Raw genomic sequence first — 57,753 nt, 5'->3', positions numbered from 1 at the left:
CAGCCAAGCACCCCTCTTTCTTCACGCAGTCAGTGCACCTTCCTCTAAATGACTTTTACTTTTACCTACAACTTAAGATGTCCCTCTGTGCAATCAACTTCTGTCTTCAATTCAGACTTTTTTGCCATGTTCTGGTCACCCTTTCCAAGTTCCTGTTGGACATTGACACCAAATGTCCCTACTGCCATTGTTCCGGGATTTTTATTTGCCACTGTTTTAAATTTTTTACCGAAATGATTTACAATTTTATTTCCTACATCTTGTTAATTTGTAACATTCTTCCTTAACCATGTTATTATAATTCACATTAAAACTGATTGGGGCACCTGGGTGGCTCAGTCAGTTAAGCGTCCAACTTTGCTCAAGTCATGATGTTGTGGTCCATGAGTTCAGGCCCCACGTCAGGCTTTGTGCTGACAGCTCAGAACCTGAAGCCTGCTTTGGATTCTGTGTGTCTCTCTCTGCCTCTCTCTTTCTCTCTCTCTCGAAAATAAGTAAACATTTTTTGAAAATTAAAAAAAAAAGCTGACATCTTCACTTCTTCCTCCAATGCCATCCATTTATGTTTAAATGTAACATACTGTCTTCATTGCTTATCTCTTTTCCTTTCTACTCTGGTAAAATACACATAAAATATACCATTTTAACCATTCTTTAAAATGCATTTGCTTTTTTTTTTTTTAATGTTTATTTATTTTTGAGAGACAGAGCACAAGTGGGAGAAGGGCAGAGAAAGAGGGAGATAGAATCTGAAGCAGACTCCAGGCTTCTAGCTGACAGCACAGAGCCCAGTGCGGGGCTTGAGCTCACAAAACTGAGATCACAACCTGAGCCCAAGTCAGATACTTAACCGACTGAGCCACCCAGGTGCCCCAAATGCCTTTGCTTTTTTGAAATTTTAAATGTTTATTTTTGAGAGAGAGTATGCACAAGCAGGGGAAGGACAGAGAGAGGGAGACACAGAATCTAAAGCAGGCTCCAGGCTCCAAGCTGTCAGCACAGAGCCCGATGTGCAGCTCAAACCCACAAGCTGTGAGATCATGACCTGAGCCGAAGTCAGACGCTTAGGCAACTGAGCCACCCAGGCGCCCTTGACCATTTTTAAGTGTATACTTCAGTTGCATTGAGTACAATCACCTCATTATACAGCCATGACTACTATCCATCTCCAGAACTTCTGTATCCCATAGTGAAACTCTATACCCATTAAACTAATACCCCACCTCCCTTCTCCCCCAACCCCTGGTAACCACTTTTCTTTCTGTGTGTATGAATTTGACTATTCTAGGTACCCCAGATAAGTGGAATCATACAGTATCTTTCCTTTTTTCTGGCTTAGCATATTTTCAAGGTACATCCATGTTGTAGCATGTAACAGAATTTTATTCCTTTTTGAGGCTAAAGAATATCCCATTGTGTGTATATACCACATTTTGTGTATCCATTTATCCATCAAAGGACATTTGAGATGTTTCCTCTTTTGGCTATTGTGAATAATGTTGCAATGAACATGAGTGTACAGATAGTGTTTAAGGCATTGCTTTCAATTCTGGATGTATACCCAGAAGTGGAACTGCTGGGTCATGTGGTAATTGTATTTTTAACTCTTTGAGAACCTGCCATACCCATTTCCACAGCCACTGCATCATTTTACATTCCCATCAGCAACACACAAGAGTTCCAATTTCCCCGCATCCTTGCCCACATGTGTAGTTTTGTTTGTTTGATAATCGCACCCTAGCAGGTGTGGTACCACTCTTTCCAGTGCACACTGCCATCCCCTGTTTTGTGGCTGCCACTTTAAACTCAATAGCCATCCAAACTTTTCTTCCCTCCCCACTCTCCTTACCTACCCACCCCTTCTGATGCTACTAGTTGGGGTGATATATCTTTTCTTGCTGATCCATGTGTCAAACCTGATATTTGTCCCGGGCATGTTTAATCAGCTGCCAAGCCCTATTGATTCTTCACAGAAATCAGTCACATCTCTTTCCTCCTGCATGCAGGTTCTGATTTTATTTCTCACCTGGATTATTGTAATCTCCTGGCCTGTCCAGACCACTTGGCACTGCCATAAACCTGACCTCTGACAAAAAAAAAAAAAAAAAAAGGGAGTGGGGGGGGCACCTCGCTGGCTCAGTCAGTAGAGCATGTGACTCTTGATCTCAGGGTCATGAGTTCAAGCCCCATGTTGGGCATGGAGCCTACTTAAAAAAAACAAACAAACTGAACTGTGCCCTCTGGGCCCCTATTCCACATCCTATGTCAGCTTTCCATTGCCCACCAGGAAAAGAGAGGAAAAAAATGTTATCATTTAGTGAGCACCTTTTATGTGCCAGGCACTCAATGCTAAATGTACCAAATGTACTAAATGCTCTACATCTGAGTCTCATTTCACAGAGGTAGCAGGCACAGAGAAGTTACGTAATTTAAGGTCATGCGGCTAGTCAGTGGTAAACTAGAATTCAAACCAGTTCAAAAACAGTCTTACTCCAAAGCCCACTCAACCACTCTGCTCTCCTACCTCATTAGCAGTCTTATGAACTGGATATCTCAAGCCCCTTTTGAGGAAGAAAAGCACTAAGTTAAATAACTTGCTTAAAGTGAGGTAGTTATTAACTTGGAAGCTGGAATTTGAACCTGGGTCTCTGACATCAAAGTCTGTCCCATGCTGATTCTTCATCTCTCCCAAATCCTTGGCCAGGCAACAAGGTCCTCTACCTTTGGGACCCAATATGTTACCAGCTTTATACTCCCCCCTACTGTCTCATCCCTTGCCCCAGATTAGACACTTTGCCACTAAAGAGAAGCTGGGTTTTAATTTTACCTCTCTGCCTCCGGTCTTCAAGGCCAAAACCAGTGACTACTTACTGAAACTTTTCCAGCTGTCTATGCTGGAAGAAATCCTCAGCTGCAGCTCTGAGTTCATAACTCAGCTGTACCACTTGTGAGTGCAGGGAATGTGCCAAATCAGCACTGCGTCCCTGCCACAGCGGAGCACGTGGTGGACCACTGAAAATACAGAACCACTGAAATAGGCAATCACTTGTAGTTAGAAAAGTGTGTGAGTCTGACAAGCAGAGGCTTCTGACCCCAAAAGTCTGGCAGAAGCGTTTGCATTGCATTGATTTTCCCTTGTTTGTCCTCCTCCCTGACTTCCAGGTCTCTGAGTGGGTGGCCAGTCTCCCCTCACCCCCACCCCCACACTGCCTTGAACAAAGCTTTTTCCATCCTGAATTTTTGTCTCAGTCATTCCACAACCAAGTAAACAGCCACCTGCTTGCCATCTAGGGAGGTAGGACTGGGCTTGACTAGGCTGCATAGTGGCCTCTTTGGGGGTTCATTCAAACCCAATGTTTACAGGTGTGGGAGGTGGGAAAGAAGCTGGGGACCCAGAGTAGAGGATGGCTTAGTGACGACCTGCCCCAGGGGAAGGGGCTGTGTGGGCATGAAGAGGGAGGGCCACTAACGATACCAAAAGAGGATGGTAAACCAACCCTTCCTGCAGTTCCTGCAGTTCAGCAGTGATCTGGCCTATATCTTGGCATCCAGAAAAGACAGAAGGTTCCTTACTAAAAGCAGGTAAGTGTTTGTCTTGTCTGTATCAAGCTTAGAGTTGCTAGGGAAAGACCCGCTTGTAGCAAATAAACATCTGAGAAAGGTCAGAGCAGCCTGTGGGAAAGGGTCTCCATCCATTTGCTGCACAGAGTTGGAAGGAGGTGGGTAAGAGGAAGTGGCCAGTCCCTGACAATAGTCCCAGATGACGTCTAAGTCAGGAAGCAAGTTATTTCCTTGGCACTGCTCATGTAAGGGGCTCGTCTCTGAAGAACTCTGGCTTGCCCTGCTAATTAGAGTAGGTACAGAGAGGATGCCTCTCTTCCCTGAGTGCCTTCTCACAAGGTGTAGGAGAGGAGAGACAACTGAAGAGCAGAACTGTCTGTCTCATGATGAGACTGACTGCAAGGTTAAAGGCGGTAGCTACCTCATGGTTCACTGATTCCAGCATCTTACTTGAATGCCTCTGCACCAGGCTCCGGGGACACAACCCTAAGACTTTCGTCTCCCAGTAACATCATTTTGATTGGGGGTGGACAAACTGCTGTAATATGATGTGGTACACGCTATAACTGGATATTAAATGGGATCACAGAACAGGACTCCTAGCCAAGATTTGAGGGACTTATGGGAGGGGGCCTGGGTAGCTCAGTGGGTTAAGCATCTGACTCTTAATTTCGGCTCAGGTCGTGATCTCATGTTTGGCTGTGAGACAAGCCCCGTGTCAGACTCTGCATTGAGTGTGGAGCCTGGTTGGGCTTCTCTCTCAAAATAAATAAAACTTAAAAAAAAAAAACAAAGAGGGGCTCATGGGAGGAAGCCCAAAAAACTTTTTTTTTCTTTTTTGTTTTCCAAAAAACAAATTGTAATTCGTCAGGTACAGATGGGGCAAGAGTGTCCTACTCAACAGGACAGTATGTGCAAGGCTCAAACGCAAGAGACCGTGATATGTTCCCAAAAGTGAGAGTTCTCGACGGCTGGCAGGGAGAGTAGACTTGGTGATTTGGGAAGGTACAGTCAAGTAGGAAAGTAGGTTCCGGGTCTGGGCAAAGAGCTGGGAAACTGTCCTAAGAGTGGAGGGAAGTTAGCACTGCACTTTAGGCAGGGAAGTGCTTAAATGGCAGGCTGGCAGTTGGGTCCAGACTTGCACTTCTGCTCACTTGGCCATGTTGTGGAGCTCAGATTTGAGGGGAGCAAGGGGGGGACAGAGCGGGGAGACTGCCAGGTGCTCCAGACAGTGGACGACGCCCGTGTGATCAAGCAGTGGCTGGTGGGCCCACGAGAGACTTAGGACAGCTTTTTTCTACCCATGATGAAAGACCTGTTTATCCTAGTTTATTATGGAGCAATAGTTTTGTAAAATACAATAAAAATCAATTGATAGAAAAATACAAATTTTATTTAAAAAATTTTTTTAAGTTTTATTTACTTAGTTTGAGAGAGAAGGCATGAGCAGGGGAGGGGCAGAGAGAGGGAGAGAGAGAACCCTAGCAGGCTCCATGCTGCCAGTGCAGAGCCCAGTGTGGGGCTTGAACTCACAAATTGTGAAATTGTGATCTGAGCTGAAATCAAGAGCCAGACACAAACGACTGAGCCACCCGGCACCCCAAAAAATAAAATTTTTTTAAATGATAGAATATAAGCTCACATTTTTCTCAGTAAATTGTAAAACATGAAATTCCTCAAGATGCCATAAAAATTCCTAAGCATTTATTCTCAATTTCTGTAGTTGTCACAGATCAGCACTGAACCACATGCCCTGAGTAGCACAGAATTTAGGAGGAAGAATTGCCAGAACATGATGACTGATTAGTTGTGGAAACATAAGGGGGAAAGGATGAATCAAAGATGGCTCACGGACTTGGCCTGGATAATTGAATGGCTGGTGGTGCAGCTTCCAGAGCTAGGAAACCAGGAAGAGAAACAGCAGGTCTACAAGGGTGGATACAAGTAAAAAGAGGTATTACTATACTGTGTGAAGCCAGACTGCTAAGATGGGGGTGGCCAGGAGCTGGTTAAGATAATGGTGAGGGGCTCAGGGCAGAAATCCTCAGCTGCAGGTACATCATGAGCAAGTAGACAATGACTGAAGCCCAGGAGAAGATGGGTTTTCAGGATGATTGTTTGGAGTGGAGTGGAGTGGAAGGAGTCAAGAATCTTGGCAGGACTTTATGGGTACCAGTGACTAAAGACACTGGTCATGGGGGCTGGGAAGCCACTGGGGAGAGCCAAGGAGTCACAGAAGTCAAGATAATAGAATGTTTTAATGTGGGAGGAATGAAAAGTGGTGGAATCAGGAGCTCAGAGAACCCTGGCCTGCTCTGGTCCCTGCAACTCACCACCTAGAATCATCCTTCTAAATAGATGTGTCTCTGGACAGTCTCGTTCAAAATATGATCCTGGGAAACCATGTAATAATTACTTTAGGGGTGCCTGGTTGACTCAGTCCATAGAGCATGCAATTCTTGATCTACAGGTCTTGAGTTCAAGCCCCACATTGGGTGTAGAGCTTACTTTAAAAAAAAAAAAAAGAAAATTACTATACAGTTTTCTGTGCTTTCCAAATTTTCTAATTTTTTTCTAGTACTTTAAATACTTTAAGAAATAGAACAATTGTTCATATTAACAAAAGGGAACTGATCACCTCCTAAGCATCTGTTAACTAGCTATCTCCTAAAGAAATACACAGGATGGGTCACAGTTTCTTTTTAATTTATTTAAGTTTATTTGTTTTGAGAGAGAGAGAGAGAGAGAGAGCAGGGGAGGGGTAGAGACAGAGGGAGAAAGAATCCGAAGCCGGCACCCCACTATCAGCACAGGGCCCAACACGGGGCTCAATCCCATGAACCGTGAGACCATGACCTGAGCCGAAATCAAGAGCCAGTAACTCATCCAACTGAGCCACCCAGGCACCCCAAAATGGGTTACAGTTTTGATGTTAGGGGCAGAACCCCTGGACAAGACAGGGTAGGTAAGCCGACTGGGCCCTGCCATGCAGACTCCCTCCCAGGCCCTCCAAGGACCTGTCTGCTTCTGGCTCTTCGACCAGTACATCCCTTAGCCAGCTTCTTGCTCGCAAAACAGTCAGCAGGAGAGTGGAGAAGGGGCAGATGACCCCTCTGAGTGCACACACACACGCCGAGCAGAGATACTTCTGGAAATGGACACATAAGGGATCAAAAAATGCCTGGCTCCGCGTGCCAGCTGAGTGGTGTCCTGCCTGCCATACAAGGGGCACCTTGTCACTGACTTCCCACAGAGCTGGAGGAAACTGTTCCCAGAGCCTCAACTTCTCTCCCAGTGCCAGACCCTCCCTGTGGGCAGCCTCCTCTCCTGCCTTGCCTTTCACTCCTCAGCCCCTCAGGTTTCAGGCCTCCACCAGCTCCATGGTTCTTCAGCCCTGGACAGTCGCCAAGCCCAGACCCTTTCTTTAAAAAGTTCTCTCCCAAGGCGCCTGGGTGGCTCAGTCGGTTAAGTGGCCGACTTCGGTTCAGGTCATGATTTCGCGGTCCGTGAGTTCGAGCCCCGCGTCGGGCTCTGTGCTGACAGCTCAGAGCCTGGAGCCTGTTTCAGATTCTGTGTCTCCCTCTCTCTGACCCTCCCCCGTTCACGCTCTGTCTCTCTCTGTCTCAAAAGTAAATAAACGTTAAAAAAAAAAAAAAAAAAAAAGTTCTCTCCCAACTAACCCTTGTCCTCTGCACTCTCCACCACCCCCCTTTTCTCTCTACCTCATTGCTTTGCCATCATGCCACCTATCTGGCTTCTCGCATGAAATTTCCTTTTCTCAACCTGTTCTTTCTGAATTGTCCTCATACCACATTCAACAGTGTGCTTTCCCCCTTAAAAGTATTCAGTATTTTTTTACTGCCTGCAGGATCAAATTGGTGAAAAGTTAATTTAGGGGGCACAAACTATATTGGGCAAGCCCCAGGTTCTCCATGCCTGATCTAACCTACTTTTGTAGCCCTTTTCCACCGTTCTGGTGAGCCAGCCAGGGGGGTGAGCTGTGCCCTCAGCCCTTTGCTTGGCCCCCTTAGGTGCTCACACAGTGCTGTGTCCAGGCCACCTCCCCCTCCTCTTCTCCTTAGAAACTTTCCCTTATTTTTTTAGTACATGTGCTGCTGAAGCAAGCACCTCCCTATGTTTTTTTTTTTTAAGTTTATTTATTTAGAGACAAAGAATGAAAATGGAGAAGGGGCAGAGAGAGAGAGAGAGAGAGAGAATCCCAAGCAGGCTCCATGCTATCAGCGCAGAGCCCAGTGTGGTACTCGGTCCCATGAACTGTGAGATCATGTCCTGAGCCAAGATCAGAGTCAGACGCTTAACTGACTGAGACACCCTGGCGCCCTTCCCTTATTTTTTAAGACCACTTCTAGATCCTCCAAGCCAGGCTGGAATGGCCTTGGACATCTCTGAACACTTACAGTATTCACTATCTAAGCATCTCAATTGCAATAAAATGGAATTTGAGAGTTCTTTAAAAAGTTTGCTTATTAGTTAAGAACTCTTTGGCTACGTGGGCTCCTGGGTGGCTCAGTTGGTTAAGCACCTGACTTCAGCTCAGGTCATGATCTCATGGTTCATGAGTTTGAGTCCCACTTCAGGTGAGCTTGAGCCCCATTTCAGGCTCGGCCCTGACAGTGCAGAGCCTGCATGGGATTCTCTCTCTCCTTCTCTCTCTATCCCTTGCTCACTCATGCCCGGTCTCTCTCTCTCTCTCAAAAAAAAAAAAAAAAAAAACCAACTCTTTGGCTACCCAATTACAAAAACTAATTTTAATTTGCTTAAGACAATAAGTTATAACACCCCAAAACAACAGCAACAAGACAATAAGTCAATTCACGAAATATCCCTTTGGTACCTAAGGTCGAGAATGAAGTGGGTCACTGTATAGTCAGGGCTTCAAACACCACCAGAACTCTCTGCTCTCTCTCTTGTTCTGCTTTATCCATCTCTCTTGCTACAAATGATCTCTCTGTTTCCCAAACCACATACCACATGACAGTAAACATGACTGCAGATCAGCCCCAAGTGTTATGTTACAGACAAAATCTGTAAAGAAGCTACACAATCTCTTCTTTAAGATGACTGTAGAGGTCAGGGCTCCTGGGTGGCTCAATTGGCTAAGTGTCCCAACTCCCTTTTTTTTTTTTTTTTTTTTAATGTTTATTTATTTTTGATAGAGATAGAGTGAGCTGGGGAGGGGCAGAGAGAGAGGGAGACAGAATCTGAACAGGCTCCAGGTCAGCACAGAGCCCGATGCAGGGCTCCAACTCACAAACTATGAGATCATGACCTGAGCTGAAGGCAGATGCTTAACCGACTGAGCCACACAGGTGCCCCAGGGTCCCAACTCTTGATTTCAGCTCAGGTCATGATCTCAAGGTTGTGGGATCGAGCCCCAAGCCCCACGTCAACCTCTGCATCAAGCCTACCTCTTGTCAAGCCCTGCAGGCATAGAGCCTGCTTAAGATTCTCTCTCTTTCCCCCTCTGCCCCACCCCCACTCATTTGTGCACACCTGAGTGCTCTCTCTGTAAAAATTAATTAAGGGGCACCTGGGTGGCTCAGTCCGTTAAGCATCCAACTTCAGCTCAGGTCATGATCTCGTGGTTAGTGAGTTCAAGCCCCATGTCAGGCTCTGTGCTGACAGCTCAGAGCCTGGAGCCTGCTTCAGATTCTGTGTCTCCCTCTCTCTCTCTCTGCCCCCCTGCCCACTCATGCTCTCTCTCTGTCTCTGTCTGTCTCTCTCTCTCAAAAATAAACATTTAAAAAATTTTTTTAAAAATACCTATAGGGGAAATTAAATGACCTATTAAGTCAGGGGCCCATCCTCAGGTAATCAACACTACCCAGGAGAATAGCGTCACATTTTAGGAACATGGTAGTCCCCACCAGGTGAATGGTAAGAGAGAATGGGGGTTCCTGGAAATGCAGTAATGAAGAGCTACAACAGTTGTATCACTGCATCCCACCCTTTGATGCCTGGGGACGTGCAGAGGCATACCATTTCCCATTCATTCACATTTTTTCCTTTTTTTAAAAAAATATTTTATTTTTTCATGTGATCTCTGCCCCCCAGTGTGGGGCTCAAACTTACAACCTCAAAATCAAGAGTCACATGTTCTATCGACTGAGCCAGCCAGGTGTCCCTAAATTTCCCCCTTCTAAATATGGATCAATAATCACGTGTCAAACTATAAATGCACTTATCTTCCCAATGTGAGATAACTCAATGTCATGACCAGATACTGCAGCCAGAGGTAATGACAGGGAGCCTCTGTTATCCAGATAAAGATTACTTTTTTTATATGTATATATCCTGTCTTTCTCCCCTTTGGTCCCAAAGAGTTCCAGATGTAGATACTCATAATTCTGTATCCCAGTGCTTAAATAATTAGTATTACTACCCCAGTACTCCCCAAACACTATTTTTCTAAATTCCATTTCGAAGAGAGAACAGGTGAAATATTATCTATTGGCCAATAGTCTAACACATAGAGCACACCTGGCTCAGTCAGAGGAGTCTACTACACTTGATCTTGGAGTTGTGAATTCGAGCCCCACGTTGGGTGTAGAGATTACTAAAAAAAAGGAAATTAAACAGGGTGCCTGGGTGGCTCAGTAGGTTAGGCATCTGCCTTTGGCTCAGGTCATGATCTAATGATTCATGGGTTTGAACCCAGCATCAGGCTCTGTGCTGTCCCAGCAGAGCCTACTTTGGATCCTCTGTCCCCTTCTTTCTCTGCCTCTCCCCCACTTGCGTGCGTGCACGTGCTCTCTCTGTCTCTCTTAAAAATGAATAAATAAAAACTTTTTTTTTTAATCCTAAAAAAAAAAAAAAAATGTTTAAAAGGCTAAATATTTTAGTCAGTATCCATTTGTTTACTAAATTCTTTGGCAGTGTAGAGAGCAACTTGGTCAGGCAAATAAATGGCTGCCCCAAGGCTGGGCTTGCCGGAAGAATTTCCCTTGCCTGGGATCCTTCAGTTCCCATATATGGAGAGAACGGTGCCCAGGAGCGCCCCCGGTGGGAGGGTGTGCTGTATCGCTCTGCTCTGGAAGTCTATTCCTGTCAGGGCTGGAACCAGCGGGGACCTTGTTTTTGTTCTCAGCTGCATCCCGGCTGCCTGAAACTGTGGCCACTGGCACAGTCAGCACTCCCCACGCGTTTCTAGGGTGACTAACACTTGGGCCAATGGATTACCTGAGGTATTGAGCAAGTACGAACTCTATTGCCAAGTTTGGGATTTGGGGAGTGATGACTCCTTTAAAACCTTCACTGGCTCACTGTCAGTTTCCTCTTTGTTGACTCCGTTTGCTAATGTGTTTACTGGCGCCAGCAATCTTGTGTGGACCAGTCCTTGAATACTAAGTCTGTCCAAGAGAACTGCCTGGCCTGGGACTTACAGTGGCATGGCCCAGTCCCATGGGGTGGGGGTGCTCTGCAGTGCATGCCCACACTACACACCAACAGGCAAATGCACTTAGAGGTTGGAGACATTATCACATCTGCCTCGTGAAAGCACTATGGCCCTGGGATTCAGGTGTCCCTAATTTCTCTGGCTTCTCTTAAATACCCCTATTCCAAAAGCCAGTGAACCACAATTTATAAACTAATAGTTTTGTTCTAGAAAAAGCAGGGAATATGGCTGCAAGATTCTCAATTATTTGAATCGCTGCTTTCAGACTGACAGGGTTTTTTAAATGTCCCATTGTTTCTTATCTACTTTTAAGGTGCCGATCCGGGATTACAACACATCTTTCTCTCATAACAACTTTGTGAGTGTCTCAAAGAACAGCTGACACACTTTAATTTCCTGACATTTTGTGCCTGAGTGGCTCAGTTGCTTAAGCGTCTGACTTCGGCTCAGGTCATGATCTCGTGGTTCGTGAGTTCGAGCCCCTCATAGGGCTCTGTGCTGACAGCTCAGAGCCTGGAGCCTACTTTGGATTCTGTGTCTCCTTCTCTCCCTGCCCCTCCCCCACCCACACTCTGTTTTTCTCTCTCAAAAATAAACATCAAAAAATTTTTTTCCTGGCATTTTCCCACAAGTTCCCTAAAGCTCCGGCTTTTGGAGGCACGTGGTTAGAGCCTCAAGAGTGACTGGGGGCACCACACAAGAACTGCCAGCCTCTCAGCCTGGAAAAGGGTTTCTTCACAGCCTGTTCCCTGCTTTCTCTGAGTCCATGCTTCAGGTTTATAATTTGCAAATCCTCACTCCCTCTCCTAGTTTAGGGGATAGAAGTCTCTTTTGGTTGGGAGTATCAGAAACACATTCTAGCAAGTTAAGCAATAATGACCTGATTGACAGGACTGTTGAGTGTCTCACAAAATCCAAGGACAGGAATGCAACTGGCATCCAGGAGTGAACTGGAAACTGGGATTTTAAACAACATTAGGACTATCTCCGTCTTTTGTTTCTCCTCCAGATATCTTTGCTTCACTTTTCTGTTTCTTTCTCTGCAGACCAGCTTCCTATTTCTCCAACAGATCCAAGTTTTACACGTTCTGGGTCCAAACACCATGTTCGAAATTTCCAGTTTCTCAGACAAAAACTTTGGTGTCTCCTTAACTAGTCCCTTTGTCTCTCACATCTGTTCTGTCAGGAAATCCTGTTGGCCTTGCGTTCAACATACACCTATAATTAAACCACTTCTCATTCCCTCTCTACCCATATACCCTGAGCAAGCAGGCTTTTTACCTCTTGCCTAGATTCCTGCAATAATTTAATTGATCTTTCTGCTTTTATCTTGAGCCCTCTGTTGCCTATTCTCAACACAGCAGCCAAATAGTCCTGTCAAGAGCATGTCATTTCTCTGCTCAAAACTCTCCAGTTGTTTCTCTTTTCATTCAGAATAACAGCCAAAGAGCTTCCAAGGCCTTAAAAGGTCATGCTTCTGCCCGTTATCGCTCTTTGTCTTTATTGCACATCCCTGTTCACGCTTCCTGGCCACCTCACTGTTCCTTCAACTCACCAGTCTCTGCTTACAGGGTCTTTGCACTTGCTCTGCCTTGAGTGTGCTTTCCCACAAACCCGCATGGCTTGCCCTCTCACCTCCTCTGAATCCTCAAGTCACCTCAATGAATCCTTTCTTGGTTAAGCCACCAAACACCCACCCCACTGACATTTTCCTATCTTCCTTCCCTTCTACATTTTTTTCTCCAGAGAATTTATCAGTATCTGGTTTAGTATTTACTTATTTCATTTTTTTAAGTTTATTTATTTATTTTGAGAGAGCACACACATGGGGGGAGGGGCAGAGAGAGAGAGAGAGAGAGAGAATCTCCAAGCAGACTCCATGCTGTCGGCTCGAACTCATGAACCATGAGATAATGGCCTGAGCCAAAGTTGGATGCTTAACTGACCAAGCCACCCAGGTGCCTGTTTTACTTATTTCATTTATTGCTTGTCTCCTCCTTTAAAATTTAAGCCCCTGACAACTAGGATTGTACTCTTTGGTTCAGTCTTATATCCCCAGACCTGGAACAGTCAGTGCCTGGCACTCAATAAATTTTTTCTGCATGGGTCAATATACACCAAGAGGACTGATCTCTCTGGTCTTCCCCAAAACAAAACACTTGGAGACAACAGAAAATTGCCAGCAGCCTCAGGGACCAATGAGGAGCATGGAAGAGGAGGGGGACCCTAACACAGCTTGAAGTGAGCCTGGAGAAAGACTCCTCAGAGCTCAAGCCAGCCTCCATGGGAGCACCCAGAGAACTCTTCCTGGCACTGCCCCGCTGGGGTCAAACAGGACCTCCCCCGCCCAAAAAAAAGCTGCAATAATTACTATTATTGTAGCTTTGACTTTTTGACACCGTCCCTGACTTTTTGACACCTGCTTTCCATATGTATCCATTACACATAAGCCCCGAGACTTAAAGCAGCTTAGTCTTTCAACAGGATCCTAGGAAGTTCAGAAAACACATTTTAAGAGCCAAAAAATAACTTCAGAACATTTCTGTGTTTTATTGTGGTTCATGGGCCCGACAAGAGGCGTTCCTAGTCCATAGCAACTCTTAAAATCCCGGTTTTGTACCATCAGCTTCCCTCACCACCGCTTCCAGGCTCTTCTTCCAAATGTCCCAGAACTCCTCTCCTTGAGCCTAGTTTGGGCCCGTTGTCCTTCTCTCTCATTGCCTTTCTTCTGATCTCAATCCCCAAAGTCCGAAAAGTTTCATGAAGGAAAAGTAACGGAGCAGTTGGCAGTATTGATCCATTAATAATGTTCTGTCCCAGTACATGTGAGGTTTCTCATACCATGAGATGAGTGCTGTTCTGATCATGTTATAGAGGAGGAAACGGGCCTGCGGAGGCTCATCAGGAGGGTGGCTCAGGCCAGTCTCCACTGACACCCGTGTTCTCTCCACTCTGCTGCGGTGGGCCACAGTCCAGGACACAGGCACCGCATCTGCCTCGGCCAGCCATCTCCCTGAGGAGCCAGCAGCCTGTGTCCCAGGGACCCACCAGCAGAATGTCCAGCCAGGATTTGAGGTAAACTGGCTGAGACGGCCAACTCTCTGGGCTGGGTTTCTGTGGTAACATGTGGTAACAACACATCATTCAGCTTCTTTACCAGATTCCTGAGTCCTGGGGAGGAGCAAGCGAGACTCATTTCCCCCCAGTATACTATGTGTATATATACATACATACATATATATACATACATATATATATATATATATATATGTATGTGTGTGTGTGTGTGTGTGTATAGTGTCATTGTTTGAACTACATCTTCTCAGACTACAGAATTTCAGTCACAATTCTATTTGTTTTCACAAAGTTGCTTGTTTGTGAAATCAGGGTTCAGATGTGAGAAAATCTATTATCTATTCCTACTACTTCCAGGTAATCTACCTCCAAATATTTTGCTCACAGTCGCCCTTGGCCTGAAAGATAATGAGATATTACTAGGTTCCAAGGAGACTGAGGAAGCTTTATTTTCTGTTTTCAGTCTTTCAGTTTCTATTTTCAGTCTTCCAAAATTTCTGGATAAGGGGGCTCACATTATGTAAAGTGTGACTTTTTTTTTTTTTTTTACTTTTGGCTAGAATCAGATAATCTCAATACTTTAACCCTGGTTATCTTACACTGACTAGAAGCAGGTTCTCTTATTATAAATAATAGCTATCATTTACCAAGTGCATTAACTTATTTAATCCTTACAAAATCCCTTGAGGCCAGTTTTACAGTGGGGGGGGGGGGGGACAAAGGATCAGAGAAGTGAGGTAACTTGTTTAAGTAAACAGCATAGCCAGGATTCAAATTCCATTCTGAGTGACCTTAAGCCAAAATAAAATTGCAATCTGTTTGAAAACTTCCTTATGTGGCTCTAAAGGTGGGGATCAGCTGAAGAACAGGCCCTGGGTGGAAGCTGTAAGGGACTGCTCTGAGGTGAGCTGAGGACTTCCTGCCCTGGCAGGGCCCCAGGGGGCAGAGTTGGCACTCTGGACCTCCTTCCCAAAAGCCTTTGCAGCATCCTAGCTTGAGGAACATTTTCTTGGAGGGGTTAAGATGCCTGAGTCCTGGTGAGTGCAGAGCCCCTGGAGGGGGCCCTGGCCCCCAGCCCCTCACCTGTCTCTGAGGAAGGGAGCCCCAGGTTAGGTTGGCCAAGGAGGTGCTGCAGTCAGGGAAGCAGGCTGAGGAGAGGGGTCTCTGGTGTGGAGCTGAGGTGGGGCTGCTGTTCCCACCCTCTCTGCCCCCACCCCCACCCCCACCCCCCATCTAGTCCTGGCTTTGTGCAGCTTTCTGCAGCCAGCCTCTCTCAGAACTCCTGTGTCTCTCTGCCTCCCTCACTTATTCTTTGCCTCCCTCCTCCTCACGGACTAGTATTACAGCAAAACTCATCAATGGAGGTGTGGCAGGGCTTGTTGGAGTAACTTGTGTGTTCCCCATCGACTTGGCCAAGACTCGGCTGCAGAATCAACATGGAAAAGATATCTACAAAGGAATGTAAGTATTGGTGAGGGGAATGGGGTGAGCAGGGAGAGGGGGACTCCCAAGGGAGGAATATGGGGACTCATTCTTTCCCATCTCTTTATTTAGAGAGTCATGGGGGGTGGAGTGGGGTCAGGGGAGGTGGTCAACTGGGGTGTGACCAGCAGGATTAGGACACAGGAGTAGGGGAAGCGGGGCTGATGGAGCAGCGTCTTGCTCACCACTGACTTCATTTTCTGGCCTCTGCTCCTAGGATAGACTGCCTGGTGAAAACTGCCAGGGCGGAAGGCTTCTTGGGCATGTACCGAGGTGGGTTTATCATGCATCCCTGGGGGAAGGCTGGCTTGGGTAAAGTGAGAACAGAGGGTGCAGTACAGGGCACCAGACTTTGTGGGTTTATAGAACATTGGGACTTGGTGTTTCTTCTGCCCAGGGAGCTCCTGGGGCAGGGCCTGGGCTACCACGTGATCCTAAGCCACATTTGTTTTTCACAAACCCCCCACCCCTCGTTCCTTGGTGGAGACAGAGGCAGTTATGGTGAGGTTTTAGGGAGCACCAGTGAGCACACTGGAGCAACCCAGGAGCCCTAGTTTTCATCATGGCACCACTACTGTCTCACTGGGTGATGCTGGCCCCCACATTTCTCTTCCCCCACTTCTCATTTAGGGCTGAAGGGGGAGAGGCTGACAGGGAAGAGAATGGAAAGGGTTTTGAGCTCCTGAAATGGAGTTACTGGATGGCTCTTCCCTGACACAAGCCAGTGCTGTCCCTGTCCCTTGCAGTGTCCCCGCACAGCCATGATTACAGATTAGAAAGTGGATACAAAACTGGCGTTGAGAAGGAGCTGATGTAGAACCCCTGAGAAATAAAGTAAAAACCTCTGTGACTCAAAGAGCTGCCAGTGGGACTGGGCTAGTAAAGCACAGAGTAATGGAAACCAATCCCTGTCCCCCAGGACCTTCTTATTGGGGCTTGATTTGGGGAACTGTTCACTTATCATCAGAGATGGGCAGCACTAGCAAAGACAAACATACCTTCCTTATAACTGCACCAATAAGCCCATAAAGAAAACACATACGTGAAAAAGGGAAATGTGGAGGGAGGGGAGTCAAAGTAGGGAGATGAAAAAAAAAAATCATATTTCTATAAAATAGGCAGAGGAGCCCTCCTCAACACTCCTTCCTCCCAAGACCCCAGTTACTCCCAGAAACCTACCTGGCTAGGTCTGAGAGGAGGTTGTTTATATGAGTGGAAGACTCAGAGAATTGTTCCTTTTTAAAATAGTTTTTATTTAAATGTTTACGTAAACTCTACACCCAACGTGGGGCTTGAATTTGAACAATCCTGAGATCAAGAGTCACATGCTCTACCAACTGAGCCAGCCAGGTGCTCCAAGAATTGTTACTTTCCAGACGGCCTTAGCTCATCCTGGTTTTTTACTTGCAGGGGCTGCAGTGAACCTAACCTTGGTCACCCCAGAGAAGGCCATCAAGCTGGCAGCCAATGACTTCTTCCGGCAGCTGCTAATGGAGGATGGGTATGGCCAGGCCAGGGGGCTGTGGGATGGAAGTCCTTCACCCTATGTCTGTAGTTTGGGGGAAGGTGACAGGGAGAGGAATGTGCTGGTTTACCTGCCTTCATGTATCTAAACATGTGCACACAAATGGCTGAAGGTTGGCTGCAGATGTTCGGGCAAGTGCAAACTCAAGGAGAAAATGAACTGTTGTAATTTGAAAGTTCTAGATGATAGGTGATAGATGATAGACCATTATAGAATACATATACACATATATTCATCAACTAGCTGATGAACATCTTTTTGGTTTTATTGAGCCATAATTGCAGTACCACACTGTATAAGTTTATACAGTGTGTAATGTTTGTGCCGTATAATGACCTGAGGTAGATATACTGTGAAATGCTTACAATGAGTTTAGTTAACATCCATGACTTCATATAGTTACCAAAAAAAGTTTTTTTCCTCCCAGTGAGAACATTTAGGATCTGTTCTCTTAGCAACTTTCAAATGTACCATAGAGCAGTGTTGACCATAGTCATCATGCTGTCATTACTTATTATAACGGGAAGTTTGTGCCTACAGACCACCTTCACCTAATTCCTGTCCCCCACCTCCCACCCCCAGCCTCTGATAACCATAAACCTGATCCCTTTTTCAATGAGTTTGGATTTTTTTAGATTCCTCATGTAAACAAGACCATTGAGTTATTCGTTTTACTCTTGTCTGCCTTATTTCACTTAGCATAGTGCCCTCAAAGTCCATGTTTAGATGGCAGGATTTCCTTGTTTTATGGCTGAGTAGCATTGTATTGTGTTATATATATATATATATATATATATATATACATACACACACACACATTTTCTGTATCTACTTATCCGTCCATGAACACGTGGGTTGTTTCCATATCTTGGCTGTTGTGAACATGGGGGTGCAGATATCTTGTTGACATAGTGTTTTGTCTCCTTCGGATATATACACAGAAATGGAATTACTGGATCATGTGGTAGTTCTGTTTTTAACTTTTGAGGAACCTCCATACTGTTTCCCATACTGACTGCACCAATTTACATTCCCACCAGTAGTGCACAGGGTTCCCTTTTCACCACATCCATGCCAGCATTTACCATCTGTCTCTTTGATGATAAACATTCTAACAGGTGTGCAGTGATAGATATCTCATTGTGGTTTTGATGTGCATTTCCCTGATGGCTAATGATGTTGAGCACCTTTTCATGTACCTGTTGTTCATTTATCTTCTTTGGAGGCGAGCCTGGGTGGCTCAGTCAGTTAAGCGTCCAACTTCAGCTCAGGTCATGATCTCACAGTTCATGAGTTCGAGCCCCATGTCAGGCTCTGTGCTGACAGCTCAGAGCCTGAAGCCTGCTTCAGATTCTGTTTCCCCCTCTCTCTCTCTTTCTGTCTCCCTCTCTTCCTTTCTCTCTCTCAAAAATAAAAAGTTAAAAAAATAATATATTCTTTGGAAAATATCTTTTCAGGTCCTTTGCCTATTTTTAATTGGATTATTTGTTGTTCTTTGCTATTCAGTTGTATGATTGCTTTGTATATTTGTATATTAAGCCCTTGTCGGATATATGATTTATATTATTTACAAATATTTATTTCCATTCCATAAGTTGCCTTTCCGTGTTGTTGACGTTCCCTTTGCTGTTTGAAGTAGCCACACTTTTTTTTTCTCCTGTTGCTTCTGCTTTAGGTGACCCATATCAAGGGGCTTTGCCTCTGTGTTTTCTTCTAGGAGTTTTATGATTTCAGGTCTTACATTTAAGTCTTTAATACATTTTGAATTAATTTTCATAAGTGGTGTAAGATAGGGATTTAAGTGTCATTCTTTTACATGTGAATATCTGATTTTTCCCAGCACAATTTATCGAGGAGACTGTCATTTCGCCACTGAGAATTCTTGTCTCCCTTGTCAGATATTGGTTAACTGTATATTCGGGGGTATATTTCTGGGCTTTCAATTCTGTTCCATTGACCTCTGTGTCTGTTTTTATGCTGATAAATTTTTGAAAATCAACCCCAAACACTTTCTAATACTCTCTGTGCCTCCCATTGCCCTAGTGATATTGCTGAAGGGATCAGGGACAATCAAATCCCTGCAATGGGTAGTTTCATTTTACTAGTTTCAACTTCTATGCAGGTGCTACCTCCCTGGCAGCCTGATTTAAAGGTAGTTTCATGTTTTAAAGAGGCTTAGTTTGAGGGCCAGGTGATTATTCACCCAGCTGATCTGAACACAGCTAAATACCATGCATGGAAAGCCCCAACTACCAAGGGAAGGCAGATGGGGCCAGGGTGGGTGGCAGGGCTAGCCTGACGCTGAAAGAGCCTGACTCATGGTCCCACAGGATGCAGCGGAACCTGAAGATGGAGATGCTAGCTGGATGTGGAGCTGGAATGTGCCAAGTGGTGGTCACTTGTCCCATGGAAATGCTCAAGATTCAGCTGCAGGATGCTGGCCGCTTGGGTGAGGTCTCTCCCAACTCCACATGAGATTAATAAAGGGCTGTGATCAGAATAGATTCCCCCACATTCTACACTCATTTGCTAGACTGTGTTATTGAATCAGCTTTCTGGGTCAGAAGTCTTTTTTTTATTTATTTTGAGAGAGAAGGGGAGAGTGAGCACGAGTGGGTGAGGGTCAGAGAGAGAGGGAGAGAGAGAGAATCCAAATCAGGGTCCACACTCTCAGCACAGAGCCCAGCCTAGGACTCAGACTCACAAACCATGAGATCATGACCTGAGCTGATAATCAGAGTCGGATGCTTGACCGACTGAGCGACCCTGGAGCCTCTTTTTTTTTTTTTTTTTAAGATTTATTTATTTATTTAAGCTTATTTATTTATTTGGGGGGAGAGGGCCAGAGAGAGAGAGAAAAAGAGAATCCCAAGCAAGCTCTGCACTGTCAGCTCAGAGCCCAACATGCGGCTCGAACTCACAAACTGTGAGATCATGACCTGAGCCAGTATCAGGAGTCATTTAACAGACTGAGCCACCCAAGCGCCTCAAGATTTTTTGTGTTTTTAAGTCATCTTTATACCCATTGCAGGGCTCAAACTTACAACCCCAAGATCAAGAGTCACATGTTCTACTGATGAGCCAGCCAGGCACCCTTAGAAGTCTTATGTTAACCATCTTAACAGTTTGGTCAGATGGTCTTAATAGTAACCATCTATTCTAGATTTCAACACTTCCAGTTCAGAAAAAATAGCAGAAACGAGAAACTTGACTCAGAGGGACAGAAAATTCCCTCATACCTCTATCATATCACCATGACATTTAGGCTTGATTTTCTAAAGATTTTAAGAAGTGTCAACATCCTGATCACAAATATTTCTCTCAATAGACATTCTATTATGCTACAGAAGCTGGCTGTTAGTGGGAAGGCATAACAAGGGACAAGAGAACCATTCCTATTGTTTTTGTTTTCTCTGGAAGAGAATTTTCCTAAATCTTGATCCTTTCAAAAATTTAGAGTGGTGTAGGTACCAAGGCATACATTAAGAACAAGCATTAGCTATCTGGTAGAAGGGAGGCCAGCCCCAGGGGTGGGGCAGAGGGCTTCTCCTCAGAGGGAAACCACAATGCCTGAATTAAATGAGTCAATGTGTGACGTGCCTAACATGGCACCTGGGAAGGTCGTCAATGAACGTGGGTGTCCTTCCCCTCCTCAAACCAAGTATGCATGTGTGTGCTAGAATCAACTGGCTTTCTGGGTTGGTTCACACTAGCCTGAAGCACATAACACTGCAGAAAAAATAAAGTTTGGGCACTGGAAAGAGTGTTTTGATCTACAAAGAGTAAAAGCTCTGGAAGATTTTGTTTTTTAACTCAGATGAGAGTTTTCAGTATTCCTAAAACGCATAAAAAGTGAAAGGCTATGAATGAATGGATGAATTATGTACCTATCTAAAGCAGACAGCGGGGAAAATAATGTCCATTGATTAATTACCTTTTCTTTTAATAAATTTATTTTTGAGAGAGAGAGAGAGAAAGAGAGAATCCCAAGCAGGCTCCATACTGTCAGCACGGAGCCCAAGGTGGGGCCTGAACCTACAAACTGTGAGATCATGACCTGGGTGGAAACCAAGAATCAGATGCCTGATGGAGCCACCCAGGTGCCTCTGATTAACTACCCTCTTAAAGCTAATTGTTTGAGGCCTGCACCTAGATTGCTACCACAAGAAAATGTGTGGTAACTAGCTTTCTTAATATGAAATGTTGCCCTGCTAGGTATCAAAAATTGGGATATGAAATAACTTCTTTTTAGCAAGGACCTAAAATCTAGACAAAGCTTCTCAGTGAGAAGAAAACAAATACACAATTTCAGTGTGTTGAACCCTGTGGTCATTAAGGAGGCTCACCCACATATGAAATGCTTGTACTTGAAATGCTCGGGAGAAAAAAAATTCCATTCTATTTATTAGATGTTTAACTCATCAAATTGCAGGCTCCGAATTATTCAACTAAAATGAAGAATCAAATTCTGTCAAATGGTGAAGGGTTTAAAGACCACGTTCACTTAATCTTGGAATACTGGATCAAGGAGGCACCTCTGGAAGTCTGAAGGAGAAAGCGTTTGGACAAAAAGAATTTGCTGCTTTACACATTAGGCAGAAGGCATATGGGACTCCAATGTCCCAAAGTGCCAATAGGATCTCTGTAAATAGCTCAGAGATAGTTTAGAAATGGCAGCCAGACCAAAAGCAAGTTTTAACAGGAGGATAAGGACCTGGCAGGTAGGGGCAGGTGCTGCTATAGCTTCCTATGAAGGGAGCCGGGCAGGCTGTGGCTGTGCTCTTACGAAGCACCTTGTACAGTAGGGACAACAAATTAGATAATAACCATCTTAGGAAGATTTCCTTGGAGCCAAAAACTAATGTTCTAAAATTAGGACAGGGGCGCCTGGGTGGCTCAGTTGGTTGAGCATTGGACTCTTGGTGTCAACTCAGGTCATGATCTCGAGGTTTGGGGGATGGAGCCCCACATCAGGTTCTGTACTGACAGTGTGGAGCCTGCTTGAGATTCACTCTTCCTTTCTCTTTCCCTCTGCCCTTCCCCGCTCGCATGCTCTCTCTCTCTCACAAAATAAATAAACTTTTTTTTTTTTTTTTTTTTTTAATTAGGACAATCCAGGGCTCCTGGCTGGCAAAGTCGGTGGAGTGTGTAACTCTTGATCTCGGGGTTGTGATTTCAAGCCCCACGTTAGGTATAGAAATACTTAAAAATCTTTGGGGTGCCTGGGTGGCTCAGGCAGTTGAGTGGCAGACTCTTGATTTCAGCTCAGGCCATCATCCCAGGGTGGTGGGATCGAGCCCTGCATCGGACTCCACACTGAGTGTGGAGCCTGCTTGAGATTCTTTGTCTCTGCCCTTCTCACTCTCTTTCAAATTAAAAAACAACAACAACAAAACTTAAATAAAAATTAGGACAAGCCTGAGAATTCTATCAGGATGTCAGCCTTGCCCCCAAGGTGTCCCAGGGGTAGGAAGTGGGGGGTACACTCCTGTGAGTGTTTTGCAATACCTGCTGGGGCCTGGCTTGTGACAGTGTCTGTCCTCTCCCTTTCAGCAGTTCATCGTCAGGGCTCGGCCTCAGCGCCTTCCTCCTCCAGGTCCTACACTACCCGCTCGGCTCCCACCCACAAGCGCCCGTCTGCCACCCTTATTGCCTGGGAACTACTTCGCACCCGGGGCCTGTCTGGTCTCTATAAGGGTCTGGGCGCCACTCTCCTCAGGTGAGACTTTCTTCCTGAGCTTGGGACACAGAAGGGTCCCAGTGAACAGGAAGAGGGGCCAGAGGGCCAGAGGCACTGCTGCTCCAATCTGTCTCTGCATTCTTCCTAGAACATTTAAACCCCAGAAAGCAAACTATCCTGATGCTTCCTATTTTGTCCAGAGTTGGGCAGAATTGCAGAGGATGGGTATAACCTGGAAGACTAGTTTGAGGCCCCTGCTCCAGTAACCAGGCCCACATGAGTATTGGGTCTTCTGTGGTCCAAAGGCACCTAAGAATGCCCTGTGTACAAAGGACTTTGGGTCATTTATAAGCAAATGAGTGCACAGATCCCTCATTTTACTTTGCTACTTGGCCAAAATCCTTAAAGTTGGTCTGAAGTGCCCCAGGCCAGGGGATAGTTTCCTTGCATCAGATCTCATTAGGAGATCTATTGCCTAATAGATAAATGAACTTCACCCTCCTGCCTACCCCATCCCCTCAACACTTAGCTTGGATAGCCCTTCACCAGACACTTGCTCAACTCATTATCTCTAACATAGCCTGTCACCCTTTCTCATTGAACGCACTGCCAGTCTCTGCACCCGCTGCTGGCTCCTCACAGAATGGCTGCGGGTGCTGGTAGGGCAGAGTAATGAGCTGGGGGCGGGGAGACAAACCCATCGTCTCCCTTCCATCGTCTCCCTTACACCCTGCATTATCACAGGGTGCCAGAGAGGGAACAGGTAACTGTGGGCTTGTCTTTGACCATCTGCTGGGCTCTACAGCTCATGGAAAGGTGTACTGCATGACCTTGGGTGGGAGCCCCGGAAGCAGCAGGTAGCTCAGTGTTTCCTCTTGCTCTCCTGCAGAGACATTCCCTTCTCCATCATCTACTTCCCACTGTTTGCCAACCTTAACAACCTTGGGTTCAACGAGCATACCGGGAAGGCCTCCTTTGCTCATTCCTTTATGTCAGGCTGTGTTGCGGGTTCCATAGCTGCTGTCACAGTAACACCTCTGGACGGTAAGTGCATCAGAGATGAGGGTCTTCAAGGGTTGCTTTACAAGTTAGATAGCGTATAGTTGTCTATAGGATAAATAGGAATCTTCCACTTTCAGGACAGAAATGAAACAGTTCCAACCTGAAACCCCTCTTGGGTCACAACCTGTGGTCACTGGCAGAAACTCACCAAGAGTCTTCCCAGATAAAGTGGCAACAGTGAGACCTTTGCTCTATTTCTTATCACCGACAAATCCCTTCACCTCCTAGGTGCTGATTTCATTAGTTTTTTGTTCCTCGAGGTGGGGGCAGTTAAAATCTAAAAGGCTAAAGGCAGGAGTTAAGCAGTATGGGAAGAACGGGCTTCTCCTATCCTCAGGGCTAAACTCGGCTGCTCCAACAGGCAGGTGGACCCTCACACTTTTCCTACAGAAACTATGTCATTTCTAATTCCTCCAGGAAGATCTTCTAGTCCAGATCACACAATGGCAGAGCTGGCCTCAGGATTCCGTTTTCTCTACACTGGCTCTGCTAGGAAACCACTTCGTGTGGAGGATAGGATGCCAAAAGCAAGACGTTCATTACTTATTTTAACTTTTGCTTGATTTAGTTTTGAAAACTCGAATCCAAACCCTCAAAAAAGGCCTGGGTGAGGACAGCTACAGTGGGATCACCGACTGCGCCAGGTGAGAGCCCTGTCGCCCCTCACAGGCCCTCACAGGCTGCGTCCATGTCTACCTACACCCCACCTAGGGCAACAGTTTATCACCGCACTACGCTGAGCTCTGGATTTCTTTGAGATCTGCTCCTTCCCCTCACCTCTCAACAGAAACAGGATGTAGAGGGAGCTTTTTTCTCCTTGCATCCCTGCAGCATCTTTCTCCCAGAAAGACAGATTGAACCACTTTCCCAGGGCTCAGCCCGGCTGCTTAGTAACCAGACTGCACACACATGATGGGTGGGGCAAGGCTCCCACAGGCCCGGGAGGTGCTATTGCTGTGAAAAATGACATCTACCTTCCGTGGAGAGATGTGCACATGTTGGAGGAGAGCGGATCACTTCACACCGTCTGCAGTGCGCTCCTGTCAATCAGCTCACAGGGCTCTTCTCTCTCCGCAGGAAAATCTGGATTCAGGAGGGACCATCCGCCGTCATGAAGGGAGCAGGCTGCCGGGCCCTGGTCATAGCCCCTCTCTTTGGGATTGCCCAAGGGGTCTACTTCATTGGTATTGGAGAGCGGATCTTAAAGTGTTTCGAGTAGAGAGTTGGAGCTCAAGTCCCTTTACTTGCTGCCAGCTCTCTAGCATATTCTACTTAGATTAGAGAGGGATGAGCGAGACACCCCCCATGTCATACTCTGTCCTCTAACCTGTAGTGCTACCTCACTCTCAGAAGACACACTCTTATCCCAATAAGCAAGCTGGGTATGGTCCCGTTCTCCCTTCGTGATATCCGCATCTGTTTTTTGGCGGGGTTATAGCTACCAGGGAGCTTCAGAAGCCCTTAACCACCTACTTTTCAACAGCAAACATAGTATGTGCTTGGGGTGTATTAACTGCGGGACCCTAACACATAGTAAGATAGAGGGGTTGTTTCTCCATTTTACATTTCTACTTCACAAACTCCATACACTTGAGTCAGTTTGAAGATTTAGTGTTATTTCTGAGTTAAATAACTTATGGTTAGTTCTAGCACTGATTTGGGGGAAAAGGAGGATCAGAAGTTCAAGGAGACCATGAAAGCCCTCAAAGTCAGCACCTCGTTCAAAACCAAGCAGCTGAGAGATTAGGCCGATGAGCGGCCTGGGCTGTCAGGGTGGCTGTCCTGCACCACACAGACTCTCACAGAACAATGTCCATGGAACCTGGTTTTAAATAAAACTGATTAAACTCTCGTCTTGTAATTAGTGGGAGCAGTAGACCCGCTGCAATGGATTGTTTTCCCTCCACCTTTCCTCATCCATCCCAGAACCAAAATGCATGAAAATGAGCTCTGAGGCAGGTCTTTAGCACGTACCCTTCAAATCACCACTCATGAGGTCAGAGGACAGCCATGGGATACTTTATCTTTCAGTTACACTGGGTTTGAAGTCTTGACCCCATCATTTCCTAACCGCATCACCTTGAGGAATGGGATCCACTGTGACAGTTCCCACGCACCAGTGCCTTCGCCGGAGGGCTGTCAGAGAAATGCTATCAGCATGCAGGCTCAAGTCTTAGGTAAAAAATGCCTGTCCCGAAAATTGGTATTTACATTAGTCCCCATCTAATCTCACTTATGTTAATGAAAAAACGGCCAGCCTCAGTAGCCTCATTCTCTCTAGAGAAGCCCACATTGGAGTCTGGCTGCAGAGACAGACCTGAGTTAGATAGCAATTCTGCCTACCGGTAAGATCTTGGGCAGTTATTAGTCGTCATCTGAGAAAAAAATAAAGAACGAGGAGAGGAAGAAAAGGCCCTTTGTGAAAGGGTTTAGGCCTAACACACAGTAACCCTTCTCCTCCAATAAGCCCCTAGATGCTTTTCTTTTCTGACTCTGCCAAAGCTAATAAAACTATTTCCTCAATAAAGCTGTCGAACCCTCTGGAGGACAGGTAATATTGAACACCTGTGCGTGTGGTGTGTGTGAAAGATCCTAAGGGGCTACAAGGAACACCTCTGGATAAAGGCCTGGTAAAAGTGAGCAGGAAGTGCCAGAGGACACAGAGGGTTAATGGTTTCAAGTAGTGACAGCTGTCGACCAGCAAATGCTATGGGGATTAGGAAAATGCTGCTTATCTAGATACCTCAGGAAGAACTGGACCCTCTCAAACCACAAACTCGTAGAACCTTGCATAATAAAACACAGTGAAATCCATGTAAACCTTTTGTTTTAATAAATAAAACATATTCATGGCTTAGATTTTAAATCACATTTACAGATGAGGAACACTTCTAGGCCCAAACAGGTTAACAGTGAAGCTACTACTGCTGGAAGGAATGCGTGCCCCCACCCCCCACCATGCATTTTAAGCCTAAAAGCAGAGATTTGATATCAGAGAACACTATACACGTCACCCTCTAGACTGGAGAACTGAAATCAGAGGAAGAGCAAAGACTTGGTGAAGCTCCCATAACCACCATCTGATACCCTCACCTTCATGCTACAGAAGCAAATGAAAGCTGTGCTACTTTTAGAGTAGCTAGAAGGAGGTTTCCTGATTACATTAAGTGGAACTTGCTCTCATTGTTAACAATTAGGCCACAGGCATTAGCTACAGAAGAGTATCCACTGATAAATACAGAATATTAGAACAGTGAAGAGGAAGCCACACAGATATCTTGTTTCTTCAAATATTAGAAACTTCCACATCACAGCCAGAGAGCAGTGGATCAACTCCACCTCTCCCAAAGGCTTAGTCCAGAAACTTCCTGTTGGCATTTGCACCAAATAAGGCTCCCCGAACTTCTGGCATCATCTGTGAAGAAATAAGTTCTTTAATAGGGAAGTGTTGTCAATTGGAAAATATGGAAAGAACTGCACATCTTAACTGCAAGTGGAGAGTCACTGACCCTTACGTGGCTGAGAAAGAAATCACAAAGCTATGTGCTTTGTGTAAGGACCAATCTGTCCTTACTTATCCAAAAAACTATTAACAGAATCCTTGGCGAGAAACTTAACCAATCGCAAATTTGTGGTTATGACTGACTGCTTAAGGGGATGAAGAAAAAAAACTATAACTAAAGCCATTATCATTTAAGGCATCTTTTTTTTTTTTTTAAAGTAATCTCTACATCCAATGTGGGGCTCGAACACACAACCCCGAGACCAAGAGTCCCACACTACCGATTGAGCCAGGCGCGTGCCCTTATGGCTTAAGGCTTCTGTTACTCTGTGATGTAGGGAGAAGAGATGATCCCTTAACAATACTCTGGATCAGCTATGTTTCTTTCAACAGTTACTGAGTGCCTACTATGTGCCAAGCAGAACACCCATAATGCCAGTTTGTAATGAGGCACTCATTCGTACGGCAACTGAAAAATCCTTAGGATGTAAGCTCAAACTTCTAAGGCTATGCTGTCCGACAGAGGCCACTAGCCACATTTGGCTGTTACTGTGCATTTGAAATATGGTCAGTGCAACCATGGGACTCATTTTTTAATTCTACTTAATTTTAATTTATTCATATGTGGGTAGTGGCTACTCTAATGGGAAACACAGCTTTACGGTGTAAGTTACCAGCAGATGATAGTCTAGGTCAAAGTGCTTTCACTGTAAGACAAGTTAGCAGCCACAGCAGCAGACTACCACCGCTGAAAGAGGCCCCACATTTTGAGATAACTGGATTTTCCTGGCTTGTTTCCTAGAGCTCATTTGTGCAAACCTGGAAACATCTGGAGAGCCAGCAGCCCTATGGGAATTCCTTTAAACAATATTTACTTTAGATCCCACCATTATTACTGGAGAAAAGGACTCTGCTCAGCACCTCTACATGTAGTAAAATGTTTACATTAGAATCCTAAATAAACCTTCATTCAACCCTAAATCCACTCTCACGTAAATGGTATCACCTCAGTAAATGCCACTAAGTGCCCACTGCCCATTCAAGAAAATGCCACAAAATGTGGAAAGAGTGACAAACCCCAAATACCAGGGAATGGACATATGTTCTCTGTACCACTTCAAAGTAACAACAGACCAACTAATAAGAAGTATTCCCACACTCACCTGCTGGGCTATGAGATCCAGCCGGCTTTCTAGGGTATTGGAAACTTTTATTTTACGATCTCCATTATAGATCTCAACTCCACCAGCTCTACAAAGAACACAGGAAATAACAATTTTTATAGATTTGAGGAAGACAGACACATGGTACATTTACTTTCTTCCCTTGGAAGAAAGCTATTTGGTGTATGGAGCGTCTAAATACTATAAGGGACCAATAAACATAAGCAATAAGCTTAAAAGTAATTCAAAAAGCCTCTGAGGATTTAAGGTATGGATGGTGATAATAACTGTCACTTACCAAGTGACTGCTATGTGCCAATCTGATTTTATGCTTAGCACCTAACTTAATTCTAACAACCAGCCCTCCTCAACAAAATGGAAAGGGGGAGGATTTGGTCCCATTTTGCATATCAATGGAGTCCTCATCTGAATATTTCTTAAATGCCCAATCCTGCTAATTACCAGCAAGTACTGATAAAGCAATATTCATAACTGCACTGTATATCAGATTAAAGGTACAACAGCAATATTGTGCCAAACTTGCCCTTAGAAAATTCTGCCTCTAGGGGCGCCTGAGTGGCTCAGTCAATTGAGCACCCAAATTCAGCTTAGGGCATCTCACGGTTTGTGGGTTCAAGTCCTGTGTCGGGCTCTGTGCTAACAGCTCAGAGCCTGGAGCCTGCTTCAGATTCTGTGTCTCCCTCTCTCTCTGCCTCTCCCCCACCCACACTCTGTCTCTCAAAAATAAACAAACATTAAAAAAAATTTAAAAATTAAAAAAACAAAGAAAGAAAGTCCTGCCTCTAGAGGCACCTGAGTGGCTCAGTCCATTAAACATCCAACTCTTGATTTTGGATCAGGTCTCACGTAATCTCATGGTTGTGAGACTGAGCTCCGAGTTGGGTTCTGTGCGGAGTGTGGAGTCTGCCTAAGATTTTCTCTCTCTCTCTCTCCCCCCGCCCCTCCACCCTTTCCCCACCTACGCAAGTGCACTCTTTCTCAAAGAAAAAAAAAAGGTCTGCCTCTAGACACAACTCATTTCTTCTTCTTGCTTTGTGTTTATTTTTGTTTAGTAATCTTTTTTTTAAAGTTTATTTATTTACTGAGAGAGAGAATGAGGGAGTATGAGCAGGGGAGGGGCAGAGAGAGAGAATCTCAAGCAGGCTCCACACTGGGTATAAGGGGCTCCATCTCATGACTGTGAGATCATGATCTGAGCCAAAATCAAGAGTCTGACGCTTAACTGACTGAGCCACCCAGGTGCCCCAATTTTTGTTTACTCTTGTTTAGTAATCTCTCCAACATGGGGCTCGAACCCACAAACCCAAGATCAAGAGTCACATGCTCCTTTGACTAAGCCAGCCAGGTGCCCCAAGCCATACCTCACTTCTGTCATTTCTAAAGTTTCTAGCACTTAGAGGCTTAAGGCATATAATAGGCCAACTCTTAAAAGGAGCTCCCCGGGAATGACATTCTTTTACTACATTAGAGTTTTATGAAATAATTTTATTAAATGAGCAAGCTATATGACAAAGCCTGGGAAAAGGTTTTGCAAATTTTCTTACTCTGTCCTCCCTCCCCCTGGCATTTCTTTGTTTAATCTACCTTTGGTTTCTCTAAACAGACTATATCCTTCATAAGGACATGGTTGGTTCTTTGCCGAAATCCTGACCCCAATGTCTGTGAGAGAATACTTTGTCCTCACAGAGGGAGTAAGGAGGAAGACCACCACTGTCTGAGAATATCGACTGTGTGCCAGGCACTCATAGAATGGAAAGCCGAGGGCTGCCCACAACTTCTGTCTTCACAGCAACCCCACCAGTGTCTTGGTATCCTCACCATTTTACAAACAGGAAAACAGGTTTAAAGAGATTCAATAGAATGAACTGATTGAATAAAACAACAATATTTAAAATTCTACTTTTAATTAGCACTAGAGTAAGTCTGCAGTTCCTTATCTACATTTCTGAAATTCAAAAAGCTGTCAGAACAGAAGTCTAATTTGTGTGTCTCCACAAGCTGAACTGATCTGTAGTTCTTGGCAGCTAATGACTTAGTGAATCTTTATGTATTTATCCCTTGTAGTGTGAATATTCCTAGTTTCCCATTCAGAAATATTAATGTATTTGATCACAGGTGTGATGCCTCAGACCCTGTTGGAGATATTATGTAATGTGTAGCATATGCACTTTATTGCTCTTCTAAACGCATATTCAAAACATCTGGCCCCCAAAGGTTTCAGGACTGAAACCCATTATTTATCAGGCTCTGAACCAAGTGTCTTATGTCCTGTCTGCTTAATCTCCATAACAATGATCATCTGCCAGTTGAATAACTATGTATATTGCATGTACCAGGCATTGCAATAAGTGCTGTATGGACATTATCTCATTTAAGCTTCCAAGAATTCTGTGAGGCAAGAATTCTGTGAGGCAAGAGTTCATCCCAATTTAGAGGTGAGGAAATAAGTCTCCGTGAGATTAAGTAACTAGTCCAAGAGTACCTAGCTAGTATGTGGCAGAGTGGAGAATCAAGCCTAAATCTGACAATACTGAAGCTTTTGTCACCAGCTTATACACCTCGGTATATGAAGCATTTTCACATGTACTATCTCATCTCTTTTCCTCAGTTCATGAAACAAAAAAGCTAAAAGCATTGACCCTATTTTACAAATGATGGCAATCAGTCTCCAGGTCCCATAGCTAACAAAAGGCTGACTTGGGACTCAAACCTACATCTGGTGCTCTTTCGACTAGGTTCACATGTCTCAAGGACTTTCTGCAATGTTAGTCAATGTGTGCCTATGCAGCATCAGACACACAGGCGCAATCAAGGAAATGACCTTGGCTGACCTTGTCAGGAGTTCCTGTTGCCTATCCCAATTGCACCAAGCTTATTAGGGATGCTGAAGAAATGTCCTGTCATTTCCTCACAGCAGAAGTACCACTGGTATTTGCAATTCTATATCTAAGGAACCTAACTATTAGAAAGTTCTATTAGTCTATACAGTAGTCACTATTATATGGGATTACTTTCCTTATTTCCAAGAAACTTAGAGGTAACAATTCTCTTCCTTAGCATCTGATACAGAGATGTGGACCCAGCTTTGAGTTCTGGGTAAAGAATTAGTGCTACCTCTCTGCAGAATAAACTAAGTGCCCATAGGAAGCAGGATGTTTAGAGTATGTCCAGCTGTTTAACAAGAGGGAACAACACAGTAGTGACAGGAAAAAAAAAAAACCAGCAATAATTACAAGTGGAACACCACCACACCTCCATTCTTGTAGTAAAGAGTGCCTTGGAGAAAACTTTAAAAAAGACTCAGCACAGAAGCCATTCTCATAGTGAAAGAAGCTTAGATGTTAAAAGCAGAATACTCCTTACATTTCCTCAGGCAGATAAGCCTCCTGATCAATTTGGACATCAACATCTTTTTTGGTGGCAATTTTGTACATAGGAATCGCTTTTTGCACTGCAGCCTGAAAAACAGAAAACAAGAGGTTTTAGTAGAGACTCAGCAACAGGTATCAAAAAAAATCAGCCAACTATACAAGCAAGGGTATTCCTATTTATCCAGTAAAAGAATAGATGCACTGCTGGTGGGAACATAAATGGTGCAGCTGCTGTGGAAAATGGTATGGCAGTTCCTCAAAAAAAAATTAAACTCTGAATTACCACATGATCCAGCAATTCTATCTCTGAGTATATATCCAAAAGTGAAAGGAGACACTTGAACAGGTATTAATACAACCACGTTCACAGCAGCATTATTCAATTGCCAAAAGGTAGGTAGAAACAACCCAAGTGTCTAACAGATGCATGGATAAACAAAATGTGATATATGCATATAATTCAGCCTTAAAAAGGAAGGAAATTTGGGATGCCTTGGTGGCTCAGTTGGTTGAATGTCCAACTCTTGATTTCAACTCAGATCATGATCTCATGGTTCCTGAGTTCCAGCCCTGAGTTGGGTTCTGCGCTGACAGCATGGAGCCTGCTTGGGATTCTTTGTCTCCCCCTCTCTCTGCCACTCTCCTGCTCATGCTCTCCCTCCCCTCCTCTCTCAAAGCAAATAAACATTAGAAAAAAAAGGGAGGTGGGGGGGGGAGGAAATTCTGACACATACTACCACATGACGAACCTCAAAAACCTCACAAAAGGACAAATACTGTATGATTCTACCAGTAAGAGGTACACAGTGTAGTCAAATTCAGAGAGACAGAAAGTAGAATGGTGGCTACCAGGGATTGCAGTTAGGGGAATGGGGAGTCAGTGCTTAATGGGGACAGAATTTGTTTGGGAAAATGAAAATGTTCCAGAGAGGGATGCGGTGATGGGGTGATGACTGCACAACAGTGTACACGTACTTAAGGCCACTGTACAGCTAGAATGCTAATTTTATACCAAGTACATTTTATAATTTTAAAAACAAATGAGCACATCAGGAGGAAAAAAATGCTATACTGCAATTAGGGTGATAAAATGTAATTAGTGGAAAGTCCTATCTAAATAACATTCTGCGGGAGTAGACATGTAAATAACATTTTCTAAAAGGAACTTTAGTTGGAAGCTCAGACCTGCCTCCATAGAATGCTTATCACCCTGGCAAACTCTCCAGTATGTCTAGCTTTCTGTTTTACAAGTTCATACATGAGGCTGTCAGCACAAACATGAGTTCAGGTTACTGGGATGATTTATAAACTAGAATCACAATTTATTTTTTTTATTTTAGAGAAAGAGCATGTGAGCGTGCGAGCAGGGGGGTAGGGAAGCGTAGAGAGAGAGAGAGACAGAGAGAGAGACAGAGACAGAGACAGAGAGAGAGAGAGAGAGGGACTATATTAACCACACGCTGAGCGTGGACCTGACTCAGAGCTCAATCCCACAACCCTTGGATCTTTACCTGAGCCAAAATCAAGAGTCAGACGCTTACTGACTGAGCCACCCAGGTGCCCCTAGAATCACACTTAATTAATTTATAGTGGAGAGTGAGAGGAATCAACACCTGTGTTCTCCAGCTGGCACTTTTTATTTCCTAGAAGACAAGTTGCTTGAGAAACAAATTATAGTAAGAATGCAAATATATTATGTACTATTAAGTGTACTAATTTACAATAAGAAATATAATTGCTAAGGAAATGTTAGCTAGGGGAGGCTGGGTGGCTCAGTCGGTTAAGCTTTGGACTCTGGCTCAGGTCATGATCTTGTGGTTTGTGATTTTAAGCCCCACATCTGGTGAACTCAAGCCCTGTTTTGGGTGAGCCCCACTTCTCTCTCTCCCTCTCTCTCAAAAACAAAACAAAACAAAACAAAACAAAAAAACAAACAAAATAAATATAATTGCTAAGGGATCAAGCACTCAATCCTTTCCTGAAAGCAAACTGCATGGAAATATTTTATTTTTTAAAGTTTTATTTAAGTAACCTCTACACCCAACATGGGGTTCGAACTCACAATCCCAAGATCAAGAGTCACATGCTCTTCTGACTGAGCCAGCACCCCACATGAAAGAATTTTAATCTGAAGAGCAACACAATGACACAGAATCAGAGCTAGGAGAGCTCATTCTGATTCAAGGTCCTTTGGTCTAGAGCATCCTTCTAATGCTACAGCCTGTATGTACCTGCCATGGTGCCAGCAGTCACCCCTCACACTGGGGCATATTCTCCGTTGGACAGGACATGGAGGAACAACTTAGTATTTGCCTCTGGGCCTGCAGCTATGTTTTCACTGCTGACCAACCTTTTTTTCTGGTACCCACATTATTACTTCAAGTATAGGAATACACTGGGTTACAGCCAAACTTTGCTAGTCTGGGAGTAGTGTGCCTCTTTTAGATGGTACTGTCTGCCCATCTTTGTTCCAATCCAGTATGGACTGTTTTTATTGCTGAACTTTCAGAAGATTATGGTACTACAATGTTCCCAGAAAGGGAAGAGGGTACTAACTCAGATGGGGCAACTTGACCTCTTTATGAAAAGAAATCAGAGGCTTAGGTACACTTAATGTCCATAATGTGTTAAGATACCCCTAATTTACATGGTTGAGCTATCATCTATTTAAAGCATGCAATATAATCTCTAACATTTCAATGTATTAAAAAAAAAAAATAGATGTCTTCTTTAAGCTCTTTACCTTTACCAGAGGGAAATCCTGTTTCCTGCAACGAACAATCATTCGCGGCTCCAACAATTGGTACAAACCCTTTAAAACACAAACAGATTCAATTAGTAGGAAATGCAATTCATAAAACCCAATACCAAACAATATTTTTATAATTCTTTCATGTAATTTGGAAAAAGACAGAACACACAGTATGAGAACGTGGTAAAAAGCTTTTGATATCACAAACCAGACAAATACACCCAACACTCCAGTGGTAGAAACAAAATTTATATGGGAATCTTCTCTTACATCAACTAGGCAGAGGCCAAATGTTATTGTAATTAACGTAAGTAAAATAAGAATTCACAAACAAGCAGCAAACATTTAAGATGCATACTGTCTCTGGTCTGAGCCTCATAATTTAAAACAAGTATTTTAGTGGTGCAATCAAATTAAGGAAGTTTAAGGCCAGAGGTTGCAAGCATATTTGACCCTTGAGTCTAAAGGACTAGTAAGACTATATAAAAGAGTGGTAAAGTCTGGAAGTCTTAACCACCAGACTTTACTGTCCTCCCATGCATTTGTCTATTAGACAAGGAAAAGAGCGAAAGGAAGAAAGCTGAGATGACAAAACAGGAAAAAACAGAGCTGGTCTCTTAACACATCTTATTGATAACCTATAAAGTTACCTGGAGCACCAGACCATCCAGCAGCACCTGGTACCTGGTTGTATCTTTTACCACTTTGCTGAGTCTTTGTTTTGCTTCATTTAGTAGGTCCTACAAAGAGCAGAGAAGAATAAGTTTCTGGGTCATCAGCTCAGAACCCACCGTGAGGATGGTCCTGGCTCACACCCAATTGCTTCACATTATATTACTGTTTTCATTCAAAACACATTCCAAGACAGATGATAAACCAGATGTTGTACCAAGTCCTATACGTCAATACAAGGAAGCATGAAGAATCATCCATAACTCCTGGGGAGTTCACAATCAAGCAGAATAGCCCAGATTATCAATCAATTCAGAAATCTACAAAACTGACATAGAAAGAGCTACATGGTAAATATTTTAAAAGCAAGCTATTAGGACAATTGTGCAATAGGATTATATTTTTTATTAGGAAAAACACAAATAATATCTGGATAGATAGCAAAGCGTCAACAATGTTTACCTCTGGGAGGCTAGGTTAGCAATGATTTCAAGTGTTTATTTAAATTCCAGTTAGTTAACATACAGTATAATAAGTTTCAGGTGTACAATATAGTGATTCAACATGTCCGTATAACACCTGGTGCTCATCAGAAGTGCCCTCCTTAATTCCTATCACCTACTTAACCCATCCCCTCACCCACCAATGATTTCAATGTTCTTTATGCTAGTTTGTATTTTCTAAGTTTTTATTTATTTATTTTTGAGAGACAGAGAGAGAAAGAGCAGAGGAGGGGCAGAGAGAGAGGGACAGAGAGAGAATCCTAAGCAGACTCCACACTGTCAATACAGAGCCCATTGAGGGGCTTGAATTCACAAACCATGAGATCATGACCTGAGCTGAAACCAAGAGTCGGATGCTTAACTAACTGAGCCACCCAGGTGCCCCTGTATTTTCTATAATAAACATTGACTTCTATAATAAAAGTAACTAAAATAAAAATTAAAAGGGATTATTAGGAAACATAACAAAGAGAACACATTGGAAATCATTCATTAAGTAACAAGCATTTATTGGCTTACTGGCAAAAAAACGGAGTCTCGTCTTTTAAAAGGCAGAGATAATGCCTCTTAAATTCTCCAACACAGTCTATTTTAGTTAGTATAATCCTTGGAAAGTTATGTTTTTTGGTGTTTTAAGGAGGAAGGAGAGACACATGCTCACCTAGAGACCAGAGTTTGGGGAGAGAGGGTGGAGGGGAGGAAGTGACCCTCTATGTTGAAAAGCCCTTTGTTCTGAGAGTCACCCTTCATCCCTACCCCTCTGAGAACCACGGCCATGCAGGACACCTGCAGTGAGCTCTTGCTCCACAATGGGCGCCTAGGTGAGGGCATTCGGTCTAACATTCAAATCACACATCTAATTTCAAGCAAACATTTCTTTCATTTGACATTCACTAAGTGCAAATACACCAAGATTTATTAAAAAAAAAAAATCAGAAGTATTCACTTTAGTGCCAATTAAAAAAAAGCTTTTAATAGAAAGTAAAATAAATTCAAAGACTTCAATAGCACCACTTCAATCTTATCATGGTATGAGCCTGGGTGGCTCAGTTGGTTAGGTGTCTTCTCAGAAGACTGGCGCGGCTCATGAGCTCACGGTTCATGGGCTCGAGCCTCCCGCGTCGGGCTCTGTGCTGACAGCTCAGAGCCTGGAGCCTGCTTCAGATCCTGTGTCTCCCTCTCTTTCTGTTCCTTCCCTGCTGGTGCTCTGTCTCTCAAAAATGAATAAATGTTTAAAAAAAAATTTTTTTTTAAGAAGAAGAATGGTGGCCCTTCACCTGTACAGACTAACTTTGCAAGCAATTTTCTGTCAATTTTGACAGACAACTAATCAAAGTTCAAACACATACATGCTTTCATATGAAGACTGTTTCTAACATACTAACAAATGAAAAACTAAACAATATGAGCATGCACTACTGTGGAAGATTTTTTTTCATTTTAGTCAATATACAGTACAAAATTGGTTTCTGAAGATTTCTTCTTTTTGTTTTTTTAATGTTTATTTTTGAGAGAGACAGCGTGAGCAGAGGAGGGGCATAGCGAGAAGGAGACACAGAATCGGAAGCAGGCTCCAGGTTCTGAGCTGTCAGCACAGAGCCTGACGTGGGGCTCGAACTCACGAGCCATGAGATCATGACCTGAACCAAAGTCGAATGGTCAAGCCATTCAGGTGCCTCGCTGTAGAAGATTTCTAATCTGTGGCTGGACACCCCCAAAAATTTCATGAAGGTGTTCTGAGAATCCATGTCATTAGAGTTTATAATGCGAACTACTTAAAATTTCTTTTTCAAAAGCAAATAAAATAGTTGAAAAAAATTCTAATTCACATATTATTATACACCTTAAGATTATCTTCACTGAATTCAACATCTGTACAAAAAACCTTATACTGATTACAATGTCTCTAGAACATCCAGAACTAAGGGAAAACAAAAATACAGTGGTAGTATATCCAAGCTGACTTTGTTTATCTGAAAACAAAGACTAACCACACGTACAGTGAGTTATTTGCAAAGAAATCCTTGTTAAAAAGCTGCCCAAATGCTCTTACGTTGTTACTAGAGCGCTTTCCTCCCCAAATTATGAAAATAAATGGGTTGATCCAAAATGCAAGGATTCTAAACATCAAGTGATGACTGCAGTTTGTCTCCTTTAGAAACTTTTAACATGAACATAGTTTACCTATTCTTGTATTTCAGTCTATGTTACAAAATATACTCTGTCCCCAAACCAAACATGACCAAATGCCATTCACTGGTCAATGATTCATACTTTTCACTTATAACTGTGTATGTGTGTATATGTGTGTGTGTATATATATATATATATATATGTATATATATATATATATATATGTGTATACGTGTATACACACACATATATACACATGTCTATATGTGTGTACGTGTATATATGTGTATACATATGTGTGTATGTATGGATATACACATATATACATATGTGTACATACATGTATACACATACATATAGACATGTGTGTATGTATATATACACATACACACACACATGCACACATATATACGTGTGTGTGTGTGTGTGTGTGTATATATATATATATATACACATACACATATTTTAATGTTTATTTTTGAGAGAGACAGAGTGTGAGCAGGAAAGGGGCAGAGAGGAAGACACAGAATTTGAAGCAGGCTCCAGGCTCTGAGCTGTCAGCACAGAGCCCAACACAGGGCTTGAACTCGTGAATTGCGAGATCATGACCTGAGCCAAAGTTGGATGCTTAACCAACTGAACCACCTAGGTGCCCGACTTATATTTTTAAAAATTATTAATTTTGAGAGAGAGAGAAAGAGAGAGAGAACGCAAGTGGGAAGGGCAGAGAGAAAGAATCCCAAGCAGGCTCTACACTGTTAGCCTGGTGCCCAATACAGGGCTTGAACTCACAAACCATGAGATCATGACCTGAGCCGAAGTCAGACAGTTAACTGACTGAGCCACCCAGGCGCCCCCACTTTTAATTATCATATATATATATATATTTTTTAAGTTTATTTATTTTGAGAGAGAGAGAGAGAGAGAGAGAGAGAGAATGTGCTCGCACACATGGGGGAGGAGTAGAGAGAGGGAGAGAAAGAATCCCAAGCAGTCTTCTGTCAGCACAGAGCCAGAGGCGGGGCTCGACCCCCTAAAATGTGAGATCATGACCTGAGCTAAAACCAAGAATCAGATGCTCAACCGCCTGAGCCACTCAGGAACCCCAGCATAATTATATTTTAACTAGATTATACCACTTGTTAAATGGAAGATAGGAGTATTATAATTGTTTTAAACTTTAAAATGCAGTTTTAATATACTAATTAAGTTTTTTTCCCTAAAAGAAAAAAAATCACTCTTTTATTACATTCTCCACAAAACTGAAAAAGTAGTTAAAATTCTCAGAGGAGTTTGCAAGATTCTAGTTTGTTAATAAATCAGAAAAGGATAGAAAGTTATTTTACTATTTCCCTGCTTATGACCCAAAGTAGGAGTCCTTTCCCAACAAGGCCCTATTGAGAGATGGGCCCAAGTAACAGCAAAATAGTATAGTTTGAAGCCTGAAACAAGTTAACAGGCATGCTTTGCTAAATTTACCTAAGCAAAATCAAGTACTTTTTTTTGTTACTGAAGTACGGTTGACATACAATGTTATATTCCTTTCAGGTGTGCTACCTAGTAACTGGACAATTCTACCCACTACTCAGTGTTCACCACCGTAAGTCACCATCTGTTACCTTATGACATTACATTATTGACTATATTTCCTATGCTGTACTTTTCATCTCCATGACTTGACTTTTATCTGTACCTCTTAATCCCCTTCACCTCACCCAACACCCTCCCTTCTAGCAACCACCAGTTTGTTCTCTGTATCTGAGTCTGTTTGTTCACTTGTTTTTCAAATTCCACATATAAGCAGAATCATATGGTGCCTGTCTTTCTCAGACTCATTTCACTTGGCACAACAGTCTTTTATCCATCTACGTTGTCACAAATAGTTAAGATTTCTCTCTTTATGGTTGAGTAATATTCCATTGTGTATATATACCCCCTTCTTTATCTATTCATCTATCAATGGACATTTGGGACATTTGTCTTGGCTATTGTAAATAATGCTATAGTAGGGCTGCATATATCTTTTTGATTAGTGTTTCCATTTTCTTTGGGTAAATACCCTGTAGGAGAATTACTGGATCATATGGTATTTCTCCTTTCAAAAAGATATTTTTATTATTTTTTAAGGTCATCTCTACACCCGATAAGGGGCTTGAACTCATGACACTGAGATCAGAAGTCACATGCTCTACCAACTGAGCCAGCCAGGCATCCCTGGATCATATGGTATTTCTATTTTTAATTTTTTGAGGAACCTCCATACTGTTTTCCAGAATGGCTGCACCAGTTTACACTCCTACCAACAGTGCATGAAGGTTCCCTTTTCTCCACACCCTTGCCAACACTTATTTCTTCTTTTTTTTTTTTTTTTTAACATTTATTCATTTTTGAGACAGAGAGAGACAGAGCATGAACGGGGGAGGGTCAGAGAGAGAGGGAGACACAGAATCTGAAACAGGCTCCAGGCTCTGAGCTGCCAGCACAGAGCCCGATGAGGGGCTCAAACTCACGAACTGGGAGATCATGACCTGAGCCGAAGTCGGACGCCCAACCGACTGAGCCAGCCAGGCGCCCCTTATCTTTTTGACAGTAGCTATTCTGAAAGGTATGAGCTGATACTGTGGTTTTGATTTACATTTCCCTGATGATTACTGATATTGAACACCATTTTAAAAATGTCTATTTAGGTCCTCCACCCACTTTTTAGCCAGATTGTTTCAGGGAGGTGGTGTGGTGTTTAGGTGTAGAAGTTGTTTATATATTTTTATATTTACCCTTTATTGAATGTATTACTTGCAAATATCTTCTCCCATTCAGTAAGCTCCCATTTTGGCTGTTTTGTTGTTGTTGTTGTTTAAGTTTATTTTTTAAAATTTATTTTGAGAGAGAGAGAGTACATGGGAGGAGCAGAGAAAGGGGGAGAGAGAGAATCCCAAGCAGGTTTTGCACTATCAGCGCAGAGCCCAGTGTGGGGCTTGAACTCACAAACCATGAGCTCATGACCCGAGCTGAAGTCAAGAGTCAGACGCTTAACTGACTGAGCCACCCAGGTGCCCCCCTATTTTGTTTTAATGATGAAAAACAAATAACATTTAAATTAACAAGGGCACCCAGCTGACTCAATCAGTGAAACATGCAACTCTTGATCTAAGGTTGTGACTTTGAACCCCACATTGGGTATACAGATTAAAAATAAAATCTTAAAAAAAAAAAAGTTAACAACAAAATGTCAAAAAGGACAATCCTTTTCCTTCTTCTTCTAAGTATGTAATTATTAGACGATAGTCACTTTCTTTTTCACATTTTCCCCATGGTGGTATTAGCTCAGTGGTTGTATCAGGTTGGCTTTATTTCCATTTGTTACAGAACATCAGCTAGCTTTTGCTTTAAAGCATTTATCTGACAGAGGTATTTCTATGGATAACCACTAATAAAGGAATCTACTAAAGAACTGTAAGACTATTACCCTTTTCAATACACTGAGTGTGATTAGCTTTTAAGATTTTTCTAGTCCCTCCATAAGAGACTCTTAGTTTAGTGAACAAACTGAGGGCTGATGGAGGGAAGTGGGCAGGAGGATGGGTTAAATGGGTGATGGGTATTAAGGAGGGCACTTGTGATGAGCACTGGGTGTTATATGTAAGTGATGAATCACTAAATTCTCCTGAAACCAAAAATCAAATAAAAACAAAAACAAAAAACAAAGCCAAATAAAATAACCAACAAAAATGACTTTTCTAGTCCCTGAGGGCTCAAGAGAAAGTAAACCCTCAAAATCTCCCCCACAGCAACAGTCAATTTCAAATATATTCTACACAAAGCAGACTAAACCCTCAGAGCAAGAAATATTTAAACAGTAATCCATCTCCTCACAAAGACCTGGAGTCTGAAGACAAGGTTATAATTTTGAGTTAGTCCAGACACTGAAAGACATGATGACAGCAGTAATGTGAAAAACATTCTTTAAGTTCAAAGGAGGAAGAGCACAGATTTAAAAAGAGAAAAAAAAAAAAAAGAAAGAAAGAAAAAGGTGGATCAATTTATGAGGGGTTGGTGGGGGGGTTAAAGAAACTGGGTGGAATATGATGCCCTGACAAAACAATTAAAATTTCTTCCTTTTTTTTTTTTAGAATTAAAATTTCTATGTAAACATAGTGAAACTATTAAGAGGTGCTCAAAAATCAACCTTTAATTTTTTAACTTATTTTTAATGTTTTTATTTATTTTTGAGACAGAGAGAGACAGAACATGAGCAGGGGAGAGGCAGAGAGAGAGGGAGACACAGCATCTGAAGCAGGCTCCAGGCTCTAAGCTGTCAGCACAGAGCCTGATGTGGGGCTCGAACTCACAGACTGTGAGATCATGACCTGAGCTGACGTCTGATGCTTAACCAACTGAGCCACCCAGGCGCCCCTCAACCTCTAATTTTAAGTGTCCATCAGAACAACCTAAACCCGAGAAGTATTATCACTTCAATCCGAACAGTCTGGTTAAGAAGTCATTTAAGGCTTCGCACAATCTAGGAAGCTTATGAGCACAAGGATTTAAAGCATATACTCTGTAAGACATTTGGCTGAGAGAAACTGTAGCCCCTCCTCATCGTGGAATCCCTCAAGCATTTTTCTCTGGGCTGGAATTGACCAATCAACTATGGTCAAGCAAAGAGGAGTGGAGTATGGAGATAGGTTTGCTGTAAGAGAATAAAATTAAATAAAGACGACTTGTAAAGAGCAATACTAGCCATCTGTAAAAGTAGCCCACTATGAGAAATCTGGAAATAGGTTAAGTGAGGACTTTTAACACCATCTAAAACTGCAATCAAGGAGGCAGGGAAGCCAGAATAAACCCAAACTCTAGCTAAGAAGGCTGAAACCTGACTGACATAAATTATACTGTCCCTTGAGTATTCCCATAACTTAAAAGATATGTCATCATAGGTGAAAGAGGCAAATTATGATCAACAATGGTACAAACCACTAATATCTTAGTGACACTCTTTGATACTAAATTCAAACTTTCTGGGGCACCTGGGTGGCTCAGTTGGTTAAGTGTCCAACTCTTGATATTGGCTCACAGTTTGTGAGATGGAGCCCCACATCAGGCTCTGCACTGAAAGTACGGAGCCTGCTTGGGATTCTCTCTCTCTCTCAAAATAAATAAACATTTAAAAAATAAATAAATTCCAACCTTCTGATTATCATCTGGCTCCCCAAGTAGCTTTTCGAAGGAGAGGTGTGTAAATTACTGCAGTTCACATGTCAGTTTACATTTTATTATCAGTATTTTGGAAGGACATATCTGCCCACTTGAACCTGACTGCCTCTAACCTAACTGCCCTCTTAAACCTGACTGTTTTATAGGAAACAGAAGGTTCAAAGTGCTTAAAATATTTGCCCACCGAATAGCTGATACCGGGAAACAGAAATTCAAATCTCACAGGAATTCCAAAGCTTGTGCTCTTAAACATCAGAGCAGGCAAGGAAAAAGGATAAACATCAGAGAAAATAACTACTAGAAATAAAATGTTTTCAAACAGCGAAATCCATTTAAAGCAGGTATGTATGCTTTGATGAGTATGTAACCCTGTCTGCTCTGTTTCCTCAGCCCTCTAGGCCTCTTACTGTGTTTGCTAAACTGTAAATTACTTGATGGTAAGAAGTTAGACTTGGCAAAGGGCTAAGGAAACACGTCTTTAGAACTAAAATTATAGAAATGTTTATTTTCACAAAATTCTCACTATAAATTAAAAAAATAAAAGCTCAGCTGTACACTGAACTCAAGTTGCATGCTATAGAATACTTGTAACTTTGTATCTGAGATCAATGCACCAGCAGCTCCCACAGCCCTGCTCCTTAGGAGGCCATGCACATGCCTCCAGTTCCTCACCACACACTTACACCACACACTTTTCAGGCAATTACAGTCTGGCTTTCTGCCTTCATTAATCCAATGAAAGTGCTCTGGCCAAAGTCAGAAATGACACCTTGAATGCCAAATCTGTGCTCTACCTACTCTGATTCTTAGAAGCATTAGCTGCTATTTTAGATTCTCATTTTGTTCAAGTTTTCTGTTCCCTTAGCTTCTTATTCTTCTCCAACACGACTGCTTTTTTCATGTTTCCTTAGCAATCCCTTATCTTCCTGCCTATTAAATATGATGCTTCTTGGGGGTACCTGGCTAGCTCAGTTGGTAGAGTATGCAACTCTTGATCTTGGGGTCATGAGTTTAAGCCCCACGTTGAGTGCAGAGCTTACTTACTTAAAAAAAAAAAAAAAAAAAAAGATGCTTCTCAGTTTGTTTACTTGGCCCTATAATTCGACATCCACAACCTTGGTGATCTCATCCATTCCTTCAGCTCCACCTGGAACCAGTGTGCTGTCCATATAGAAGTTCCAACCTCTCAGGACGCCTGGCTGGCAGTGTGCAACTCTTGATCTCAGGGCTATGGGTTCGAATCTCCACAATGGGTGTAGAAATTACTTAAAAATAAAATTTTGGGGGCGCCTGGGTGGCTCAGTCAGTTGAGCGTCCGACTTCGGCTCAGGTCATGATCTCGCGGTCCGTGGGTTCGAGCCCCACATCGGGCTCTGTGCTGACAGCTCAGAGCCTGGAGCCTGTTTCAGATTCTGTGTCTCCTCTCTGCCCCTCCCCCACTTGCACTCTGTCTCTCTCTGTCTCAAAAATAAATAAACATTAAAAAAAATAAAAATAAATAAAAATAAAAATAAAATTTTGGGGGTGCCTGGGTGGTTCAGTTGTTTAAGCATCAGACTCTTGATTTTTGCTCAGGTCATGATCTCAAGGTTTGTGAGTTCAAGCCCCATGTTGGGCTCTGCAGTGACAGTGCGGAGCCTGCTCAGGATTCTTTCCCTCTGCCCCTCCAGCTCTCTCTCTCTCTCAAAAAAAAAAAAAAAATCAACTTAAAACCACAACTCATACATAGCATACTAGGATATTAAATTCCACAAAAGCAGGAGCTAAATTTTATTATATCTCTAGTAATTAGAATCGTGCTTGCACCTAGTAAGAATTCAAATATTTGATAATAAATGATTAATCTAAATTTTAGATATTAATGGGGTGCCTGGGTGGCTTAGGCGGTTAAGCAGCTGACTTTGGCTCAGGTCATGATCTCAGTGAGTTCAAGCTCTGCATCAGATGAGCTCCAGGCCCACTTCGAATAGTGCAGAGTCTGAGTGGAATTCTCTCTCACCCTCCCTCTCTGCCCCTTGCTCACTCGCACCCTCTCTCAAATATAAGTGAATTTTTAAAAACCACTTAAAAATAAAAACTAAATAAATAAAAATAAGAGTACAATTTTTTTTTAATTAAAAAAAACAATACATGCTATAACCCTTGGCACTCATATTGAGGCCTGCTACTGAGATATTTTAAGTTACAGGTCTCTAAACTCTTGACTATACAAATAACAGCATCTACACAGTAGCTGACACAGTTGTCATTTTTGACTCCAGGCATATATCAAAGATGTAGCAACTTAAATAGTTCAGGGCTTTCTGAGCACTGGCACCAAACAGCTGGGAGAATATTTCAACTATGCAGACCAATTAAGAGAAGGGTCACCACAGGAGGAGATGAGGTGGGGAAAGTGAAGTAATACTTCTTAAACAAATACTATATGCCAAGTGTTAAGCTAGAGTATTTAAATGCATTCTTGCATTTGATCCTTATAAGAGCCTAAGAACCCTGTGTTTCAACTGGGCCAAGACACTGATATTTGTTGGTATAAACCTTATGGATTTGATTCCTTAAATTTTTTTAAATTTTTATTTTTATTTTAGAGTAGAGAGAGTGCACGTATGTAAGACAGAGGAGGGAGAGAGGGGAGAGAGGGGGAGAGAGGGGGAGAGAGGGGGAGAGAGAGGGGGAGAGAGGGGGAGAGAGGGGGAGAGAGGGGGAGAGAGGGGGAGAGAGGGGGGGAGGGAGAGGGAGGGGGGGAGGGGGAGGGGGAGAGGGAGAATCTCAACCAGTCTCCACATTTAGTAAAGAGCCCAACTCAGGACTCGATCCCACAACCCTGGGATCATTACCCAAGCCAAAACCAAAAGTCAGATGCTCAACCAAGCTACCCTGGTATCCGATTCTTTAAATTTTTAATGTGCATGTAACACTACGTAAAAATAAATTTGATGTTTTAAATATTTAATTTTGAAGTTTATTTACTTTAAGAGAGATAGAATAAGTGGGGGAGGGGCAAAGAGAGAGGGAGAGAGAGAATCCCAAGCAGGCTCCATGCTGTCAGTGCACAACCTGACATGGGGCTCGATCTCACAAACCACGAGATCACGACCTGAGCCGTTATCAAAAGTTGGACACTGAACCAACTGAGCCACCCACATGCCCCTTTATTTTTTTAAAGTAGGCTCCACACCGAACTTGGGGCTTGAACTCATGACCCCAAGATCAAGAGTTGCATGCTCTACCAACTGAGTCAGCCAGGTACCCCAAAATAAATTTTACTTTTAAACAGTTTAAAAATTATTTTTAAAAAGAGAAAAACCCAGAGGCACCTGGGTGGCTCAGTCAGTTAGTGTCTGACTCTGGTTTAAGTCATGATCTCACAGTTTGGGAGTTCGAGCCCCATGTCAAGCTCTGTGTTGACAGCTCAAGCCTGGAGCCTGCTTCGGATTCTGTGTCTCCCTCTCTCTCTGTCCCTTGGCCACTCATGCTCTCTCTCGCTCTCTCTCAAAAATAAACAAACCTTAAAAAAAATTAAAATAAAGAGAAAAACCCAGCCCTCTGAACCAAGCACCATAATTAATACATACCAAAGAGGAAATTGAGGGTCAGAAATAATAATTTACTCAAACTAATATGGCAAAGCTGAAAGACTTGTAAGCCCAAGTTCTTTTACAACAAACTACCTTCCCTAAGCACATACTATTATTTTAAGAGAAGTGTATAAACTAGGTCAATCAATTCTGGTTGCTAAAGAAATCTGAATCCTGTGGAAAGAAATCAACCACTGGTTACTGAAACTCAACACTTTAGTGAAGACACTAGGTAACAACTACCCTCAGGTGTTAACATTTTGCAGTCAACATTTCCACAAAAAGCTGTCTAGTCCTCCTTTTATATTTTATAGAGTATGAACTATTCATTCCCATGTAACAAGATAATTTAGCAACACATTCCCTATTTTCCCATATTCCTAGAATTTAAAAGCATTCACATTTGAAGTGCTATGAAGGTTATGTTAATAAGCAATCTCTGTTGTCCTGAACTTCAGCCCCTCATTTAACATCCTGACAGACACATCCAACTGGAGATTTCTTGGCCCCTTAAAGTATGTCCAAAAGTAAGCTAGCTATTCTTTTTTTTTGTTTTGTTTTGTTTTTTGTTTGTTTGTTTTAAGCTAGCTATTCTTAAAAGACCTTGCTCTCCAGGAGCACCTGGGTGGCCCAGTCGGTTAAGCATCCAACTTCGGCTCAGGTCATGATCTCACAGTTTGTGAGTTGGAGCCCCAGGTTGGCTTCTGCACTGACAGCTAGAGCCTGGAGCCTGCTTCAGATTGTGTCTCTTTCTCCCTCTCTGCCCCTCCCCCACTTGTGTGTGCATACTCACTCTCTCTCAAAAAAAAAAAAAAAAAAAAAAAAGAGCTTGCCCTCCTAACTTCCCATTTCATTAACACAATCACCATTCTCCTAGTTAACCAGATATGAAATTCAGTATTTAGCACGGAACTTGGAAGAAGAAGAGTTAGTCAGTAGTCAATGTCTGGAAAGTCTTCCTGCAAAATGCGTCAACACTGACACACTTATATTCGTTTGTGTTTCTTTAATCTTCTAAGAAAGTGGTATGTTTTTAGGGCACCTGGGTGGCTCAATCACTTAGGCATCCAACTCTTGATTTCGGCACAGGTCATGATCTCAGGATCATGAGATTGAGCCCCCACATCAGGCTCTGTGATGGGCCTAGAGCCTGCTTGGGATTCTCCCTCTCCTTCTGCTCCTCCCCTGCTTGCATGAACAGACACACTCTCTCAAACAAACCAAAGAAAGGTATGTTTGCCATTTATTCAAATTTTATATTTTTAGTTTTATAGCTTTTTCATATGAATGCTGGCTTATTCAATAGCATTTATCCATAGTTTTTGTAACCATTTATCCATCCGTAGTTTTTGTAACCACTACAAAGGAATCTACTTTTTATTTTACTTGCTAATTGGTTATTGTTGGTATATAGAAAAACTATTCATTTTTTATACTCTCTTTATAGCCAGTCACCACTTTGAACTAATCACTAGTTCTTACAGTTTTTCAGATGTTATATTTTTTTATAGGCAATCATATCTGCAAAAAAAATTATTCCTTCCTAATTTGTGTATAATTCCTATTTCTCCACCTTAAAGGAATCTAAGGCCTCCACCACAATGAAGAACAGTGGAAACAGCAGGCATCCTTGTTGGTTCCTGAAATATAATTTGAATATCTTTATATGAATTTTTTTTTTCAGTAAACACTACACACAATGTGAGGTTCAAACTCACAACCCCGAGATCAAGACTCACATGCTCTAATGACTGAGCCAGTCAAGAGTCCCTAATTCAAATACCTTTAAACTTTCTCAACTAAATGGTATGTTTCAGTAGGTTTCTGCCTTCTTCCTCAGATGACAATACTTCCCAAATGGTTATCTTGTGTGTAACCTCTTCCCTCTTATTTTTTTTAACATTTATTCATTTTTGAGACAGAGTGTGAGTGGGGGAGGGGCAAAGAGAGAGGGAGACACAGAATCGGAAGCAGGCTCCAGGCTCTGAGCTGTCAGCACAGAGCCCAACACAGGGCTCGAACTCACGGACTGTGAGATCATGACCTCACCTGAAGTCAAATGCTTAATTGACTGAGTCACCCCGGTGCTCCTAACCTCTTCCCTCTTAAATTTAGCCTACATACTCATACCATGAACCCTTTTTATGATAATTCTCGTAAAATAAAATAAAAACTTCAATAGCTTCTACTGAAAATAGGTGAAGCTCTTTTAGCCTTGCACTCTTGGCCATAATTTTACTAATTTTATTCGTCCCTATCACCCTCATATACTGTATGGTCCATCCATCATGTGTTGTATAACCAAAAGAGTCTATATGCTCTGTGAGATCAGAGGGTCTTTGAAGACATGGCAATATCTTATTCACTTTGTATTTACTACAATACCTAGTATAATGATTTGCTGACCAAATGTTTTCTAAAAATCATTCACCTCCTTAATTAGCTAATGCTAACTAGTGCATTCTCTATAATAGGTAAATAAACACTTTACAATTTTATAATAGGGGCTAATTACTCACTGTAATAAGGTCATCTCTCGCTCTGAGGACTTTGAGCCTTGCTTGATTCATCAAATTAGACATCTGACTGCAAAAGATATGGAAAAATAGTAGCAGTACAGCATAAAAATATAGAAACTGTAGAAAAAATATACAGCTTCCTACATACGCACAAATACTCCTCTTTGCATATACTCGAGTGGCTTCTATGAACTTATTTTCAAAGATAAAGAAGCACTTTTATATCAGTTATTCCAACTTTTTTTTCAATAATCCTGTGAAGCTCCCATTTTCACAAAGGAAGAAAAATAATTAAGCAACTTGCCCAAGGTGAGAAAAGTGTTAAGTTGGTCCAGTTAAGACTTGAACCTATACCTCCCTGACTCCAAAGCACATGCTCTGTCTTTTGTCCCACTGACTTTTCAAAGCTTCCTTAGCTAATATTGTGACCAGGATCTACTTACATTTTCTTCTGCTGCTCAATCTGCTTTTCTTTCTTCTCATAGTATTCCATAATCTTCAGTCTTTGGGTTTGCACAAGACGACCTTTCTCAATGTTGAACTCTTCCTCTGCCTACCAAGGAATTTATTATTATTATTAATTCATTACAGCAGATCTGGAGTTTTATTTTAAGCAGCTGGTAACCAGAGGTACTTGCTTATAATTATCGTTTTCCATATCAAACATAGGAAGTTTATTATGACTTGTCTTGAAGAATTATTTCTAATTTACTTAAAAGAGATAACCATTGATTTTCATCATAAATGATGAACCAGAAAACTAAAAATCTGATCAAAAATAATCATACGCAGCGGTGCCTGGCTGGATCAGTTGGTAGAGCATGCCACTCTTGATCTAAGGGTCCTAAGTTCAAGCCCCACGTTGGGTGTAGAGCCTACTTAAACTAAAAATTAAAAAAAAAGAAAAAGAAAAAGGGTAATAGTACCTACCCACGAAGTCATAAAGGATATATTGATAGAAGGTTCTGTATGTGAAAAAAATCATTGGGGCGCCTTGGTTGAGCATCTGACTTCCAGAAGCTCAGGTCATGATTTTGTGGTTCATGGGTTTGAGCCCCGCATCAGGCTCTCTGCCATCTGTGTAGAGCCCACTTAACATCCTCTGTACCCCAGCCTCTCTCTGAACCTCCCCAACTCATACTCACTCTCTCTCAAAAATAATAAACAAAAAAAAAAATCATTATGTATTCTAAATTTAATCCATTTGCTTACTAGGGGGCTAATAAAAAGAACACAGAATTTGGAGTTTAGAAGATCTGGGTTACTGCCTAAAGAATCTGATCAAGTAATCTCAGTTTTAGTCCTCCCTTATAAAAATAAAAGAATTATAACAGCATTCTTGCCTCCATTGATCAGAAAAATAAGATGAATCTAACAGTCGTTTTAAAATTATAAATTAGGGGTGCCTGGGTGGCTCAGTCAGTTAAGTGGCCAACTCTTGGTTTCGGCTCAGGTTATTATCTCACAGTTCATTGAGTTTGAGACCCGAATTGGGCTCTGTGTTGACAGTGTGGACCCTGTTTAGGATTCTCTCTTCCTCCCTATTTCTCCACCCCTCCCACGTGCTCTCTCTAAATAAATAAACTTAAAAAACTTAAAAAGAAAAAAACAAGCACAAATTAATGAAAAAGCAAAATAACAACATAAAAATACTACACCTCTTTAAAAAAAATTTTTTTTAATGTTTATTTATTTTTGAGAGAAAGAGAGAGACAGAGTGTGAGCAGGGGAGGGGCAGAGAGAGGGAGACACAGAATCTGAAGCAGGCTCCAGGCTCTCAGCTGTCAGCACAGAGCCCAACATGGGGCTCAAACCCATGAACTGTGAGATCATGACCTGAGCCGAAGTCAGACCCTTAGTCAACTGAGCCACCCAGGCGCCCCAATACTACACCCTCCTTAACCAGCTATCATAATTACCCATAGATGCTAAATGTCTAGTTTCCAGATTCCATGAGAAAATTAACCCATTACTTTTCTACTCCCTACCATAAAATTTCAGGACACTTATTGACAATCAGGATGTTTAGAAAGGAAAATTTATTTTTTAATATTAAAGATAAGAGCTATTTGGAGTGGCTGGGTGGCTCAGTTGGTTAAGTGTCCAACTTTGGCTCAAATCATGATCTCATGGTTCCTGAGTTCAAGCCTCACATTGAGTCTTGCATCACGACATCGGGCTCTGCTGTCAACACAGAGCCTGTTTTGGATCCTCTGTCCCCCTCTCTCTCTGCCTCTTCCCTGCTCACGTTCTCTCTCTCTCAAAAATAAACATTAAAAAAATATTTAAAAAAGAGAAAAGATATTCTTAGCAGTCCTATGTGATGTGTTGTTAAACAACTAGTAAAATTACTCCTTACCAAAGCAAAAACAATACGAAATTTTGATAATTTCTTAAACCTAGAAAAGGAAATCTCACCTTTGCATCTATTTCTTCTGCTTTCTCATTGGCTTCCTGTTCAATAAAAGCCATCATATGCTTAATCTGTAAGAAAAAAATGAAAAGATTATTTTATTTTTGAGTATAACAAGAAAAGAAAATGTACCTATCTTTTCTGATTCATTCAACAATCATTATTGAATGCATATTATGTGCCAGGCATTGTATACAAGGATAAATGAGATAATTTCTGGTCTCAGATATCTTATAATCTGGAATTTGCTCTAGCAAATGGACCAGATGCAATATTCAATATCACAGAACATTATCCTATTCTCAAAGAACTTAGAGTTTATGGGGGAGGGTGGACTAAATATATACCCTCCTCTACTTCATACCCCTTTTGGCCAGGACCTTCCTTTTCTCCATCTCTAATAAAATGGATCAAAGACCTATTTAGATTTACTTTTTCAACTTTTTAAAAAAGATTTTATTTTTAAGATTTTTTTATTTTTTATTTTTAAGTAATCTCTGTACCCAACATGGAACTTGAACTTCTAACACTGAGATCAAGAGTCACATGCTCTACTGACTGAGCCAGCCAGGTGCCCCATACTTTTTCAACTTTCTTACTTTCTACTCTCAACATACTTTAATTCACTTCTACCCCTTCAGTCCACTGAAATTACTCTCATAAAATGACAATAATCTCCTAGTCCTTAAATCCTGGCCTCACCTTAATTGACATTTCAGCATCTCTTGTTATGTTGACCAATCCTCCCTTCTTAAACAATCTCTTCCTTTTGACTTCCTTGTTCTCCTTCAGCGCCTCTGCCTCCTAGACTGCTCTTTTTTAGATATCCTACTCACAGCAACCTAAATCCAAAACACTCACTAATGAACAGTTAACCACTCCCTGCCCCCAACTTTGATCTCTATCTGGAGGATTAGTACAACATTCAACTTTGACTCTTCCTTGTACTTCAGTCCTCACATCCAATCAACCACCAAGTCCAATCAATTCTCTCTTCCAATGGTTCTTTTATTTGTCCACATCTCTCTATCTTCTTAGCCACTATCCTAGTCTTTGCTATCACCATCTCTCAGCTGAATTATTACCACAGCTTCCAAATCTGTCTACTGGCCCCCAGCCCTGTTTCCTCTTTCATCAACTCTACACTGCAACCAGAAAGATCCTTTAAAAAATGTTGGTCTCATCAAATATCACATTCCCCCACACCCCAACGTTCTTTATGATCAAGCTCAAAGATTTTAGAAGGTACATGATCTGGTCAATGCTTACCTTGCCAGCATCATATGAAAAATAACTTTCACCACTCGCCACTCTTCAGACTCTTGGTTCCTATCCTACTAAACTTATTTCAGTTTTTCTGTTCCTTGAGTTCACCACTCTCTCCTTCATTTCCGAGATTTCAAATATGTTGTTCCTTCCACTTGGAATACTCTTCCTCCTGCTTCATCTAGCTAACTTCTTGGGATTCAGCTTGCTTAACTGCCTTTGGGAAATCTTTTCTGAATTTCTCACCTACATGCATCTAGGGCACTCCACACTTCCTCTACCTAAATACATATTCATAATTCCTTGCTTACTTGTCCCTATCCACAACTAAACTATAAGGTGAGGTCCTTGTTAAAGGGCTTTAGAGCTCTGGCTACAGAGAATAAACTCCACTGAAGTCTTCTGAATGGGGCTTGGGGTGACTGATCCAATTTAGACTCATAAACGAAGTATTGTCTCCAGTGAAGATGTAAAATACACCCAAGGGAATATACAAGTAACACAGCTCATCAAACTCACTAGTAGTTTCATTTCATAGGGGCTCTATCTGAAAGAAATGATGAATTAAAAAAAAGCTGATTTTAAAAACATCAATAACCTCTAGGTTAATTCATTGTTTATTAATTCTCCCATCTAAGGTAAGCTCCATGAGTACTGAGATCTTGTCTTTTATATCATCATAACCCCAGAAGGGAACAACTGCCACTACAGTGGGTACTCAATAAACATTTGTGAATGAATGAGAACCTGCTGGGTATTTTAAGCCTGTTGAGATATCCCAAGTACTTTTTATTTTTATATAAATATATTTTTTTACTTAAAAAAATTTTTTAAAATGTTTTTATTTATTTTTGAAGGAGAGAGACAGAGCATAAACAGGGAAGAGCAGAGAGAGAGGGAGACACAGAATCTGCAGCAGGCTCCAGGCTCTGAGCTGTCAGCACAGAGCCCAACGCGGGGCTCGAACTCACGAACCATGAGATCATGACCTGAGCTGAAGTCGGATGCTTAACCGACTGAGCCACCCAGGCGCCCCTATATTTTTTTAAATGTTTATTTATCTTTGAGAGGGAGAGACAGTGTGAGTGGGGGAGGGGCAGAGAGAGAGAGAGACAGAGAGACAGAACCCGAAGCAGGCTCCAGGCTCTGAGCTGTCAGCGCAGAGCCTGATGCAGGGCTCGAATGAGATCATGAGATCATGATCTGAGCCTTAGCTGGATGCTTAACCGACTGAGCCACCCATGCGCCACCCCCCCAGTACATTTTAGAGTTTAACAATCTGGAAACAATTCCCAGCTTCTCCATATACCACAAAGATATCATAAAATTAAGGTACACACAGATGTACAAAAGTGAGTCAAGATTTGTTTTACAATAATGTGAACATACTTAACACTACTGGACTGTACACTTAAAAATGGCTGAGTAAGTTTGTTTTATATATTTTTTAAAAAGTGCATTAATAGGGGCGCCTGGGTGGCTCAGTCGGTTAAGCATCCGACTTCGGCTCAGGTCACGATCTCGCGGTTGGTGAGTTCAAGCCCCGCGTCAGGCTCTGTGCTGACAGCTCAGAGCCTGGAGCCTGTTTCATATTCTGTGTCTCCCTCTCTCTCTGACCCTCCCCCGTTCATGCTCTGTCTCTCTCTGTCTCAAAAATAAATAAACGTTAAAAAAAATTTTTTTAATAAAAAAAATAATATAAAATAAAAAGTGCATTAATAATACAAGCTCATGCCATCAGAGTCTTAAAGAAAACACACAGTATGGTTTTAAAAGGTAAGATTTCCTTTTTATCAAAATTCTTAGCAGCTACCTTTTGCTTGAGGAACCAAAATAAGTATGATAATCAGAGCCTATTTCATAGGTAATACAATACTTATGAAGTCTCAGGCCTTGAAATATTTGTAGTACCTAATCCAGAGGTACACTGTATAGAAAAACTGTGACCTTGCTAAAAGCATTAACCCCCACAGATTTGTGTGTGTGTTCACGGTAAGGAATCTTATCTCCACAAGTTCAGTTTGAAGCCTTACTGAACTCAGTTTGGAATTTTAAAGTAGTTAGTTTAAATACAGTAATCAAAACAGGTGTTTATAAATGCCACAAGGCATGGGCCTGTAGAGGTGAACTCTGATTCAAACCTGCATTATCTGCCTTTATCACTCATGGTGGACCCTCTGCTACCAGATTTGACTAGATCAGCACAGCCTAGAGCAAAACACACTCATTTTAACCCAGGTCAGAGAACCTGTTTACAGCCAACATGATCATATTCTGTCTTCAGGAGTTCCAACAAGAGAAATAGTGAAACCCTTCAGGACATTTAACTCCACCCCTAAGGCAGAGCCTTTAGAAAATACTTTCCTTCTTCCTGCTAACCCTACTAGGTTTTAAGGTTTTTGAAGCCAGATTCCTTCGAAAATTTAATGAAATAACCATACTCCCCACATAAAAACAAATATATATAAAATTTTTTTTAGATTTATTTTTGAGATATAGAGAGACAGAGTAAGAGCAGGAGAGGGGCAGAGACAGAAGGAGACACAGAATCTGAAGCAGGCTCCAGGCTCCCAGCTGTCAGCACAGAGTCCGATGCCAGGCTCGAACTCACAAACCGTGAGATCATGACCTGAGCCAAAGTCGGATGCCCAACCACCTAAGCCACCCAGGCACCCCTACATAAATATTTTAATACAATAGGGAAGACGTCAGGGAATCCTCTATTTATAAACACTTACTACATGCTTGGTGCCTGGCCTATTCACTGCTGCGAATACAGGGAACAAAATACACTGCCCTTATGGAGCTTAGAGTGTGGAGAGGCAGAGAACAGATTTCTTCATCTTTCAATTTTACAGAAAAAACAAATAGTTTCAGTCTAAGGAAATATACCACTTTATCTTTATAATATATTTTTCCTGGGGAAGCCTTATTCTTCAATAAGTAGGGTAGGAAAAAGATGAAGGAACAAGTGGAAGAAGAGAATCAGCACTGTAATTGTGACTACTAGAAGGTATGGAAGGCACTGTACTTTTCCACTGCACCAAGTTTCTCCTATAGTAAAAATCAGAAATAGCAGTTTATATGTTAAAAACCCCATTGTTTTGTAAGAATATTGTTAAGATTTCTTAATCTTCTCCATAGACACTATTTTTGTTACACGATTTCCCCTTTATGATTAGCATAAGACCACTGATGAAGAAACACTCCATTCTTAGTGCATACTAGATTAAAATGCAGAGTCATTTCCTAGGAAAAGGAAAAAATATTTTATTGGTCACTTAAGATTCATAAGGCAGTGAGTGAGCTTTAGTCAGAGAATTTTCCTAGTACTTCAAAAAGAAATGGATTTAGTTCTCTAAACTACGTAAAGATTAAAGTGCAGGCTTAAGCTTCTTTCTCTGAAAAACCTTTTGGCAATATGACTACTAAATTCAAGGACCCTGGTTGCAAAGTATCTATGCAGGGCAAATGGAAACCACTTTTTCCTGTTACTTACAGGCCTATCAATGCCAATATATTATCCTGGGAGACTTTCAAATTATAACTTTCTCAATGCCCACAAACTCGAAGGCATGACACCTTAAAAACACAAAAACAAAAAACCCCTAAAGTTTCCCAGGGCTGTTTATACACTTGCAAAAATAATGTAGGTTCACGACTTCCATAATTTTTTTCCACTGACCTGGACTTACTTACTTTATGCCAAACATTGGCGCTGGAGTTCATAAATGTTGAGAGGAATTCTGCATTATGATTAATAAATATTTACAAAATATTAACGTACACACTTACTGAGAGAGCAACCATTACAATTCATTATGATAGAGGGGATTCTTCCAAGATGAAGATAAACAGTTCATAAAATGAATGACCTCAAAACAACATTGGAAGCAGCGGTCTCCCGTCGGCACTTTATCCTACTGTGAACCCTTCTCCCGGGGTTAAAAATCAAACGAAAAAGAGGTTTTTAATCCTTGCATTCAATTTGCATTTCAACCCTTGTTTTCAATTCTCTGCTCTAACAACCACAGCGAGTACCCTGGGAAAATAGGGAATGCCGAGGTGGGAGCCAAAAAGCCAGCAGCACATCAAGGAGGCGGCACGCGAAACCCCAGCTGAAGACATAAGACTGTGAGTCAAACCTCCCTCCCTCAGACAGACCACTAAGCCCCGGGGACTTGAGGTAAGGGACCCCTCCTTCGGCATCTGGGCTGCCCGAGGCCCGCGTCCTCCCTGAGCCGGGTTCCAGCCCGTCACCCTGGGACCGACGCTGCGACTACGCCAGACCCAACCGCAGGCCCTCACCTGCTTTTGCACGTCAGCATCGCTGAGAGCCATAGCGAAAGTGCTGCTAGGCCGGAGGGACACTGGCTGGAACGCGATTAGAACAGGGAGGTAAAAGGAAGGGGAAAAGAAAACCCGGCGCAGGTTTCGGCTTCCTTTGCTTTATAACTCCAGCTTCCGGTTCCTGCCAGGTGACGGCACACTCCCGCCCTTCTCAGCCAGTGGGAAAAAAGCTGGTTCGGGGAAGTCCCGCCCTGGCCCCGCCCTTCCCTGGCTGGGCGCCTGCGCGGGCAGCCCTTCTCGGTTCAGTCCCAGTTCCTTTGGTCACTGGCTCGTGACTAACGAGCTGTTTTCTTCAAAAACCTCTTCCTCGGTAGAAGGGAGAGAATGGGAGTTCTGGTGTTTGCAATTAGTTGAATTATGTGAGTTTGTGTAGCCTTATAGCCCTTGAATTTTTTTCAGGTTTACATTTTTAGCACAAAATCAGAATTTATTATTTTGCTTTCTTGGCCTTAATGAAAGCAAATTTCACCAGTATTTTATTTATTAATGGATTT

The 57,753-nt window shown here is 42.4% G+C and overlaps 2 protein-coding genes across 2 annotated transcripts; one reads left to right on the top strand and one right to left on the bottom strand.

Annotated features, from left to right (window-relative positions):
* Positions 1–3,257: 3,257 nt before the first annotated feature.
* SLC25A18 (solute carrier family 25 member 18) lies at positions 3,258–26,528 on the top strand. The gene is made up of 11 exons (XM_015542333.2): positions 3,258–3,295; positions 3,509–3,582; positions 13,950–14,053; positions 15,392–15,514; positions 15,753–15,808; positions 16,946–17,036; positions 19,391–19,509; positions 22,614–22,779; positions 23,630–23,784; positions 24,371–24,446; positions 24,880–26,528. Exons 3-11 carry the CDS (start codon positions 14,034–14,036, stop codon positions 25,019–25,021), a joined length of 948 nt encoding a protein of 315 aa, XP_015397819.2. The 5' UTR covers positions 3,258–3,295; positions 3,509–3,582; positions 13,950–14,033; the 3' UTR covers positions 25,022–26,528.
* A 90-nt stretch (positions 26,529–26,618) lies between these two features.
* ATP6V1E1 (ATPase H+ transporting V1 subunit E1) lies at positions 26,619–57,382 on the bottom strand. The gene is made up of 9 exons (XM_007092800.3): positions 57,218–57,382; positions 51,649–51,714; positions 49,674–49,783; positions 49,231–49,297; positions 35,262–35,351; positions 34,603–34,671; positions 31,852–31,946; positions 28,468–28,555; positions 26,619–27,217 (listed from the first exon to the last, which is right to left on the bottom strand). The coding sequence occupies exons 1-9, from the start codon at positions 57,248–57,250 to the stop codon at positions 27,155–27,157; spliced, it is 681 nt and encodes a 226-aa protein (XP_007092862.1). The 5' UTR covers positions 57,251–57,382; the 3' UTR covers positions 26,619–27,154.
* Positions 57,383–57,753: the final 371 nt, after the last annotated feature.

Source organism: Panthera tigris, chromosome B4, assembly GCF_018350195.1.
Source record: "Panthera tigris isolate Pti1 chromosome B4, P.tigris_Pti1_mat1.1, whole genome shotgun sequence".
Taxonomy (NCBI): Eukaryota; Metazoa; Chordata; class Mammalia; order Carnivora; family Felidae; genus Panthera; species Panthera tigris.
The sequence above is the reverse complement of the archived record's forward strand: the minus strand, read 5'-3'. Positions and strand labels throughout refer to the sequence as shown.

What these genes read in the sequence shown, in the direction of transcription:
- SLC25A18 (XM_015542333.2), top strand. Translation starts at nt 14,034, where the DNA reads ATGTCCAGCCAGGATTTGAG. An exon ending in AAAGATATCTACAAAGGAAT is followed by an intron (nt 15,515 to 15,752) that starts GTAAGTATTGGT and finishes CTCTGCTCCTAG; the next exon opens with GATAGACTGCCTGGTGAAAA. An exon ending in CACAGTAACACCTCTGGACG is followed by an intron (nt 23,785 to 24,370) that starts GTAAGTGCATCA and finishes TGCTTGATTTAG; the next exon opens with TTTTGAAAACTCGAATCCAA.
- ATP6V1E1 (XM_007092800.3), bottom strand. Translation starts at nt 57,250, where the DNA reads ATGGCTCTCAGCGATGCTGACGTGCAAAAGCAG. An exon ending in ATGCTGACGTGCAAAAGCAG is followed by an intron (nt 51,715 to 57,217) that starts GTGAGGGCCTGC and finishes TTTTTCTTACAG; the next exon opens with ATTAAGCATATGATGGCTTT. An exon ending in AGGATTTCCCTCTGGTAAAG is followed by an intron (nt 31,947 to 34,602) that starts GTAAAGAGCTTA and finishes TCTGTTTTTCAG; the next exon opens with GCTGCAGTGCAAAAAGCGAT.